Genomic DNA, 68,785 nt, shown 5'->3' on the forward strand with positions numbered 1-68,785 from the left:
CCGCCCTCATCTGGGCGGGGCCTGTGGCAGACTGCATCGGTGGCCATAGTTCTCCCCCGCCGCCCCGTGTCACACCTTTGCCATGGTCTCATTCCCACCACTTGCCCGTGGGGGCCACAGGGCCTTGGCCGGTGACAGAGAGGCAGAAGTGCAGATGCCATTTCCAAGCCTCACACGTTTGCCCTCGCCCTCTTCTGCTCTGCTGCTTTAGGAGAGGGGCATGCTGGGAGCACTCTGCTGGTCCCAGGAAGAGAAGGATGAGAGACACGGGCTGCAGAGCCACCCCAAGTGGCCGTAGTCTAGGTCAGCTCACCCTCTGCTGACGCGCTGATGTGTGAGGAACAATAAAAGATTGTTGTTCTAGCCACCACGTTTGAGGGTATTTTTATGCATCAACAGTTAACCAACCAGGCCAACTAGACCGGAAAGCTGGGCGTCACCTTTGACGTCTCCCTCTCTCAGTCCACGGAGTCCCGGAGATCCCTAAATATCTCTCGAGTCCATCTACTTCTCTCCATCCGTTAGCACGTCTGCCCTGGGTCAGGCCTCCTGCAACCGCATGGGAACCAATTTTCCCTTCCTCCCCTTTGCCCCCATTCTTTAGTGCTCTTCCTAGTATGCAAACGGGATCACGTGACTCCTCTTCTGTGGGTGGGCTTTGCCCATTGAGAGCCTGGGCAAGAGAAAGAGCCTTGCTGGAGACTAAGAAACGTTGATGTAGGAAACGTCCAAACCAACAGTTTCCCAGAATCCCTCTCTTACCGGGTGCCCCTTTTCAGGACATCAACAAGGAAGACAATAGGAGAGGCACTGACCATGTGGAAGTAAGATATCTGTCTTCATTCCTTGCTAATGGTCAGACCTCATGTAAGTCATTGGGCTTTCGGACGCCCAGTCTTCTCTGTGGCCTCAGTGAAAGGGCTGTTCTCTCAAGAGAAAGGATGAGTCCCCAGAATGGCAGACGTGCCTCAGCCCAAGAGGAAGGTACTCTGAGCAAGACAAGGCCTCCCGGTGAGGCCTTGGGAGAGGAGCTTGAGAAAGAGCCTTCATGAGACATTTGTATATTGCCACCGGCCTTCTCAACAAGGCTGCCCAGCCAACTGTCTTGTTTGGTAGTTAAATGTGGATTCTGGAGTCAAACCCCCTGGCTCTGGGCCCAGCTCTGCTGTGATGGTGGGACTTGGGGCCAAGAGGAGGATCTGGGCTCCAGGCAGTTCTGCAAGAGAGAGCTGGGTAACTAGACCATTGCATCTGGGGGCCGGGAAGCTCCTGAGCGGAGCACCTCACCCAGGGGGGTGTTGGCAGGGCTTTGGGAAGGAGGCAGTCCCCGGGATAGAAGGTCATGGCCAGGTGGAATGAGCGGAAAGGAAGGTGTCCCCAGCTCCAGGAAGAAAGGGAGTGCGTTACTGTAATCTCGGTTCTCTCTCCCCTTTCACCGTGCCCTGGCGCATCAGGAGTTCTGGTTTTGGATACGGAGGTGGACTGTGGCACATGGGGAAACACACAGATTGGCTGGGTCAGCACAGGGCCTGCCGGAGCCCTCTGCCCCAGCCCAGGGCACATTTCCCTGCGACCCCTGAGTCACCCCCATGAGTGGGCATCTGTTCCAGCAGTACCCAAGGTCTCCAGGCCGAGGGCCACCAGAGATAGGCAGGGGCAAGCTGGCTTTAAAGCTGGACGGGGAGGAGGGACAGGGCGGGGAGTTGGTGCGAGCGGGTTGCGCAGACCGCGCCTGTCCCGCGCACAGGTTCCAAGTCCCAGCGTCCCAGCCCAGGACCGCGCGCGTCCGTGCCCCCGCCGCCCGGCAGGCGGAGCCAGAGCACAGCCGGCGGGTGGCTCGGTCCAGGAGGCCGGCCGGCCGGGCGGGGCGAGGGGCGGCCCCTGCGTCTCTGGGCGTTGGAGCGCGGCGACAGTCACGCCGCGGGAGGACCGACGGGCGGGCGGGCGGGCGCCGGAGCTTCCACGGCCATGGCCGAGCCCGCCGCTCGCCTCTGCTGCCTGGGCTGGGACTTCAGCACGCAGCAGGTACCGTCTCGGGGCCGGGCCGCCGCCTCCGCGTATCCCGGCGCGTTGGTGGGGACCCCGGTGCGGGGACACCCAGGCCAAGCCGTGGGCGTACCTCCCTCTTGGACTTCTCGGGACCCGGCGCCCCAGCCCGGCGTCGCCTTGCCCGTCCTCCCCCTCTCCTCCCCCCCCCCCCCCCCCCCGTTCACAAGACGCCCGACCGCGATCTGGCCTGTACCCCGCCCTCCCGGAAACGGCGCCCTCCTGCTCCCCCCGCGGCGGGATCCTGGGGGCGCGCGGTGGGGATGTGCCCAGGGGGCCCTGGGGACGCGGCGGGCTCGCGCGCCGTGGCGGCCACCAAGGAACAGGACCCCGAAGGTACTCGGCTAGTGTAAGATGGGGGTACAGACGGACGGGTAGGTGACCTGGAACCAGATGACCGCTTGAATTTTTTTTTTTTTTTTTTTTGGTGAAATGGAACAATGTACTCTGAACTTTGTTCCGCCCTTGGTTGGCACCAGCCTGGCCGGGTCAGCAGCCCAGCAGTGGTGACAGGGGACGGGCTGTGCAGTCCCCAGGACCCCATGGACAGGCAAGCAGTCAAAACTGGCCCAAGGCGCCCCTTTCTTAACGTGGGGAGCCAGCACAGTTGTAGTCAAACCTCTCTTCTCAGATGGGCCAGGGAGGCGGACCGTCCGTGAGCAAAGTCTTGTGGGACCCTGGGTAAGGCTGGTTGCATTGCAAGGCCTCGGTGTCCCCACATGTCTGGGGAAGGAATTGGACCCCTGGGTGTGGAGTTCTGCCGCTTTGGGACACTACGTCTCTGGACCAGGGCCAGGCCCTGTGCCCGTGGGAACAGCCCAGGCGCTTGCCTGGGCTCTCAGATCCCTGCAGACATGGTCCCCCAGAGGCATGTCCAAACCCTAGCCTGCCATTCCTTCTCAGGCCTCCTGGCCAGGAATCAGCTCATCTCTGAACATTTATCTCTAAGAGGGTCTTGGCTTTGGGCGTTTGGTGGGCAGAGATTCCTTGAGCTACAAGGGTGTTTCAACTCAGTCTCAGCTTCTTTTTTTGTACTAAATCTTTGGGCACGTCCCCAGATGAGGCTCGGTTGCCATGGTTACGACAATGCACCCCAGCCTTCCAGGAGGTCTCCAGGTTGAACCACTCAGGTCACCTGATGCAGTTTGTCCCTGGACCCGGGTAGCAGCTGAGGAAGATTCTCTGCCCGATCGTTTCGAATGCTTTGCAGGTGAAAGTGGTTGCTGTTGATGCAGCGATGAAGGTCTTCTATGAGGACAGTGTGCATTTCGACAGAGACCTTCCAGAGTTTGGGTACGTACCTCATGTGCATATTTCTCTGTGTGTGGGGTGCTGGTTTGGGGGGGCCCCCACTCAGCCTTTAACATCCATAAACATGCTATTCTGGCTTCATCCAACTGCAGGAGTTGTGGTCTTCAGCACCCTTTTTCTGTGCCTGGAGTGTTCCCTCCTCCATTCCTTTGCAGTTTCATTCATTCATCCATCCATTCATGCATTCATGCATGTATGCAGTAGGTACCAATTGAGACTTTGCATCAGGTACTGTGCTGGGTCTGAGAATTTTATATAAAGGGAGTCATAGTTATATACTCTTTTTTTTTTATCTGACATTTTAATTCAATATAATCATTTTGGGATTCATCCATGTTTATCAGTAGTTTGTTTTTTTTAAAAAAATATATATTTTATTGCTTTTTACAGAGAGGAAGGGAGAGGGATAGAGAGTTAGAAAGGTCGATCAGCTGCCTCCTGCACACTCTCTACTGGGTATGTGCCCGAAACTAAGGTGCATGCCCTTGACTGTAATCAAACCTGGGACCCTTGAGTCTGCAGGCCGACACTCTTATCGACTGAGCCAAACTGGTTAGGGCTGTAGTTTGTTCTTTTTATTGCTCAATAGTATCCATTGTATGAATGGATCACAACTAGTTTATTCATTCACCTGATGAGAGACATTTGGGTTGTTTCCAGTTTTTTATAATTATAAATAAGGAGGCTATAAAATTCACATACAAGTCTTGGTGTTGACATAAGCTTTCATTTCTCTTGGAAATGAAATACCCAGAAACGGCTTAAGTTGTATGGTAGGTGTATGTCTAACTTCTTAAGCAATTGCCAGTTCTCTTCCAAAGCGGTTGTTTTAATAAAACTGTTTTGTTAATAGGCATTGCATGTACTTGGTACATCATTCAAAAGAAACAAAAGGCCTACATTGAAAAGTTTTAATCCCTCTATGATCTCATCTCTTCCCTCCTGGCCTCCTCTACTTCTTTAGTTAGTTTTTGGTGTATCCTTCCAGAGTTTCATATGGAAATATTAGCAGATAAGAATACTCTTATTTTCTCCCTTTCTTACACACAGAAAAGCATACCACATATAGCATTCTGTACTTTGCTTTATTCATTTCACAATCACTTGGTTGTGTTTTCCATGTTAGTATGTGGAACAGTTTTGTTCTTTTTATAGATGCATAATATTCCATTGGGTAAATATACCATCTCCTGTGTAGGATATTGGGTTGTTAGCAATGAAAAATGATGTAGTAGCCCTGGCCGGTTTGGCTCAGTGGATAGAGCTTCGGCCTGGGGGCTGAAGGGTCCCGGGTTCGATTCCGGTCAAGGGCATGTACCTTGGTTGCGGGCACATCCCCAGTAGGGGGTGTGCAGGAGGCTGCTGATCGATGCTTCTCTCTCATCGATGTTTCTAGCTCTCTATCCCTCTCCTTTCCTCTCTGTAAAAAATCAATAAAATATATTGAAAAAAACACACAAAACGGTCTCTGGAGAAAAGTATTTAAAAAAGAAAAAGAAAAATGATGTAGTGAATTACCTACATATGTGCCAGTGTATCTGTAAGATAAAAATTTGGAAATAGGATTGCTGGACCAAAGAGCAAATAGATTTATAATTTCCGAAGGTGTGGCCAAATTGCTTCCTGTAGGGATTGAATTGATTTGCAACCCATCAGCAATACATGAGAGTGTTTCCCACAGCACTGGCAATTCACTGTGGTCGTAAAAGAGTTTTTGGTTCTTTGCCAGTCAGAGAGGTGAAAAATGGTAACTCTGCCGATGTACTCTGCATTTCTCTCATTGTGAATGAGGCTGAGCATCTTTTCAAATGTTGAAGACCTACTTGAATTTTTTTTTTCTGTGAAGTTATTTTTCATGTCCTTTAACCCATATTTCTGTTGGATTGGTTATCTATTATCAATTTCTAGGAGCTCTTCACATATTAGAGGAATTGTCTCTCTTGTTACATGAATCACAAATATGTTTCTCAGATTTTTGTTTGTTTTGACTTGTGTATGGTTTGTTGCTATTGTTGCCACACGTGGGTCTTTGTTTTCTATGCCATCGAATTTCTCCATCTCTTTCTATTCTAGATTTCGAGTCATACTTTAAAAAGCCTTCCTTACTCAAGATTATGACGGAATTCACTTACGTTTGCATCTCGTTCTTATAGGATTTCAGTTTTCCAATATAAAAGTATTTGGAGTTTCTTTAGGTGCATGGCATGACATTGACTAGTATACATAAACTTAACTTTTTCCAGATGACTCTTCGGTGGTTTAACACAATTATTTATTTATTTATTTATTATTTTTATTTTTTTAAATATATTTTATTGATTTTTTACAGAGAGGAAGGGAGAGGGATAGAGAGCTAGAAACATCGATGAGAGAGAAACATCGACCAGCTGCCTCCTGCACACCCCCTACTGAGGATGTGCCCGCAACCAAGGTACATGCCCTTGACTGGAATCGAACCTGGGACCTTTCAGTCCGCAGGCCGATGCTCTATCCACTGAGCCAAACCGGTTTCGGCCATAGTTTTTTTTTAGAAGCCCATCTTTACCTCGCTGATTTGAGACACCAGCCTTGTCCTATGCTACATTTCTCTGTGTGTGTTTAGGTCTATTTCTGGGCATTTTCTTTTGCTCGATTGGTTGGTGTGTCTGTCCATGAGCCAGTAACACATCGTTTTAATTATTCCAGCTTTCGAATAGGATTTAATATCTGGAATTATTGGTCCTCTCTGATTGTTCTTCTTCTTCAGTTTCCGTGGCTACTCTTTCTTGTTCTTAATCGATGCTTACTTTAGAATCAGCATTTAATGTTCCAGAAAGCAAAATTATTAGTATTTTTATTGAGATCATATTACATTTATAAATTAACTTGGAGGGAATTGACAAGAGGTCAAGTCTTCCTGCCTAAGCTCATACTGTGTTTTCCCATTTGCTCAGTTCTTCTTTTGAGCACTTCATGTGTCTCTTAATATGCTTCACGTATGGATTTTGCACATGGTGGTATATTGCAGAAATGACCGTCATCCTCCACGCCTCCCTGTACCCATGCCCTTTGCTACGTGACTTTGCAGCTCCTTTCGTTAAGAGATGGGGTCCTTTCCCCACCTGTTGATTTTAACCAATAGAACACGAGGGAGGTAACATTATGCCAGTTCTAACCCCAACCCTTGGTAGGCTTTGCATGCATCTCCTCTCATTCTTGGAATCCTATACCGCCACCACATGAACAAGCTCAGGCTAGACTTGCTGGAGATTGAGGGACCCGTGGCCTCATTGCCCCCAGATCCCCAGCTAAGAGAAGCAGAATTTAGCCTCCAGAATCAGAGCCCTCTAGCTACAGTGAACTGACCACAGAGGCATGAGTGAGACCAGAAGAACCAACCAGCTGAGCTCAGCCCAGCAACTGACCAACAGAAGCGTGAGCTAAGTAGTTTCAAGCCAGTACGTTTTGAAGTGGTTTGTAATGAGGCAAAAAAAGTACCCAGTGCACATCGTTATTTTAAATCTTATTTCTAACTCGTTTATCATTTTGGATGAGGGTCTTGCAGGGGTGAGGAGGAGAGGGAGAGGGTTCCAGGTAACCTTCCACAGATTGTAATCCAAGGACTCGGCCTGATAGCCGAGAACTTTTCTCACGGATGCAGCACTTCCTGTAGCCACACCTTTCCCTCTCCAATTGCAATGGATTTGGGGGGACTGCTCCTCCAACCCCGTGCTCCCCCAGTCCCTCCTTGATCGTTGCACCAAGTGACACCAGTGCCTGCCTTCCGAGGCTTGCTTTTGCTGGTGCTTTCTGAGAATTGCCACTCTGGGCAATGTTCATGGTTTCTCTTCCCATCTCACTCAGCATTCGTGCCTGTTCAATCTAGCGTCCCCTCGTAAGGTTGGAGGAGGGGGCACTTCGGCCTCCACTGGAGTTATCCAGGACCTGCTGCTGCTGGGCCCCTGCCCCAGCGCTGCCCCTCATTCTTTCTTGTTCTCCTTGTAGGACTCAGGGTGGGGTTCATGTTCACCAGGATGGTCTGACAGTGACTTCTCCAGTCCTGATGTGGGTCCAGGTAAGCACAGGGATCCCTGTCCCTCTCCTGTCCCCAGCCTGCCTGACCAGCAGACCTGGTGATTTGCTAGGAGGCCCAAAGGTGGCAGCTCATGAGAGCGTCTGTTGAGACCCAAGTCCTCATGGGGAACTGGAGGCCATGTGGTTCCTAGGGCCAGGCTCGACCTCCGCTGGTGTCAGTACTGAGCTGAGAGGACTCTCAAAGGGCTTCTGGGTTCGGGAGCCATAGCAGCTGGGAAGTCCAGCCAGTCTCCATCTCCCAGATACCACAGAGCCAACCTTTCCAGATACTCAGGCCCTGTGACCCCCCTTATGTCCTGAGATCCAGCCTTGGGTTCTTAGCGCTCAGCCCCCAGACCCCTCCTCTCCCAGAATGGTGGCTGGTGACCTGCCCCACCAGGTTCAAGCAGGCCTGCCCACTCAAGACCAATGAGAAAGGAAGGTGCCTGTTGCCAGATCCAGGTGACCCATGGGGCCACAGGACCGAGGGTGCGGACCGCACAGACAGGCAGGATAGGGCTGGGAGCCGCCTGATATGCCACAGGGGGCGCGAAGTCCTGAAACGGGAGGCCAGCCAAAGGCAGAACGGAATGTGTCTGCCCAAAGCGTTTCCAATCCTCCAATACCTGTTTAACCGAATTCCTGTAGGAAATTCTTTCTGCTGAGATAGCTAGTCTGATTTCTTATGTATCAGCCTGACCCTGACTCATCCTGGAGGACTGGGGTCAAGGATGAATTTCCACCAGGCAGGCTGGCCCGAATGTGCTTCGGAGGGCTGAGCCAGACCGGGGGGGGGGGCAGTGGTGGAGGGGTTGGGGGTGACAGGCAAGAGTTGGTGTCTCGAGGTCCCAGTGATGATGTCAAGGCCTTGATTTGGGGGTGAGCAGTGGGTAGAGAGCCAGGCTTGGGGTTGGGGCCAGGGTGGTTTCTCATTATGAGCAGCCTCTAGGATTGGACAAGTTCTAGTTTTGCCCATCCTTGCCCCAGCGGTACCCACACTCCCTGCAGGAGGTTGGCCAGCAGAGTTAGAGTTGACAGCCACAGCCAGGCTGTGGAAGGAGTCCTCCCTGCCCTGGGTGGGATGGCGGGGTCCGCCGGAAGCTCAGGTGGCTTCTCCGCCCACAAGGAAATCCCTGCCTGTGGTGACTCTAATTCTTGCTATGCAGTCTTAGGGGAAGTGTCGAGCTCTGCTGGGCACTGCCATCTATGCCCCCAGGGGGTCTTGCTAGAAAGAAGACGCCAACTGGATGGCGGATGGCGGATGGCGGATGGCAGATGGCGGATGGCGGATGGCGGATGGCAGAGGGGTTTGGGATAAATGGCCACCCCCTGCCTGCTGTCTCTCCAGCCTGGACATGAGGACTGTGGGTCCGGAGCCCCCTTCTGGTGGGAGCCCTCTGCTTTGCTTTTCACTTCTCCATTGCAGTGAAGTGACGTCATTAATATCAAGGGTTGAAAACACAAACAAACGAAACCAAAATTTGAGCCGCCTTGATTTCTCTCTTCCCGAGTGCTTGGACGTCACAAATCGGAGAGGCAGACTTTAAGGATTAGTCATTAGTGCTTCCATTTTTTAAAAATAGTTTTAGCCTAGCCCTGGCCAGGTGGCTCAGTTGGTTGGGACATCACGCTGTACATCCAAAGGCTGCGGGTTTGATTCCAGGTCCAGGCACATGCCTAGGTTACAGGTTTGATCCCCGGTCGGGGCGCTTACCAGTGACTGTTTCTCTCACATCGGTGGCTCTCTCTCATCCATTGTACCGGTTCCTTCTTCGTCACCTCCGCGGTAATGGCAAGCCCTTCCGTGTGCGCTTCGAGGCTTGTGCGGTTGTGTGGTTCCATGGGTCAGTGCAGTCACGGCGCGTTCTGCTTTTCTCCTCAGGCTTTGGATCTCATCTTGGAGAAGATGAGGGCTTCGGGCTTCGACTTCTCTCGAGTCCTCGCCTTGTCCGGGGCAGGCCAGGTTTGTGTGCAGCAGCCCGCACGGACCACGCGGAGCCGGGGGCGAGGTGCCCGCTCCCCGAGAGGGAAGGCGCTCGTGCTTGAGACCCCCTGAGCACATTTTGTTGTAGGAGCCCCTATAGCTGCTTTGCCTGGGAGGGTAGATGGCCTGGCTCCTTGCAGAAAGATCGGAGACAGTTCTTACGATTGCTCATTGGGTGAAATAGGACAGCGGGCGAGGAGGAACGCGGGGATGGAGGGATTGGCGTGAATTCGTGATGACTGGGGCACTAACATGGCTTTTCTGTTTCCTGGATGTGAAACGAAAGTCAGGAATTACACTAACAGCGGTCGCAGTGTTAGTGGTAGAGATGCTACTGCTGCTGCTGCTTACAATGAAGGTGTGCTGGCCGCAGTGCTGAGCCTTTGCTATAAATCACCTGAGTCCTCATAACATTCCCACGAGGTGGGGTCACGGGGGGGTCAGCACGGGGGTTCTGGCACGCTGCCTGGTCTGATCCCCAGCTCTGCCAAATTCGGCGGTGACCCGGGACACGCCATCCAGCTCTCTGCGGCCTGCTTACCCTCATCTGTCATAGGCTCAGTGTGAGCGTTAAATGTGTAAAATTTAACAGTGCCTACGTATGTAAAATCCTTAAGCTTTAACTACTACTGTTTTTATTGTCATTGCCATTGACATGGGGGGAGGGGGGGCCCCCCCAAGGCACAGGGAGGCGATGTCACTAGTCTAAGGTCACTTCTGCCCCTGCTGGATTAGCCCTTGTGAGCGAGTGCTCACTAATTTTTCGGAAGACGCCTCTTCCCCGTGACCGGACAGGAATTGATTGCTCTCGTCCTTGTTAAACTAAACAGATTCCCCGGGTGCTCTTGTCCGCCCCTCACCTGATCCCAGGCCTAGACACCCTCTCCCTCCGAGGCATCCCCTTCACCCCCATGGCCGGGGGCCCTGTGACCACCTCAGACTTACCACGACCCAGACTGAGCACCCATCTGCCCCCACACCTCTTCCTCAGGCTGCCTTCCTCAGGCGTCATCTTCCCACCCCCACATCCAGGGGTTCCCACGTTGCTTTGCACACGACTCTTGAATCTGTCACCGCTCCTCCAGCTCCCCTGTGGCCCAGGCCTAGTGCCATCCTTTTCCTCTGGGCTTCGGCTCCAGCCTCCCTGCCCGCAGCCCGCCTTCTCCAGGGTTCCCGCGGGCCCGTTCATACAGCCAGCCCTGCCACAGCCCGCTAACCCGGAGTCCCCACACCTCCAGGACAAACCCCGACTTCCTGAGCCGGGGCATCGAGGCCCTGATGCTGCGGCCTTCTCCTCCCAGCCCCATCACCCACCTCCCGCCCCAGCTTCAGGCCCACTGCTTAGAATGCCACCCTCCACCTGCCCCTCCTGCCTGTTCCCACAGCCCTGCCTGCACCTCCAGGGTTTTCTAATTATACGTGTGTACCTTTTTTCCTGACTCACCTTCAGTATCCCGCAGAATAGGGACAACACCGTCTTATTCATCTGTCCCATGCCTGGCATGATCTAGGTGCTCAATGTTTGTGGAATGAATGGATGGGTAAATGGGGGTGGGGAACGTCCGGCCCGCAGGCCGTAGAAGGCGCCTGAGAAATCATTTGGTCGGGCTCTGCCAAGGCGTTAGGGGTGAGTTGATGAAATGATGGACCAAAGAGAGCAGGCTAATTTTTAAGTTGATAATTTTGTCTGGCCCGAGAATGAGGTTATAAATATCCAAATGGCCCTTGGCAGGAAAAATGGTTCCCCACCCCTGGAAATGAATGAATGAGTGAATTTCACGTGATATTATGAGCCATCTGTTTCAATCCAGTTTTACAAAAGCACCAATATCCAGAGTGATCGTTCCTTCTTGGAATCTTCTTACAAGGTGTGAGGTGGACGGGGCAGAGTGCCCCCTCCCCCTCCCCCCCTCCCCCCCCCCCCCCCCCACTGTATAGACAGGAAAACCGAGCCTCGAGAAGAGGAGGAGCTCTGTGGCTGAGAGGGTCAGGGCTGGCCTGGAGCCCGGTTCTTTGCATGCGGTCTGGGGTCGTTCTGTGCTTTCTGTGTCTCCTGAAGGCTGTGACACCAGTGTGTGGCCTAACGAGCGTGTACCTGGCTTTCCCTGGACAGCAACATGGAAGTGTCTACTGGAAAGCTGGGGCCAGTCGGGTGCTGACAGGCCTGTCACCGGGCCTCCCGTTACACGAGCAGCTGCAGGTAACTGGCCAGGATCGGGGAGTCAAAGAAACTTCCGTAGAGGGGAAAGGAAGGCCCTGAGGGGTGAGGCTTTGAGCGCTGTCGGGGTGTAGGAAGGCGGCTTGGGCGGTGGTCCTATGAGTAAGGTCTGCCCTGCCCCCCTGCGGTGGGCATACCTGGTGTCTGGACAAAGGGTCAGGTGCTAGCAGCCCTCATCACACGGCGCCACCTGCCCAGCCTGACTCTGGCTCGTGGCCCCCTGGGAATCTCCTCTTGGGGCAGGATGCCTCCTGATGCTGGGAGGCCGCCTCTGGCGTCTCCTCCCCTCCCAGGCTCCAGGTGCCCTGGCAGAGTGGCACGAGTCCTTTCCTGCCCACATCTGGCATCGCCTGTGGCACTCGGGCATCCTCCCCAGAACCTTCAGCCTCGAGCTTTCTGGGAGAGATCCCAGTGGGCCAGGCTGAGGTGTGGGCGTGACGGGCTTGCCCTTGGGCCTCCCAAGGTCACATCCAGGGAAGAGGCGCCCACACCAGGGCAGGATGACCAGCAGTCCCAGAACCAGCAGGCAGAGCCCAAGCCTGAGCCCTGGCCCCTTCCCTCCAGGCCTGTTTCTCCATCGGCGACTGCCCGGTGTGGATGGACTCCAGCACCACCGCCCAGTGCCGCCAGCTGGAGGCCGCCGTGGGCGGGGCCCAGGCTCTCAGCTGCCTCACCGGCTCCCGTGCCTACGAGGTGGGCAGGGCTCCCCTGGGACTGGGGCTGGGGCCGGGGCTGGGAGGAAGGTCTGGTAGTCGGCTCCGGTCCCTTTTCTCGGGGTGTCTGGGAGGACACAGCTGGTGGCCGGTCCCTGTGGGGATCACATGAGGCTGTGTGGGGTCACAGAGGAGCCAGGACGAGGCACTCTGGCCCCTGGTTCCGATCAAGGCCGTCCTGCCTCCTTGTGCTGCCCATCGAGCAAGGGCAGGCCTCCCTGTGTGTTCCCAGGTGTGAACACGGCCGTGCTCCTCACGTCAACCGAGGTGACGATGGCGCCTGGCTTTCAGCCTCTCTGACTTAGGTCTTGGGTAGTTTTGAAGCTGAAAGGACTCAGTGCATGTAAGACAATACAGTTCCTGTCCAAGTGAAAAAAAAACAAAAATAAAAAGAGTGCCTGTTTCCTGCTGGCCTCAGCCAAGGTCCCATCCCACCCACGGGTGGCTGTCACCGGCCCAGCCCCAGCTTGGGTCATGCGACCCTCGCTGGAGTACAGGTTTTGGGGGTAGGGCCAACCCCACCGGGGCCACCTGAAGTCAGAAGGATGTGGGTGGGGAAGGTACCCCCCAGTCCGCTGCTCAGGTGCCCGTGATCAGAGCAGGCCTCCCTGGGTGTCAGTGCCGAGCGAGGCTTTGTCGCTCAGGTGGCCAGCAGGTGCCAAGCATTCCTGAGGCCTTTGTAAAGTCTTCACGTACTAACTGATCTCCAGAGCACGGAGCTGCTCATTCCATGTAGGATGTGGGTTTTTAAGAATTTGCCATCTTTTTCCAGCGATTTACCGGAAACCAAATTGCAAAGATTTACCAGCAGAACCCCGAGGCCTACGCACACACGGAGGTTGGTTAAACGTTCCTACCTGGTTGACAGTCACAGTTGAATTCCTTTTCTAATACTTATCTTTAACAGAAATACACCTCCTGTGCATTGGTGGGGGAAAAACACACACATTGATCAGCAGACATTATAAATGCTATATTCACTTTGCTGCTTTTTCTCATTTGGAAACAATTTGCTTGTTTCCAGAGAGGAGGGAAAGAATGCAGTCGTGGGAAAGAGCAGCCAGGGGCAGTCCTGTTCAGAAGGGGTGGAGGTCAGGGTCAGGGTGGGAGCCCCAGGGACCGGTGTCTTCCTGGGACCACCCGAGTAAGGGGTCGGGTGCCCTTTAGGCTCTGTCCACTCGGTCTCCTGAATGCCTCATGCAGCATGGCTGCCAGGCTCTTGATTGGCGTGGGGTCAGTGTTTTCTTAGGAAGTTGGTAAAGTTGGACTGATGTCCAACTGTGGCCCTTCAACCTGAGCCTGTGTCCCAGGGCACCCAGATCTGTTCCTTGAGCCACCGTCGGCGAAAGGCCACACTTCATGCCGCCTGAGAAGCAGCTTGACACCCTTCAATAGTGGCTCCCATTTGAGTAATTAGAGAATGGTCAGCTCGTGTCAAACCAAAGGGCCTTTTTAACCTTTTGCACTCGGATGTCGAGTGTGACTTGACATGGTTAGCATTAGAATAAAGGAATCGAGAAAAAAGCAAGCGAGTGCAAAAGGCTAAAAATCTTATCTATCTATATAAAAGCCTAAGTGGCCAGCCAGTAGCTATGACGCGTGCTGACCACCAGGAGGCAGACGCTCAATGCAGGAGCTGCCGAGCTGCTGTAACGTGGCAGCTGCGGTTCTCAGGTGAAGCACCCGGAACCAGAGAGGAGGGAGCACAATTCCGGGGTGTGTCACCCGAGAACCGCCCTCTCGCAGTCCCATCGGGGGATGTCAGCTGTTTTCGGCCTGATCCTGCGGGACCCCACTGGGGCATGAATCCATGCACCGGGCCTCTAGTATAAATATATATATATATATATATTTATTGATTTCAGAGAGGAAGGGAGAGGGAGAGAGAGATAGGAACATCAATGATAAGAAGGAATCACTGATTGGCTGCCTCCTGCACGCCCCCTACTGGGCATATGCCCTGACTAGCAATCAAACCTGCAACCTGGGCATGTGCCCTGACCAGGAATCAAACCTCGACCTCCTGGTTCATAGTTTGACGCTCAACCACTGAGCCACACTGGCTGTGCCCAACGGGCCTTTTTAGTCTTGGAAGTTAACCTCCAGTTTATGTTATGAGTGGTTCAAGATGACCTTGCAGCATTAGCCATGTCGGTTGTGGGCAGGGGTGAAACACCGGACAGAGGTGGCCTGACGGGGGCAGGAGGTGTCGGCGTTCTCTGCCCTGGTCCAGGGGCCCGCCGTTCCCTTGTGGAAGCACAGACCCCCGAGCCGACACCTGAAATCTGTTACCCGTTCCTGCAGCTCCTGTCTGGGTCAGTCGGAAGCTTCCTAGGGGCCTTCACTGATTCTTGCTCCGAACCCTCAAGTGTCTGTTTTGGGTCTGAGTCCTGTGGTCACACACCCCACTTCCCTTGTGGCTGGATACAGAGACCACAGGGGAGGAGGCAGGAAATCGGCACCACGCTCCCGGGAGGCCGGTGGAAAACCCGCTCCCCTGCGTGTGCCTGTCTCTGTTAAACTTGACCGTTGTGTGGACTGTCAGGAACGGGGGTGAGATGCCACGGCCATTCTTGGGGCCTCTTGCTCACAATAGAAAGCTCTTCTCGTGTGTGTGTGTGTGTGTGAGTGTGTGTGTGTGTGTGTGAGTGTGTGTGTGTGTGAGTGTGTGAGTGTGTGTGTGTGTGAGTGTGTGTGTGTGTGAGTGTGTGTGTGAGTGTGTGTGTGAGTGTGTGTGTGTGTGTGTGTGAGTGGGTGAGTGTGAGTGTGTGTGTGAGTGTGTGTGAGTGTGTGTGTGAGTGTGTGTGAGTGTGTGAGTGTGTGTGAGTGTGTGTGAGTGTGTGAGTGGGTGTGTGAGTGTGTGTGTGAGTGTGTGTGTGAGTGTGTGTGTGTGAGTGTGTGTGTGTGTGTGTGTGAGTATGTGTGTGTGTGTGTGTGTGTGTGTGTGTGTGAAGTATCCAGTTGCTTAGAGCAGCGGTCACCAGCCGGTGGTGCGCGGACCTCTGGTGGTCCGTGAGGTCCGAAAGGTTGGCGACCGCTGGCTTAGAATACATGGAAGTGAGTCCGATCTCCGCTTCCTTCCCTTCCAGAGAATTTCCTTGGTCAGCAGTTTTGCCGCTTCCCTGTTCCTGGGGTCCTACTGCCCCATCGACTACGGTGACGGTGAGTGAGCCCGCAGAGTCCTGGGCGTGTGCCCGTGCAGTGGGCGCGCAGGCGCTGTGAGCCTCGTCCACCTGGGCGGGGCCCGCCTTTCAGGCCTGTTATCGGCCGCCAAGTGGGGAGGGTGTTGGTTACCTGGCTGTTGGCAAATGACCAGAGCAGTTCGCTGCTGAAGACCAGGAATCTGGGAGCAGCTGAGCTGGGTGATTCTGGCTCAGGATCTCTCGTGAGGGGACCGTCCAGCTGGTGACCCTGGGCTGCGGCCATATCTAAAGGCAGGATGGGCTGGAGGATCCAGGTTCACACACATGCCTGTTGGTCAGAGGCCTCAGTTCCTGGGGGGCTGTTGTCAACACAGCTGGATTCCCCCAGGAAGGATTGACACCCTCATCTTGGAAGTGAGGTACCATCACTTCTGCGCCAGCCTACGGTCGCACAGACCCACCCAGGTGTGGGGAGGCGAGGACCTCACAGGCGTGAACACCAGGACTTGGGGGTGAGCCGGGGCCAGTCTTGGAACCTGGCTCCCACAGAAGTCATTTATTGACGTTTTTGTTCACATTTGGGAAACTCCTGAGAGTGGTGAGCTTCTGGAATCAAAACCTGAACAAGGCCCAGCTGGCGTGGCTCAGTTGGTTGAGAGTCGTCCCATGCACCAGCAGGTCGCCGGTTCAATTCCCAGTCGGGGCACATGCCCAGGTTGCAGGCTCGATCCTCAGTGGGGGGCGTGCAGGAGGCTGCGGATCTGTTTCTCTTTCATCGATGTTTCTGTCCCTCTTTCCCTCCCCCTTCCTCTCTCTGAAATCAGTCAAAACACATTTTAGAAAAAAAAAAAGCCTGAACAAAAATAAACGGGAATGGTACCTGGGCGGAAGGAGGGCTGGGAGGACATACTGAAGGGACCCTGGGGTGAGCCTAGGCCGCAGGAGTGACCGAAGCAGGAGGAGGATGTAGAGCAGGAGCCCCGACCCGGGAAAGGGGCTTCGGAGCTGAGTGGGTGCTCTCAGCCCCGGGAATCCAGCTGAAGTGTTCGAGGGCTGTCGTGTTCCAGACATTATTCGAGTTTTCAGGGCGATAAAATGAGGTGATTAAGGAGTGCCCCCCCCCCCCCGCCCCCAGCTTCACTCACAGTCGGGAGAAGTAAAGGTTCCTACAGCTAATGGCGTAGAACTCAAACGTGGACGAGCCTGGGTGTGCACCTGCTCTCCACCCCTCCCTGAGGCAGAGTGCCGCTGGGGAAGGTCACACCGCCGCTCCCGTAGGCACGCCACAGGGCCACCATCTTCAGCCTCCGCAGGGCCTTCCGCTCCGCTCACCCGAGGAGTCACCTCCTAACTTCCCAGCTGCCTCTCATGGGCAGGTGACTCCATCCCTGTCCCAGCCCCCTCTGTCTGCCTCCACCTGTGCTCCGGGTTCCATCCCCTCCCCCATCCCGAGGAAAGCCTTGGGAGAAATAGATCGTGTTAGCAAAGACGAGGTGAGCTCATTGATGAGCAGGAGGAAGGTTAGGGGAGTCTGAGCGCTCTCCCCGAAGTTCGATGTGATTGGGACGTCCCTGAGGGCTGGCCCACATCAGCAGTGGGCTGCCTCTGAGGAGACACCTTGAACTTCAGGGGACACAGAGCAGTTCCTTGTCAACATCTTCCCCTCCCCTGGCCAGGTCTCAGCCAGCAGCAGCTTTCCAGGCTAGCCTGGGTGGGGGTGGGGGGTCGATGGGTGGGGGTTATTTCCAAGGGCCCTGCTGGCCGCTGGCTGGCTGGGTCCAGCGTGACCCAGGCACATGGTATACATCCCATTGGTCCGCTCGCTCTCCCAGATCTGTGCACTTTTGCAAGGTGTTTCTAATTCTCGTTTCCTGCCTTCCGTAGGCTCTGGAATGAACTTGTTGCAGATCCAGGACAAAGTCTGGGCCCAGGCTTGCCTTGGTGCCTGTGCACCTCATTTAGAGGAGAAGCTTGGCCCCCCGGTACCGTCATGCTCAGTTGTGGTAGGTCCTCTTTCCAGGGACGTGGCTCCTTTAAGAGCTGGAGGGGAACAAACTTTTCTTCCCAGACACCAGGAAATGTCATCATTTATTTTAAACTTTCAGAACTGAAGTCAAGTCAGGGAAAGGGGAGAAAAAAAAAGTTTTCTTTTCCTAACTATGCTTTCTAAAGATTGTACATCTGTCTGGAGGGGTCCCTGCCCTCTGGTCCCACGGCAGCTCGTGGAGGTGCCTGAGGGCCCTGGTTCCTGGGGGACCCCCCCTCCCCACACTGCCTTTTGGGTTTATTTTCTTCAGACGGTTGACATCTGCATGTGTGTGTCCAGTTATTCTTTTTTTTAAAAAAATGTTTATTCATTTTAAAGAGAGAGGAGGGGAGAGAGAAACATCGGTGTGTTGTTGCACTTACGTATGCATTCATCGGTGGTTATTATAAGTGCCCTGACGGGGATGGCACCCCCAACCTTGGCGTATGGGGACGATGCTCTAACCAACAGAGCTCCCGGCCAGGGCTGTCCAGCTGTTCTTAATCCGATGGCTGGGCTGATGGGGTGAGCGTGTAAGGGTCTGTCTGCTCCGCTGAGTTGGCTTACTGGGGTCCTCCTGCTATTTGTTTCGTTTGAATGCTGTATCCAGAATGTCAAGCTTTCATGGCCTGTGCAAGTTGCAGATGGGCTTGCTCTGGTGACCCCGACTCTCAAAAATCAATTGGTCTTCGAGGTGGTGGGGCGACCTCATGCTTGTGGTTCCAGGGCTCCTCTGGCCTTTTGTGAACGGGAGGGGACATCCCCGGTTTGCCACAGGCAGGGATGCGGCTCCGGGCTGTGACCTGGAGCCTGTCCCAGTCCCGTGGCCCGCGGGTGGGCGCCGTGCTGAGAGGGCGGGCTGGGCCTCAGCACACTGTGCCGGCTTTTCCTCCTCAGGGGCCCGTTTCTCCCTACTACGTCCAGCGCTACGGATTTCCTCCGGGATGCAAAGTGGTGGCCTTCACTGGGGACAACCCCGGTGAGTCCCTGGGGGGGCGAGGGATCGCTCTCCAGGGAGCCTGCCTGGTCCGTAGCCTGGCCTCTGTGAGGCCCTCCTTGTGGTGGGGCCCCTCCCTCCCTGGCTGTAGGCTCCGCTGCTGAAACCTGACTCCCTGGACTTGCCCCACCTTGGCCCTGCCTGTCCTCAGGATCCACGCAAGGCCACCTCCCCACCCAGGAGAAAACTGACCCGTGATCCGGGAAGGCAGCCCTGCCCACCACTCCCAGACCTGCCATTTCTGCTCCAAGCTGAACCTCTCACTTCCTCTAACCCTTCCTCTGGGACTTGGTTTTGAGTCCCTGCCCCATCATTTGATCTGCAGGTGGGGCTTACTCCTCATGCACACACCTTGTTTTCCTTCAAAATGAAAATAAGTTCATTGAGTCTCCTTAGGAGCACGTGTTCGTTCTTATACCTACTAACGTGTAGCCTCAGCTCACCCTGTTCCTGCCTCTACCCTTAGCATGTGGGTTCAGGGAGGAGGCGGGGGGCTCCCATCTGGGGGGCGATTGTCGTTTGCTCTGTGGCTCCCAGGTGGCTAACCAGAGGCTCCCCCTCCCATCCTCAGCGTCGCTGGCAGGCATGAGGCTGGAGGAAGGTGACATTGCGGTAAGGTGACTGCTCACGCCCGCAGGTGGAGCCAGCTCTGTTTGACCTGGGGGTCATTGGCGCTGCCTGTCAGAGAGCCTGCTGGTCCCAAAAGGCAGCGGAGGGAGGGGACAGGGAGACCCAGGGCCTGCCCACGTCTTCTCTCTTAGAAGGCCATTTGCCTTTGCCGCGTCCTCTGCCTGCCTTGACAGTGGCCAGTCCTGGTGGGCACAGTGGCAGAAGGTTCAAACATTGGGCCCGCGGACGTGAGCTCCCCAGATGAGAAAGGCAGGCATCACCCATGCCCTCCTGGGTTTAGTGGGAAGTCGCGTGGGGAACCAGTCATCACCCACACCCTTAGTTAGACGCCGTTGTGGTACGTTCTAGAAAGTCAGCCCCTAGGATCCAGGACAGCCCATATCTGGGGAGCTGACCTTGGGCTCCTGTGGTGCGGGAGGGTCAGAAGAGGTTTCTCCCCCGAAGCGGCATTTACTCCGCGGTCTGCAGCATGAGGAGGGAAGCGATGGGGTCAGGGCGGTGGAGCTGGGCAAAGACGGGGTCCCTCACCCTGCCCGTCTCTCCTCAGATCAGCCTGGGCACCAGCGACACCCTGTTTCTCTGGCTCCAGGAGCCCATGCCCGCCCTGGAAGGCCACATCTTCTGCAGCCCGGTCGACCCCCAGCACTACATGGCGCTGCTGTGGTAGGTTGGGTGGGGAGGAAGGAGAGGCGGGCCGTGTGCCCCCATTGGGAGCACCCCAAGTTGTCCCACTGAGCAGGCTCTGGTGGGCAGCTGAGACCCCGGGACTCACCGGGTCCTGCTGACACAGAGCTGGGTGGGGAAGAACCCAGGACCTGGAGTCCCCCAAACCCAGGTCCACATTCCAGCCCTGCCACCCACATCCTGGGTGCTCAGCCTGTGTGTGGCCTGGGGCAGACGCCCTAGCATGTGTGGGCCATGACTTGCTCATCACGTGAGGAGAAGGGAGCGTTTACTTTGTGTTTACATGTGTGCTACTGTGATGACATGTATGGCACATGGTAGATTCCGTTCCTGTAGGAAGGGGGTGCACTGAGCACACGCCTTCAGACACTTGCTGAAAACTACTAAGCGGGGGGCGGGGGGGGGGCGGGTTCTGAGCCTCTGCGCCCCAGGAACTGCTGGAGAATATGTGGGTCTAGCACATCTAGCCAGCCCCTCCCCGTTGTCCAGGTGGCACCGCGTGCAGAGCCCCAGCTCCCTGCCCCGCTCTGGGCCCCTCTGTGGCAGCCTCCGCTGTCAATAGCCCGAGACAAGCGCATTTCCAGGCGATTCCTGGGACCTGAGCTGGGCCTGGGACCTCAGGGAGAGCCTCAGGGCCCTGCCGGGCAGCGGCTGGGGGTTGTGGTCCAGCCTGACCTGCAGCCCCTCTTCTTGGTAACACGCGTGTCCAGTCCGCGAGCACTGGGACACCCCCTCAGGGTTGCGTGCACTTCTGCAGCTTTAAGAACGGCTCTCTCATGAGAGAGAAGATCCGCGACGAGTCGGCTTCCTGTTCCTGGAGCGAGTTCTCCAAGGCGCTGCGGTCCACGGAGATGGGGAATGGCGGCAACGTGGGTAGGCTGTCTGGTGCTGCGCAGGCCCCGGTAGGGGCAGCAGCTCCTGTGGGAGGGGCGGGGCCTGGCGCCCCGTGAGAAGGGAGAGGCCCAGGGGAGCCCCGTGTGCCTACGCGTTCGCTCCATGGGCCTGACAGCTGGTGCGAGACCCTGTGTTCTGAGTGAGGCCGGGCTGGAGGCTGCCCTGAGTGGGAGACTGGGCCATCGCTGCATCTCCTGCCCCCTCAGGGCGCCTGGTGACAGCCTCAGAGGTGGCAGCCACGTGCCCACTCTCTTCTGGGGCATCCCTGTGCACAGCTTTCTGCTGCAGACGCAGGTCCTGTTGGAGAGGTGCCCGGCGTCTGGAACAGGCCTCTGAGCAGGGAGGGGACGTGGGCAGGTATTTCGGGGCTAGTGGGGCAGCTGCCCGGGGCCCGGCTGCCGGGTGAGCGTAGGGAGAGCTGTCTAAGGCAGCTGGCCGAGGCCTTTCCGGGTGCCCTCTGTCCTGCCGGAGGGCAAGGGACGGAGAGTATCCGTAGATCTCATCCCGTGGGTGAGTGGGGCCCAGGGACAGAGAGGTGGGGTCCTTGCACCCCGCCCTTTTCTAAGTCTTGAGACGCCCACCTTTGTTTTTGATCGCTGACAGCTAATCTCTCCCTGGTCTGTTTCAGGCTTCTACTTTGACGTAAAGGAGATCACCCCTGAAATGATCGGGCGTCATAGGTTTAGCCCAGAAAACCGTGAGGTATGTGCTACGTGTGTTGGAGCTGCATCGGCTCCGTTTCTGAGTATTACACTTAACAGTTGCCTGTGAAATTATGCTACTTTTAGGGGCTTCATTCATTCACTCATCTATTGATAAAACAAGCATTTTTGAGCCTCTGGCCGGGTAGCTCAGTTGGTTAGAGAGTTGTCCCGATATGCCAAGGTTTCGGGTTTGATCCCTGGTCAGGGCACATATAAGAATCAACCAATGGCCGAAACCGGTTTGGCTCAGTGGATAGAGCGTCAGCCTGCGGACTGGAAGGTCCCAGGTTCGATCCCGGTCGGGGGCACGTACCTTGGTTGCGGGCACATCCCCAGTGGGGGGTGTGCAGGAGGCAGCTGATCGATGTTTCTCTCTCATCGATGTTTCTGACTCTCTATCCCTCTCCCTTCCACTCTGTAAAAAATCAATAAAATATATTAAAAAAAAAAAGAATCAACCAATGAATGCATGGATAACTGGAACAACAAATTGAGGTCTCTCTCTCTTTTTTTTCCTTTCTCTCTCTCTCTCTCTCCCTCTCCCTCTCTCTCCTATTCCCCTTGCCGCTCTTGCTTTTTCCCCCTCTCCCTCCCTCCCTCTCTCTCTAAAATCAATTAAAAAAATTTTTTTTGATGTGCCAGGGTGCATGCTTGATGTGGGGAGCCAGCAGCTATGCCTGAGCTCCATTGGAGGCCTGAGTCATGCATTCCGAGTCTGGGTCATTGTTTAACATGCTAACACACACACGAGTGGACAGTGAGAGCTCCTCACTCTGGGCTCGCTGTCTCCTGGACACAGGTCCCAGCGTTCCCCAAGGATGTGGAGATCCGAGCACTGATCGAAGGACAGTTCATGGCCAAGAGGATTCACGCCGAGGGCCTGGGCTATCGAGTCCGTAAGTGAGCTGTGGTGGGCTGTGTTCTGGGGCGGGAGCCAGGGTCTCGCTCACACTGCGGGGTTTGAGACCCTTTTCGGCCTTCAGACATGGCCTGGTGGGGTCTGTCTGTTAAGGCTCCATTGCAGGGGCCTCAGGCAGGAGAGAAAAGGTGCCAGACCCCTGGTGGGCCCTGAGAATGAGGTGACTGGATCTTGTGGGCAGGCCTACACGAGGAGACAGGTGTTCCCGTTCATCCGCTCTGTCCCCTGGAGCCTCATCTCCAGGCCAGGAGCTATAGGACTTGACGATCTTCCTTTTCTTTTTTAATATATTTTTTATTGATTTCAGAGAGGAAGGGAGGGGAAGAGAGAGAGGAAACATTAATGATGAGAGAGAATCATTGATTGGCTGCCTCCTGCACGACCCCCTCCCGGAGGATTGGGCCCGCAACCCGGGTCGTGCCCTGACCGGGAATCGAACCGTGACCTCCTGGTTCATAGATAGACGCTCAGTCACTGAGCCACACCGGCCGGGCTCGGCAATCTCTCTGTAACCCTAAGCTCCAACCTGCAAACTGAACGTTTCAAGCTCTGGTCCCTGAGGACGTGGGCACGCAGGTGGGATAGGTCTGGGCTGGAGCCATGACTGGACCTTGACCTCTATCTCGCCTGCCGGGCCCCATCTCCCCGGGGGCACAGTTCCAGGCACTTCCGTTTGGATAGGGAGGAATGGGGATGTGGAGCCACTGTCTGCACTGAGCGGTCTGGAACGGAGCGGCAGAACCAGGGCTGGGGAGGCCCATGGGGGAGAAGGGGGTTTCTGTGAACTCGAGCTGTGGAATGCGCAGCTTTAGGAGGTGAGTGAGTCCCCCGTACTGACGGCGTTGGTATGGTCTGGGGGTTCTGCAAGGAAACCAGGTTTCTAACATGTATTTGTCCCTCTGGGCAGCAGCTGTTGTCACTAGAGAAGGTGGAAAACTCCTGAAGCCCCTTTGCTGGATGGCCTCCTCCTGGCACTTTCCTGGGCAGTCTAAGGTCTAGGCAGCACGTGTTACGTTTTTGAACCCACCAAGTAACCGGATATTGTAAAAATAAGCGCCAGGGAAACCATTTGAGAACCTGTTAGGCAGCACCTACTAAGCTGCATGCACACTCCTCAGTGAACGTGAATCAGAAGTGTGTACCCGTGTTCTGCAAAGACGTGCCGGAGACCGCTCATCAGGGCTCTGTGCCTGATCGCCCACGTGGGAAACAACCCAACCCCCACTGATGACAGGCAGGATACGTGCCTTGTGGGTGTTCACGCAACGCGATCGTACACAGGAATGACCATGACCCGGCCTCACCCACATGCAACAGAATCGATGATCTCACCAATGGAAGTCTGAGCAAAAGAAGCCAAACCCAAATACGCACGGCAGGATTCCGTGTACACCGCATTCAAAAGCAGACACGGCTGTCCGCTGTGGTTGGCAGGGTGCTCCAGCTGTCAGGAGGGGCAGCCGGGTGCGCAGGGAGAGGCCGCGAGGGCAGAGTGGTCCTCCGGGGCTCAGGAGGGTAATGTGATCATGTCGTCATTCCCAGCCTCTAAAGGTTTCCTGTGCAAAACAGCATAACGTTACTTATCCTCTTAGGAACCTAAAAGCACAATCAAACCTGCCTGGCCAGCTCTGCTGGGTTCCTCTCGAACAGGATCATGTAAATGAACAGGCTCGCTCCCCCTACACACACACCTACACCGCCCACCTCCCCCCCCCCCCGCCCCCCTCAGCACTAAGAGGCACCATCTTCCAGCTGCTGTGTGGATGGACCCGCTTGGGTTCCTTCTTGATCAGCCCTAATCTTGTTATAATAGTGTTTAAGGAGAACAAAGAGGCACTTGATGTAGGGCTGATGGTCATGATGATAATAGCTCCCGACACTTATTAAGCACCTACTGTGTGCCCAGCCTGGTTCTAAGCACTCATTCCTTATTAACAGCAGCTGCTCCGAGGTAGGTGCTGGTATTACTCCCACTTCCCAAAGTAGGAAACGCGTTAAGTCGCTTGCTTAACACGGTTGAGGCTGGCAGAGCTTCTGAACCAAGCTTCTGGCTCCAGACTCTTGGTTCTTTTTATTTTATTTTTTTTTAATTTTTATTGATTTCAGAGAGGAAGGGAGAGGGAGAGAGAGATAGAAACATCAATGATGAGAAAGAATCATTGATAGCTGCCTCCTGCATGCCCCCTACTGGGGATTGAGCTCACAACCCAGGCATGTGCCCTTGACTGGAATCGAACCTGGGACCCTTCAGTCCGAAGGCCCGATGCTCTAACCACTGAGCAAAACCAGCTAGGGCCAGACTCTGAGTTCTTAACTACTGGCTACAGATGCTTTATTTAAAGAACCATCGCTCTCTTGATGTTTAGACACCATCAGACATGCACCCATCTGCGCTGGGCTAACACCATGGTCCCTTCCAGCTTTTGTGTCTGTGTATATTTCATCTTGTTTAGGTTGGTTTGTAAAAGCAATAAAACCTTATCTTAGCAAGTTTGGAAAGTAAAGAAAACTACTTAGAATCCCCTCTTCCAGTCCCTTGTACCACCTGGAAGTTCTTCCAGTCTTTATGGGCTTTTTTCTGTCTTGCGAGAGTCCTGCTTCCTTTGTGCATATGATCCCTACAGTTTATCAGAAGCCTTCTTCCTGGTGCTTTCCCTGCAGTCAGGCATAGAGGCTATTTTTGTTTTGTTTTTAAAATATTTTTACTGATTTCAGAGAAGGGGAGAGAGAGAGAAACACCAGTGATGAGAGAGAATCCTTCCATCAGCATGAGCCCTGACCAGGAATCAAACTGTTCAGGGTTCATGGGTCGGTACTCAAATCACTGAGCCACACCGGCCGGGCAGCACACCAGTCTTAAAGGGAATGCTTCTAAATGTTTCTGTTAAGAATGATGTGTGTTGTACATTTTGGATGTATGGCCTTCATTAATTTAATTAAGGTCCCTTCTTTCCTGTTTTGTGGAGAGATTTTGTTTTTTAATAATTAAAAGGAAAGAAAGATGTTAAGAGGTGGGTGGGACAGCAGCCTCACACGCCCATTATATGACAAGCCTGCAGGGACAGAACCAGCTTAGGGTCTCTCCCTGCATCCTCCGCGACGAGCAAGAAGCAATGGGCCGACCCAAGCCCCTTTGTGGCTGAAGAACTCTGGGGAAACGCCAGTCGTTTTTTTCTTTTTCCTTGCAGTGCCCAAGACCAAGATTTTGGCCACTGGAGGGGCATCTCACAACAGAGACATACTACAAGTAAGTGTTGAAAGGATCTCTCCCATATCTGTTCATTCTTTTTTTAAAATGTATTTTATTGATTTTTTTTTACAGAGAGAAAGGGAGAGGGATAGAGAGTTAGAAACATCAATGAGAGAGAAACATCGATCAGCTGCCTCCTGCATACTCCCTACTGGGTATGTGCCCGCAACCAGGGTACATGCCCTTGACCGGAATCGAACCTGGGACCCTTGAGTCTGCAGGCTGATGCTCTATCCACTGAGCCAAGCCGGTTAGGGCTGTTAATTCTTTTTTAAAAATTGGTGTTTTTTTTTTTTATTGATTTCAGAGAAGAAGGGAGAGAGAGAGAGAAACATTAATGATAAGAGAGAATCATTGATTAGCTGCCTCTTGCATGCCCCCTACTGGGTCCCGCAACCCATGCCCTGACTGGGAACCGAACCATGACCTCCTGGTTCATAGGTTGATGCTCAACCATAAAGCCACACCGGCCGGGCCCACGTCTGTTACTTCTAAGAGCCAGACACTCAGCAGGAGGACTGCCTGTCCCCACTCCTTCCCTCCCAGGAAGCCAGATCTGCTGCCTTGCAGCGTGCACTGTGCCCTGAGCAGGTTGTCTTAGACTCGGGAAACCCGCTGCCCTGTGTAACTCCACTCTCTGATACCGGCACTGGCCTCTGTAGTCACGCGGAAAGTGCCTGTCCCGCACGTCAAACCTGACATCGCACGCCAGTGTTCTTGCCTTCCTAAAAGCGTCTGCCTTCCAGTTTAAAGATCTCTGATTTCTCAACCATTCCTCTTGTAATACAGTTGCCAGACTTGGTCACTCTTTCTGATCCTCCACTATGCTAGAAATATGTGGCCAAAATTGGAATCAACCTGCAGATGTCTGACAATCAGGCTGTTATATCTTGGGGCAGAGTATTTTGGGATGTAGCCTGAGGCTACCTTAGCTGTTTGAATAACTGCATCGACTCTTGACTTGTAATATACCTGCCTTAGGTAAGATTCTCTAGAAGCAGAGTCTGAAATGGGCATTTTCTAGTCAAGTGATGTGTTGAGAGAGTTCTCCTGGGAGAGAGGGTGTGGGAGATGCAGGCAGGGCAGGCGAAGGGCAAGCAAGGATGTGCTTTTGGCTGGCATCGGCTTCAGCTCCGTCCCGTGGGGAGATCTGGCACATGAACTCTACCACAAACTTGTTTTCATCTTAGGGTAAGGGGGCCACCTGGCCATCCTGGGAGAGGTGAAAATCACCTTCTGGGAGAGGCAGCCTCTGTTCAGCAGGGAGGGGCAGCTGTGAGGCATTGGTAGCCAATATTCATAGCATCTGGAGAGGGGTGCACAGTGGTCCAGTCAGGGGATACCTATGGGGCATCAGTGGCATCTACTACAATATCTCTGGTCAATTAAGATCCTCAAGTCTTGCCCTAGCCAGTTTGGCTCAGTGGATTAAGCGTCGGCCCACAGACTGAAGGGTCCTGGGGTCGATTCTGGTCAAGGGCACATACCTCAGTTGCAGGCTCGATCCCCAGCTCTGTACAGGGTGCTTGTGGGAGGCAACCAATCGATGTGTCTCTCTCACATCGATGTTTCTCTCTCTGTCGCTCCCTCCCCCCTTCCACTCTCTGTATAAATCAATGGAAAAATGTCCTCTGGTGAGGATTAACAACAAAAAAGACCCCCAAGTCTTTTTTTCTATGTGAGCTCCTCTTAGCACATGTCTTCCATTCTACATGTGTGCAATTTATTTGGAGGGCCTAAATGGAAAACTTTATACTTATTCCTATAAAACATGCCCTTGTTCATTGGGTTTGGGCTTGTGAATATTAGTCTGATAGATACCCAGCCGTCTCCACCTTGACCATTTGCTAAGAATACTTCCTAAATCTTCCTCCTTGTCTTGGATGCAGTGGTTAGATAGTGCAGGGACAGCTGTGAGCCATTGGTAGCCAATATTCATAGCATCTGGAGAGGAGTGCACAGTGGTCCAGTCAGCTGTGGTCCTCCACTCGAGACTTCCTGCAGGTCATCCAGACCCTTTTATCATGGGCACATGGCCAAGTACACTTCCTTTAAGGTGGTAGAGGTGTCCTGGGAGGCATCAGAAGACGGATGAGGGAAGAGCTTGAAAAATGTGTGCCAGGCTCCCCGTGGTCCCTCTGAGGAGCAACCCGCCACAGTCAGAACCTCTGTCCTCTCCAGGTGCTCGCGGATGTGTTTGGCGCCCCGGTATATGTCATAGACACCGCCAACTCAGCCTGCGTGGGCTCCGCTTACCGAGCTTTCCACGGTAGGTGGGTGGATGGGGGAGAGCGGGTGGGCACTCACTGGGCTGAGGAGGGTGGAAAGGGGAGACTGGGGTGTCCCCAGTCTTTCGGGACTTTGGAGTCTTGTCGGCTGTACCTTCATTTTTCTCCCTCCCAGAAGGCGAGAACCAACCCCAATTTTCAATCCTTTTATCCTCTACGTAAAGTGGGGAAAGAGCGGCAGGGTCCTGAGTGAGGCCTGGTCAGAATCAGGCTCCGCACAGGCTCATTGGGAATGGACGTAGGCATACTGAGGGCACGAGTGCCTGGGCGTGGACAGCTGGTGGGCAGGAGAGGTGGATGGAGTCCAGAGTCTTTTCAGCAAGAGCCGGGCCATGAGTCAACGGTGAAGGCTTAGGAGCCAAGCATTTCAGGACCTTGGACAGTGCCACGGGCGTCTTTGCTCTCCTGGAGGCCTCCCCTGAAATCCCTGGTAGGAAAGGAATCTCCCCACTTGGGAGCAGTTGTGGCAGGAGCAGCACGTGCCCACAAGAGTGTTCTTCCTTCCGTTTGGTCAGCTTTCTCTGCCCCCTGGCGGCTCAGGCTGCGCCTGCGGCTGCCCATGTACCTAAGGGCTTTGTCTTTTCCCTCTAGAGGTTCCGTTCTTCACACGCTTATTTTTAACTTTTTAACACACCTTTAAAATATATATTATATATATAAATTTATTTATTTATTTTAGAGAGTGGAAGGGAGAGGGAGAGAGAAATAGAAACATCAATGATGAGAATCATTGATCCGCTGCCTCCTGCACACCCCCTACCAGGGATCAAGCCCGCAACCCAGCTATGCGCCCTGACCAGGAATTGAATCATGACCTCCTGGTTCATGGGTTGACGCTCAACCACTGAGCCACTCCGGCCAGGCTTAACACACCTTTTAAAACATATATTTTCTACTAACATGGAGAATTAATTCGGGACCATATCCTCCTCTTAATAATTACCTCTTTTATTCCCCCTCCCTCCACACCCCATCCACCTTACAGCACTTCCCACCAGCTCTTATATCATGATCATTGGACACTTTATTTCCAGATTGTTATGTTTTCAGTTAAAATTTACATCGTATTGGGTTTTACTTGCACTTACCTATGAGTTTCTTTTCTTTTCTTTTTTAACTCACTGCAGTTTCTCCTTCGAGTCTATGCTAGTCTTTTGTTGAAATATACAACCTAAACACATTTTTAAGAGGGAATTCAGTAGGTGATAATTTTCTGAGGCCTCACATGGCCAGCAAAGGGCTTTGCTTTGTCCTCCCCAAGAATGTGACCTTGGCTGGACAGAGGACTCTGCTTCGGGACTTTGAAAACACGTCCACAATCTTCCAGCCGTCAGTGTTGCCCACGAGAAGCCTGTGTCTGCCTCCTCCTCCTCTTACTCCTCCTGCCAAAGCAGGGAAAGAACTCCTTTTTGGGGAGGACTCCACCGCTCTGCTGCATGCGTTTCTTTCCCATCTTTCCTTTTCTGTGCCTACTTAGTTGCCAAAAGTTATCTGGGGCGTTACCCTACTCTGCCCCCCAAAACCAAAACCTGAGCTAAGTCCTAGCACAGAGGTGGGGAATGTCCGGCCCTCGGGCCAAATGAGGCCTGTGAAATCATTCCGTCTGGCCCTGCCAAGGCATTAGGGGTGAGTTAATTAAATGTTTGACCGAATAGAGCAGGCTAATTTTTAAGTGGATGATTTTGTATGGCCCGAGAGTGATGTTATAAATATCCAAATGGCCCTTGGCAGAGAAAGGTTCCCCACCCCTGTCCTAGCATATCAGTTCCCACCCCAAAGTGTCTCAGCCACTTCCTTTAGAGACCTCATCTCCCCAGCTGGGTCCCGGGATGAATTTCACACGTAGCAGTCCATGAAGGAGTGGAAAGGGAGCTAGATCTTTTGCTTAGTCTCACCGCTGGCCACCGCACCACTCATCCTCTTCGCTCATCCACACAGCTCCGAGCGGGGGTCCTCCAGCCCTCGGGTAGGAAACTGCGCCTCACCTCTTCCGTGGGCTCCTTCACTCCTGGTGGGGGTGTTTCCCTGTCAATCCGATGCTACTCCTTACATTGCCTGCAGACCCTTCACTGTCTCTTGCCCACCTGCGGCAGCCTTCCCCCTTTTCCAGCCCTGCCACTCGTTCGCTTGGTGAGCATTTATTGAGTGCCTCCTGTATGCAGGTCGTGTGCAAGGCCCCAGGCGCTAGTGGAGACCCAGGCCCTGGCCTCACAGAGTAAGGCAGGGACTGGCAACACCCCTGTGGCCGGGAACTGTGGGAAGTGCTCTGAGGGAAGCCGGTGGTGCTGAGAGGCAGAGGGTGAGGGGGCCTCCCCAGCCAGTGATGTTCTGGGCCGCCGCTTCTCCAAGGAGAAAAGTACATGGGAAGAGAAGAACGTTCCTCCCAGTGAAAAGGCTCCGAGGCAGGAGGAATTGAAAGCCGCTGGGGTGGCTCGAATCTAGTGAGTGATGGGAGGGATGAGTAATGTGAGGGAGAAGAGGCAAGCGGCCCTCCCCTCGGTTAGATGCCAGGGCTCAGCCGAGGACTGACAGGTGCTATCAGTGAGCAAGACAAACCAGGCCCTGCTGAGGAGGCCTGCACTTGAGATTTTTCTTTTCTCTCTCTCTTTGTGAATGGTTTTATCGAGGCACGATCATATGACATAAGAATTACCCAGTTGTAAGGATACAGTTCAGTGATTTCTAATAAATTTACTGAGTTGTGCAACCATCACCCTAATCCCATTTTAGAACATTCTATCACTCCAGAGATAAAATGCTATTTCCGGTTAATGTCCTGATTTGGGACATACACTGATGTGAAATGAGCTTTCCTTTTCTAGGCCTTGCAGCTGGGACAGGCGTGCCCTTCTCCGAGGTTGTGAAGTTAGCCCCAAGTCCCCGATTAGCTGCTACCCCGAGCCCAGGAGCTTCTCAGGTGAGAGACCATCCGAATTTGCTTATAGCGTTTGCACTGTGAAAACCAACCGGGTTCTCCCCTTCCCCCCTCAAAAGGTAAGTTTTTCTTTGTCGCCTACATTCAAGTTGATGTGCTCAATGAAAGGGGAAATGCTACTCTTTTTTTTTTTTAATTGTCAAGGAGCCAGAGCAAAAGAAGCCGGGTTGTCAGCTGAGATTCACAGATACCAGTTACTGCTGATTTTACAGCCTCAGGGGGCAGATAGATTGCTGGGCACATCTTCATTGTTCCGTCTGCCTCAGGGCAGGCCCTTCCGTTTCACCAGTTACAGAAGCCAGGGAAAGACTGTCGCTGAAGCACAGGGCATGCAGGGTTTCTGGCACTCAGATCTGAAGTCTGGATCCAAGACAGCCGTGCAGTCCCTCAGGCCAGGAAATCCCTGTGCGTTGGCCCCCACGGTTGCAGGTTAGGTTCCCGGGAAAGCAGGCTGTAAGATGTCGATTAAGGATGCAGGGTATTTATGAGGCGCTACTCTTGGGACTCTAGTCTGTGGAAGGGAAAGGAGGAGATGAGCTGCAGGGCAGGCCCAGTGGAGCCCTCAGCCATCCCTACAGGAACTTCTGAAGCTGGGATGACCCTTTAGAGTTTTACCCAGTTGGGGTGCGGGGCCAGGCCTTTATACCCCACGTCAGCCGGTCATTGCATGCAGGCTGCAGGCCATCCCAGGACGGGGTAAGGCAGCCCTCCATAGCTGAAGCCATCCCCAAAGGGGGCTGTCAGCTGAGGCTGGAGAGTAAGCTCTCCATTCCTGCAGGGCAGTCTGGGTGGTCTGCCACAGCATCCGCCCCACCGGTCCTTGTGCCCAGGGGCAGGGGCGGTGCAGGCAGAGGGCTTTATTCACAGCGGTCCAGCAGGCAGCATGAGCTTCAGGCTTGCTTCATGTTTCCTTCCTCCTGAAGTGTCCTGGGGTGATGCAGAGTGGGCCCAGGTGGACACTGTGCACTCACTGTGTCTGTGTCACAACTGAGGGACCCTGAGCTTAGACTCCTGTAACCTTATAAAGGAGTGGCAAGCAAAGCTGCCCAACCTTTGCGCCCAAAGGAGACATTATCTTTGTTATCCCAGGCGGCAGGAAAATGTTCCCTCTGCCCCCAGAGGCTGACGCTGTCTCTGTCTTCCAAGGCTGCTATATAAACGTCCTTGAAAAGATGGTGGGATCAAAAGCTGTGACATAGAAACACCACTGAGAATTGTTCCCAGCATATTTTGGAAGCAGAAGCTCATACTTTCCGGGTGACAGGGCAACCCACACACATAAGTGTACCCAAGATTTCATTTACTACTAGAGGCCCGGTGCAGGAAATTGTGCAGGGGGGCGGGGAAGGGCGGGTTCCTCAGCCCGGCCTGCACCCTCTCGCAATCCAGGACCCCTGGGACATTTCTCCCGCAATCCGGGACCGCTGGCTCCTAACCGCTCACCTGCCTGCCTGCCTTATCGCCCCTAACCACTCGCCTGCCTCATCGCCCCTGACCACTCGCCTGCCTGCCTGCCTTATCGCCCCTAACCACTCTGCCTGCCTGCCTGCCTCATCGCCCCTAACCACTCTGCCTGCCTGCCTCATCACCCCTAACCACTCGCCTGCCTGCCTCATCACCCCTAACCACTCGCCTGCCTGCTTGATCACCCCTAACTGCTCGCCTGCCTGCCTCATCGCCCCTGACCACTCACCTGCCTGCCTCATCGCCCCTGACCACTCTGCCTGCCTGCCTCATCACCCCTAACCACTCGCCTGCCTGCCTGATTGCCCCTAACCACTCTGCCTGCCTGCCTGTCTGATCACCCCTAACCACTCGCCTGCCTGCTTGATCACCCCTAACTGCTCGCCTACCTGCCTGATCACCCCTAACCACTCACCTGCCTGCCTGATCACCCCTAACCGCCTCTGCCTGCCTGCCTGATTGCCCCCAACCGCCTCTGCCTTGGCCCCCACTGCAGCAACTTCATCCGGAAGGATATCCGGAATAACATCCAGAAGGTCGTTTGGCTGTCCAGTCTAATTAGCATATTATGCTTTTATTATTATAGATTGTGTGTCCTTGTGTTTAAGAGACAGCTTAGTGCAGTAGAAAGATCCTACATTGAGATAAAGGAGCTTCGGGTTCTGAACTCATTCTGCCTCTCCCTCACCATCTGACCTTCATGTGACCTTGAGCAGCACTCCTCCTCTCTGAACCTCTGTTTCTTCATCTGTGAAGTGGGGACAACATCAGTCCTGCCTACTTTTAAGCTGCCAGTTGTGAGGCTTAAGGAGCAGCCTTGCCTATCGTGGCTTTCTTATATAACAGGAGGTCTGAAGGTCATTGCCAGTGTTGGTTCAGTGGTTCAGCAGTGTCAGGGCTCTGATCCCTGCAGTTCTCCAGATCAGCAGTGGACAATGGGAACCTCGTGAGAGCCACCTAGGCCAGTGGTCGGCAAACTCATCAGTCAACAGAGCCAAATATCAACAGTACAACGATTGAAATTTCTTTTGAGAGCCAAGTTTTTTAAACTTCTTCTAACGCCACTTCTTCAAAATAGACTCGCCCAGGCCGTGGTATTTTGTGGAAGAGCCACACTCAAGGGGCCAAAGAGCCGCATGTGGCTCGTGAGCCGCAGTTTGCCGACCACGGACCTATGCCATCTAAAAATTTCCAGTGGTCTCATTTTTTAAAAAGGTATAAAGAAATAAATGACAACTTTTAATAATATTTTATTTAACCCAGTAAGTCCAAAATATTGTCATTTCAACATGTAATCATTAAGAAGAAGTGCTAATGTGATATTTTGCTCCTTTTTTTGTCTGGAGCCTTTGAAATCTGGTGCGTGCTTAGAGCACCAGCTACATCTCAAGTGCGCACAGGCCCAGATGGCGTGTGGCTCCCGTATTGGCTCCTGCAGCTCTAGACGTGTCCCAGATGGTGGCAGGGAGTCTGCAGCTGCCCCAGACATCGTGTCCCCCACCACCGCATTCACTGGGCAGTGTCTCTCCTCACACACTTCTCAAGACGTCCTGTCTGTTCCCCTCAACTCCCCAACAGACTACGCCTTGGTCACGTGGTCAGCCTTGGTTGTAAGAAAGGCTGTTGCAGGGTGTGGCTCTTTCATTCTCTCTGGGATGCAAGGAAGCAGGTAGTTGGGGAAAGCTAAGGAAACAAGCCACTGTACCTGCCTCGTTACAGGTAGTAAATACCTGTGTACGGCCACTCCCCCGGGCCTGGGCATGGCCAGTCACTAATAGCTCGTGGAACTCTACCCCTAAAGCCAAGTGCAACCTCAGAGTCCTTCTCAACACCAGGCTGCAAGCAGTGACAAGTCCCTGCCTGTTGGCATAAGCGACGTAGGTGCGGACTGGATTGTGAATTCCTGGAGAGCAGGGTGACGGCCTGCTTTCTCTCTGCGCCTCCAGAGTGCTGTGCCGTAGTGGAAATGCGGAACAGTAACAGTGTTCAATGTTTCCTCTCTGGGCTTAGCTGCATGTTGCGATTTCTTCCCTGGAGAGGAAATTGAGGCCTCCTCACTTCCTCTGTGTGCACAGACAGAGCTGCTCTAGCTGCACCAAGAGTAGGTCCTTAGTGCGCAGTCAGTTACTAAAGTACTTGCCTTTGGAGCTGATTCAGCCAAATGGAGCAGGACGGGACTGGCTGGAACTAGTAGGGTTTGTGAGCCCCAAGGAAACTGGCCCTTTGGTCTGAAGTGTTGCTTGTCTGTAAGATAGCGTGTGCTCGTATGGAGTGCGCCATTTCTCAGACGGGCTTGTGGAGCCACAGGAGAAAGCAGCTTTAAAAAAAATGAATAAAGGGTAAGAATTTGGGGTTTATTTCCTTGTGGTCCTTTTTCCCTGGTTGGTTTTTAGGTTTGGGTTTATTATACAGCATACTGTACACATAATTTTGTGTACATATAATAATTATATGTAATACATATGTATATGTAATATAATAATTATATATAAAATACATATATATAAAATTCTGCATCACCACATAGGTATTTTCATTCTTAAAAATGCATATACAGCCCTAACCGGTTTGGCTCAGTGGATAGAGCGTCGGCCTATGGACTCAAGGGTCCCAGGTTCGATTCCGGTCAAGGGCATGTACCTTGGTTGCGGGCACATCCCCAGTAGGGAGTGTGCAGGAGGCAGCTGATCGATGTTTCTCTCTCATTGAGGTTTCTAACTCTCTATCCCTCTCCCTTTCTCTCTGTAAAAAAATTAATAAAATGTATCTTTAAAAAATAAAAAAAATGCACAAACATGTTATTTTTAATGACTGCATAATATTATCTCTGGCTAATGAGCCATAATTTACTTGAGCATTTTTCACGTCTTAGAGCAGTTGCTTCTAATTTTTCAAACATTCTCATCAACTCTGTGTGGGTAAAGGGTTAACGAAACCTTTTTCTATTCTGTTACCTTCCCAGCTCTGTTTCCTTTGAGGCTTAATGAAATGGAATGAACACAGTGTAGTGACTTCTCCTGGGCATGGCTCTTGCCTAGGGAGTTGTTGCAAGAGACGCCTCTGTGGGACATGAAGTTTGAAAGCCAGGGTGGTTCTCGCACCTGTTCAATGTGCACGTCATCTCTTTGCACCTGAGCTATAACCTGGAGGGAAAGGAAGGGAGAAGGCAGGGAGGCTAAGAGACCCTTTTCTGGGCACCTGTGCGAACTGCCGCGTGCCCACTCTATGGCCTCCCGTTGAAGAGGGGCACTCGCGGTCACTGTGCCAGCAGGCGTGTTTCTCCAGTGCACCCTCTTGAGAGCCAGCGTGTGGCCCATGCTAGTCGTATGAGTCTGAATGTTCCGTGGTGACTAAGAAGACCTTTGGTGGGCCTGTCACCCTACATTTAGGATTATTTCCAGCCAAAACCAGTTTGGCTCAGTGGATGGAGCGTCGGCCTGGGGACTGAAGGGTCCCGGTTCGATTCCGGTCAAGGGCATGTGCCTTGGTTGCGGGCACATCCCCAGTGGGGGGTGTGCAGGAGGCAGCTGATTGATGATTCTCTCTCATCGATGTTTCTAGCTCTCTGTCCCTCTCTCTTCCTCTCTGTAAAAAATCAATAAAATATATTTTTTTAAAAAGGATTATTTCCATAGGAGAGCTTTGCAGAAGTAGAATCACTGGGTCAAAGGCTACGGGCATTTTCAAGCTCCTTGATACAGGCATCAAGTCAAGTTGATTCCCAAAAGGGTTGCACCAGCAACTTCCACCAGCTGTGCAAGGAGACAGCCATGTCCCGGTCTCTTCACCAGAATTTGTGTTTTGTTTTTTTTTAATTTTGTAGATTTGATAACAAAAATTGGCTTCTTGTCATAATTTGCCTTTAAAAACATTTTAAACTCTAGGTTTGAGAAGCAGTAGCATTTCCTTTTTTTATGGTTTGACGCTTCCTTCTGCCCAGCAAGAACATTAAATGGCCAGTAAAGGGGATGTAAAGATTTTCAATTTCAAGTTGCCAAGAGATGGAAGAGGCCGCTCCCCTTTTCCTTCTAAACTGCTCTTTCTGCCCATGCAGGTCTATGCTGCCCTCCTGCCGAGGTTTGCCCAGCTTGAGCAGAGAATCCTGTCCCAGCCCCAGGGGCTCCTGGAGTGAGTCCTGTGGACACGGCCTGCTCAGACTCGCTGACCCCACTGGGAGACGTGGCCGTGGACAGCAGGGACTCTCTTCCCTGTTCTGGGTGCCTGACCCCTGGCTCCTGACGTGCTCCAGCGCTGCCCGGGACCACCTGGCCCTGCCTCGCGCATCTTCCTGAGCATAAACGGGCTGCGTGTGTCGCTGTGTGCTGTGCTCAGGCCAGAGAGCATCTCCTTCCCATGTCAGGAGGCAGGATAACACGGAGCCTGGGATATCTCCAATAAAGACGGATGTTTTCCTTTCCTTTTTTTTTTTTAAACTATATTTTTTGTTGATTTCAGAAAAGAAGGGAGACGGGGAGAAAGAGATAGAAACACCCATGATGAGAGAGAATCATTGATTGGCTGCCTCCTGCACGCCCCCCACAGGGGATCAAGCCCACAACCGCAACCTGGGCACGTGCCCTGACTGGGAATAGAACTGTGACCTTCTGGTTCATAGGTCCCCGCTCAACCACTGGACCACAATCAGCTGGGCTGACGTTTTCCTTTTCAAAGGCAGAAATAAATCTAATCCAAGGAACGAAATCAGCAAAATAGGGAAGAGAAATCCATCCCACCTACCCTGACCCCAGCCCATCCCCTTCTCCAGTCCTGACTCTCTGGCCACTTGGGAAATTGTCTCAGAATGACCAACTAAGAAATATCCTAGCTAACTATTGCACGTTAAAGGTGAAGAGGGGGAGGGGGGCTCTCTAGGCCAAAAGACCTAGTTTTTTACAAGAAAAGATCAGGTTGGTATCAGACTTCTCAAAGAGTCAGTAGCAGTGGAGCAACATTTTCAAGAAACGCAAACTAAAAATAGGAACTAAGTGTTTAATACCCACTAAGCTGCCCAAGTATCGAGGATAAGTTTTAAAAAGTTTTAATCATGCAAGAGCTCAGGAAGTAACGCCTTAGGATTCTACTAAAAGACAAGCTTCGTCCAACCAGGAGATGATGGGTGAAACTGAAGCACAAGGACTGGCAGTGATCATTGAATACCTTTAATTTGGGATAAAAGGCCAAAGGAACGTGGGGATAAGAGTGGAAGAATAGTATCCAATGGTATATGCTTTGACAAGGTAGAAGTAACACAACTAATAAACGAAAAAGGAGAGAGAGAGAGAGGACAGTGCGAAGAGCTCTTCGTTGCAAAGGCACTATGTGTGAGTCACTATCACTTAAAGCTGACAGGCCAAATAGTTGAGGCTTCAGTAAGGAAAAAGGGAGACAGAGCATTATATAAAGGCAACAGTGTATGGTATTAAAGGTAATCAGTAGGACAAAAATAGGCATCTCCTTCAATGCCCACACCAACAGTAATACAGGGGACAGAGCACGTAGTCGTAAAGATCACACATTAACAAACAGGAAAAAAATAGAATTAATAAGTGAACAGTATTTTGAGTATTTGAAAAAAATCAAAATAGGTAAACTACTAGCTAATAAAAAGGGGAGAAAGCAGTAACACAAAATAAAAATAGTGAAAAATTAATGTTGAAACAATTTTTAATTTTAAGGACTACTTCGCACAACTCTGCAAATTAATTTGAAAATCTAGGAGACAGGATAAACACCTAGGAAAATACATAATTTACTAAAATGACTCCAGTAGTGACAGAAAGTTTAAGCAGACTAATTTTCACAAAAGAAACAGAAATGATTGTAAAAGAACTACCCTATCAAAAAGGCACTAGGTTAGATGGGGTCACAGGGGAATTTGACTAAACCTTCATAGGCCAGTTAATCCCTATGCTACAGAATGTATCCCAGAACCCTGGAAAAGAAAAGAAGAACTCTTCCAGATTATTTTTATGAAGCGAATATAACATTAATCTCTGTACTAAGTTGCAAATACCCCAATTCCTCACTTCTCTCTATAGCCATGTATTTTGCTATGGGATTTTGTTACGCTCTCCTCTCTGACTCTGAGCTCAGCTCTGCGAATTTGGCCAATGGGATTTTCACAAGCATGATGTAAGCCAGGGCTTGAAAAGCCCTTGTGCAATTGGGATTGCCCTCACTCTGCTCTCTGCTTTTTTCACGAAAGTCCTGTGCCTAATAAGCTAGCCTGACCAAACCCATCCTGAATCAGCCATGGGGTGACTGACTGCCCCCGACATGTGAGTCCAGATGAACTGCCCAGCAAGCACAATGTAAATCACCAGCCTACAGACGAATGAGCTAAATAAATACGACGTTAAAGCGTCGAGATTACAGTCGTTTATTACACAGCAATAGATAGCTGATAGAACAATGGATGCCAACACAAAGGAAATATATGTGACATTGAAACTGGGCTGTGGTGAAGAGAGGAAAAATGGTGAAAAAATCCTTACAGGAGGCTGAAAAAAAAAAAAAAGCAAGGTAACTGAGTACCCATGGTAGTGTGGAAGATAGGAAGTTGACCTACTGGACATTTGGGCTTAAGAAAAGAAATTTCTAAGCAGAATGTTGAAAATGTCAACCTAGCCAGATTTAAAGTAGAATTTGGAGGGGATATAAAGATGCTAGAATGAAGAAAATAACTTTCTCACCTTTGCCCCTTTAAGCCAAAAATAGATTATCAACTATAAGATGTGGCTTCAAAAAAAACCAAGGGCTGAAAGATACTTTGCGGGGACCTCTGAATGAATCAAGGCACTGTCTTAGAACCTTTCTAGCTGATTAAAGTGACGTTCAGGAATCATAAATTCTTGTCCCACAGCATCCTCTTATACCTAAAGTATCAGGGGTTAAGTTGAGAGAGAGAGAGAGAGAGAGTGAGGGGGAGGGAGAGAGGGAGATCTCAATAATTATGGGTATGGCTTTTGGTGCACAGACCGAGTTCAAATCAGTCACAGAAAATCCACAGAACATAAAAGTGATGTCAATCTAGACAAGAAGGGACCAAATGTAAAAAGATTTGGGCCCCCAACTTTCTATGGGCAGGAAACAGGCTGAGGATGTTGCTCTAAAGCAGGGGTCCTCCAACGTTTTAAACAGGGGGCCAGTTCACTGTCCCTCAGACCGTTGGAGGGCCGGACTATAGTTTAAAAAAAAAACTATGAACAAATTCCTGTGCACACTGCACCTATCTTATTTTGAAGTAAAAAAACAAAACGGCAAAAACACCCGCATGTGGTCCGCGGGCCGTAGTTTGAGGACGCCTGCTCTAAAGGCATATGTTCCAATGCCCTCTTTAGCGAAGTTCAAGGAGGGCAATGCAAGGTGAGAGCTGTAGTGGGTGAAGCCAGGAACCACGGGGCACAGTGGATGCCACCTTCAGTGTGGCAGACAAACTAATAGGCCTGCATGATCCCTGCCTTCTGGCATGCAGACCCTGGTGTGATTCCCTCTTGAGTGTGAGCAGGACCTGTAACTTGCTTATAATAAGTAGAACATGACAAAGGCGATGATATGTCATTTCTGAAATTCTATTACATAAGACCATAACGTCCATCTTCCTAGCAGACAGGAGTATTCCGCAGTGGCAGTAAGATTGTGAGGGGCTGTAGGCAGAAACAACCTTAATGTATCTGAGGACAGAAAGCAGCAGTGTGTTCTGAATGATAATGGTGAGATGGGAGAGGAAAAAGGGTCAATTCTATAGAGCTTTGTTAGCCATCATAAAGAGAAGCCATAGGAAGATTTGAAGCAAGAAATTAATGTAAGTTCCACTTTTAAAATTGGTATTATTGATTTGGGAGAGAGAGAAAAAAAACCCCACACAAACACATTGATTTGTTGTTCCACTTATCCATGCATTTATTGGTTAACTCTTGTATGTACCCTGACCAGGGATTGAATCTTCAACCTTGGCATATCAGGATGACATTCTGACCAACTGAGTTACTGGCCAGGGCATGAGTTCCAGATTTAATAGATCATTTCAGTTGCTGCAAGGAAGATGTCTTATAGCCAGGCAACTGAATGGGAACAGGTGACCAGTGATCCATTTCAGTTCACTGCTGTTGCAGTGGTCATCTGCCAGAGGTTGGGTGTTGATGGTATACAGTTATATGTGGTTGGATCATGGGAGCCAACCTGCTGATGGACTGAGTAGGAGAGGAGTCAAGAATGACTCGCAAAGTTTTGATTTGAGAAATTAGTTAGTTGGTTATGCCATTGAGTTAAATAGGGACAAAGCGGGAGGAGTGGGCTGATGGGGGAAATGAAGACCACTGCTTCAGCTAGGTCAGTGGTCGGCAAACTCATTAATCAACAGAGCCAAATATCAACAGTACAACGATTGAAATTTCTTTTGAGAGCCAAATTTTTTAAACTTCTAACACCACTTCTTCAAAATAGACTTGCCCAGGCCGTGGTATTTTGTGGAAGAGCCACACTCAAGGGGCCAAAGAGCCGCATGTGGCTCACAAGCCGCAGTTTGCCGACCACTGGGCTAGGTTAAGCTTGGGATGCCTGAGGGGCTGCCAAATAGAGATGTCAAGTAGACAGTTGGATATACGAATTTGGAGTTCCCAGAGACATCAGGCTGGAAGACACAGATGAGCTGCCAGCTTGGACCACTAGGAGTTCTTACTGTGATACTCTACCTGGTGTGGAATAGAAAAGAGGAACCAGCCAATCTAATCATTGGCAAAGGATTATAGTTGACTAGTGGCTCAGTGCACGAAATTCATGCACATTAAAAGGGAATTAATTAGAGGAAATCCTACCTAATAATAGACAAATATGCAAATTGACCACACCTTTGCTATGCCCAAGCCATGCCCACCAACCAAGCCACGCCCACCAACCAATCAGGACGAGTATGCAAATTACCCCCAACAAAGATGGCGGCTAATTTGCATATCAAGACTGCATAGAAAGAAGCCAAGAGATGCTGAAGGCAGCAAAGCTGCTGAGAAGCAAGCAAGCCGGGGGGGGGGGGGGAGGAGAAGGGAGGAGCGGAGGCGGGGCCGGGGGAGAAGGAAGGAGAGTGGGGCGGGCTGGCGGAGAAGGCGGGCCGGGGGACAAGGGAGGAGCGGAGGCAGGGCCGGGTAGAGTGCAGCAGGAAACCCTATTGCAGGATTTTTCCTGCAACGGGAATGCTAGTATTTTAATATTGCTATTTGCCCTTTATAATAGAAGTGTCAGAGATTAAAGAAAATCTTAGTAAAATGTATATGAAAATAATATATAAATTTATTAATAAGTAAACAATAACAACGTCACATCCCCCAGCCAGCACCAGGTGAGGGAAGCAGCCTCACATCCCCCGGCCTTGCCCCAAATGCAGCCCCGCCCACCTGCGCCTGCCACACATGCAGTCTCCTGCTGATAGGTCGTTATGGCATGAGGGCATCACGACCATTTGCATATTAGCCTTTTATTATATAGGATAGCTTCCAGTAGAGGCAGTGATTTATCTTCCTTAGAAAAGACTTTACAGCAGGTCCTTATATAACATCATTTTGTTCAGTGTCATTTTGTTAGAATGTTGATATGAAAAAAAAAGTTTGATTCCCAGCAGGGGCCACTGTCTGTGTGAAGTTTGCATGTTCTCCCCATGTCTTTGTGGATTTTCTCTGCGTACTCAGGTTTCCTCCCACACCCCAAAGATGTGCACATTAGGATGAATTGGGGTCTCCACATTGCCCCAGTTTGAGCGAGTTGGAGGTGTGTGAGTGGTCCTGAAATGGAAGGGTGTTTGTCCAAGGCTGGTTTCCACCATGTGCCCTGAGCTGCTGGGATAGGCTCTGGCCACCTGTGACCCTGAATTGGAGCAAACAGGTAGGAAAATAATCTTACTTGTTTTTATTAATCTTTCTTAAATGTATATATAGCTCACATTATTTCAAATTCTATTATTAGAAACTAGTAGCCCGTTTGCACGAAGATTCGTGCAATAGACCTTCATTCACCTGGCTGCCTGCACCAGTTTTCTGCCGGCACCAGGGACCCAGGCCTTGGCTGTGGCCACCGCCTTCTGCCTTTTTCAGGGTCCCCCGGGCGGTGGCCTTGGGCTCGGCGGCACCCAGCATCCCTGCTACCGATCACAGGAGCCGACCCCCAGTGGTTTCCTGCGATCGGTGCAGGCTCCCCGCTGGTGCCCAAGGCCCGGAAAGCCTCGGCCCCAGGCACCCCCGGGAGCGGCGGCATGGGCCCGGCCACTTGGCACCGCCATCTTGAACTTCTCAACAGCGGATATGCCACCCGGAGTCCCGCCCCCAGCCTCCTGCCGGCCCAATCGTGGGCATAGCGGAGGTGCGGTCAATTTGCATGTTTCTCTATTATAAGGTAAGATGTTTTGGGGGTCCTTATTTAAAAGCTTTGGTGATGTTTTTGTGACCAGAAATATACCATAGGAACTGAACTCTTGTGTATATCAATTAGCTTATGGTAAAACTGGTTGCGTTATACCTAGTTTTGCTTTAAATCCCGGTTTCCAAGAACCTTTCTTTGATGTTAAGTGAGGACTTACTGGATTCAGGATATGGAGTTGCTTCCCCTATGTCTGTCAGTGTAGCCTCCCATGGGATCACCAAACCCCTAATACACTGCTTCCTTGCTTAGCTGCAGTCACATTCAATTCTGCCTTAAAAGCTGTCATTCCAACATAGAATTTTCCAGGACTGGAAGGGACCTTTAGAGACCTAGAAATCTTTCTGGGTAGTGACGCCAAAGTGTGGTCCCAGGTGGTTTGGAACCTGGAGGTGGTGGACCCTCATCCCAACTTCAATAAGGTGATATGCGTTGTACATGGTGGACTTTGACATAGATTGTGTCTGAGTAAGGTTTCGGCTGTGTAAAAACTGCAAAGCACGGAGGCAGCCTCACCTCTTCGCTTTCTGTAGCAGGAGACAGGATCGGAGACGTGAAATAAGGCAGGCTTCCCGGCCCCGCCTCCCTCCCGGCCGCTCTAGCCCTGCTCCTGCCCTAACAAAGGCCCTGACAAGTCAGAAGAGGGAGGACAATTTCTGTATCCAAGGGTCCTCCTCACCCCTTCCCTGAGCTGTGACGGGCTTTCCCTCTTTAGCCGGGAGCCATGTCCTGACCTCCCGAGCTCTGGTTGTGTGATAAGGAGGGCGGAATCTGAGATAGGGTACCACCGCCCCAGGGAGGAACCTGGGGGAGGTGAAGAGGGCCGCGAAGCCGGTCTCCAGAGACCAGATCTCCAACTGCGGGACAGGAGGCAACTGTGAACATTCCACTGGTGCAGACTGGAGCGCGGGAGGGTGGGGATGGGGGGGGGGGGTGAGAGTGCCGAGGGCCATTTGGAGCTAAGGGTGGGGAGGCAAGTTGCAAAGGCCCTTTTCGGTCCGCTGCTGCTCTGCGTGCGGGCCTCCGCGCCCTCCCTCACTTGCGTGGGTCCAGCTCCAGGATTCCCCAGCTGTGCCTTTGTGGGTGTGTGTGTGTTGGGGGGGTATTGGTGGGGGGTCCTGGGGTGCAGACGTGGGTGCCCACTCATCATTTAAAAGAAGACAGCCTTATTCTGCCAATCAGTTCGCACGACTCTCCTATGGTTCACTGTGACTCTCCTTATTCAGGGGGTAACCAGGCCCGGAGGGGAAGCCAGGCTTCCCACCCATTCCGGGTCCCAGGGCAGCGTGCGCTCCGAAGCCTGGGCTCCAGCGCGCGGAGCAAGAACTCCACGTGCGGCGGCCGCGAGGTTCCGTGGCTCCCGGGCCAAGTGGTTCGGGGTCCCACGCCGTCGCGTCTGCACGCGCGCCCCGCCCCGCCCGGCGCTCGGGTCCGGGGGTTCCTGCGCCTCCCCCGGGAGGGCGCGGGCTGGAGGCGGGGCCTCTTTGTTGTTGTTTCTCTGGGCCCCGCCCCTAAGGGGGGCGCGGACCACGCGGCCCGAGGACCCGCCTCCCCTCCCCCTCCCCGCCCAGCTCGCCGCCTCTTTGTATCCAACATCCGGGTTTCCCCGCTGGCTGGTCTCCGCGGCCGCGGCTCAGGAGCCATTTTGGACGCGGTTCAGCTCCCCTCCCCCCACCCCTCCCCCCGTTCATGGCCCCTCCGGACTCGGCCCCTGCGCCCGGGGCCCGGGCCCAGCCCCGCCACGCCATGCCCGAGCCCGGCGCCCCCCGGCCCGCGCCCCGCCGCCGTCCCCCGGCCCCCGCGTCGCCCCGGAGTCCGGGCCGCAGCCTGTGCCGCCCGCAGCGGCCCTGAGCGCGGCCCCGCCGCCCGGCTCTCGGAGCCCTCACGCTGCCCGGGACGAAGGCGTAGGAAGCGCGCGGGGGACGAGACCACAGGCGGGAGCGGGAAGGAGAGCGCGGCCGCCGCCGGGCCCCGTGCGCCCTGGGAGCGCCGCGCGGCCCTGCCCGCGGCTCCGGGTGTCCGCGGGGCGGCGCCGCGGAACATGACGGCGCCCTGGGCGGCCCTCGCCCTCCTCTGGGGATCGCTGTGCGCGGGTGAGAACGGGCGCGGCGCGGGGGGCGCGGGGGGCGCGGGGAGGGCGCGCGGGGCCGGCCTCGGGCGGCGCGCGGTGTTTACCAACAAAGGGCGGGCCGCGGCCTCCTCGCCGCGCCACCTGCACCAGCTCGCACCTCCCGGGGCGGGGACTCGGGGCGCGCCGGGCGCCCCGCTAGCGGATGTTGGGGGGGGGGGGGGACCATGTTATCTGTGCGGCGGTTCGCGGAGGCGACCCCACGGTGGGGGCCGGGACCCGGAGTCCCAGGGTCGGGGTTCGGGCTACACGGGCGCAGGGAACCCCGGGAGAGGGAAATCAGAGTGTGGGAAGGGGGCCGAGCGGGGCGGGCAGATCTGATCCGGGGGTGGCGGGGCTGTGGGTGCAGCAGCGGCTGTGGGAAGGGCTACGCGAGCCTCGGAGCCGCTAGGCGTAGCGAAAGGGGTTGCTGTGCACAGCTCGGAGCCCTCTGCACCCCATCCCACCAGAGTCCCGTCGTGTCCCGCGCAAGGCGGGCCTCTGGCACCGGCTCCCACCTGCGCGGGGTGCAGCCACCCCGCGGGACCGCTTTGTTTTGGGCGCCGGGGAGGGGAGGGGAGGGGAGGTGGGGCGCGAAGGAAAACCAACAGGTCCCTGTTCCTTCTGGCCTCGGGGAAGCACGTGGCGGGGCTGGGTGACCCGCGCGGCTTAGTTTGACTTGCGCGCGCGTGGTTGAGAGTGTGCGGGTTCTGTTGGGGAAGCGGTGTTTCCCTTCAGGCCAGAGCGCCGATTTCCCTCCTTTGGCGTTGCCGGGGCTCGCCCGCGCTGGGGGTGCGCGCAGGGACCGGCTCCGCGCCCGGGGTGGCTCAGGGGAGCCCCGGAACGCATGCGGAGCCGCGCAGTGAAGCTCCGGGGAGAAGCTCGGGCCGTCGGGCGGCTGCCGGGCCGCTGCCGGGGCGCCGGGTCCCGCGCGCCTTTGTTCCCAGCCCCCATTACACATGCAGCGCGGGCCCCTGGCCGCCGAGGTGGCCGCGGCGCGGAGTCTGGGAAACCCGCGGAGGGCGGGGCCGGGCGTGCAGGGGCGGGGCTGGGAACCCCGCGCCGCTGCGGGGGTGGGGATACGGGATCCCCATCCCACCCTCCCTCTCTGTCAGTCTCTCTTCGCGGTGTTGCTTGACTTAGCTGTCTACATCAAAGCCAGTGAGTTCCCTTTGCGGGGCTTGGTGCCCCGGAGCCTGCGTGCAGACCAGAGGATAGAGACCTCCTCGTTGGTACCCGGGCCCTCTTCTTGAAGGGAGCATCATGGCTCTTTTGGAGCAGTTTCCTGTGTGGTAGAGGCAAAGTGTTGTTGTTGAACTTGTCCCCCTCTCTGCCCCTGATCCCTTTTAAGTGTTGCTATGAGATGCTTTTCCAAGAGAAGGAAGGTATTGGCCTGTAGAGGGGAGGGTGGCAGCCAGCCGACTTAATAGGCACGCACAGCTCACCTGTCTCTCTCTAGAATCTTCCTGGACATCCCTGGGATCTCTCTCCCAAATTGTCTCAGTGTGGTCTCACCAGTCCTCACCCTCCTCACAGGTTAGGCAGGGCAGGGTGGGGCCTATCCTCCCCTCCCTCATCCACCACTGTATTCCCTCCTCTTGCCTCTGGTTCTCCCACCTGGCGTACCCTGCAAGGTGGGGCAGCTGGAGTTAGGCTGAAAAACAACGGCCTGTGTCCCTGCCCTGGGAGGAAGGTGGGGGTCACACCTACCTGTCCGCCCTCTGGTGGCCACTGCTCTGACCTTTGAGGACCCGTGGGGAGAGCTGCCCCAGGCCCAGGGGACTCCCACAGGGGCTCCTGACGTCTGTCTCTGTACTTACTGTACTTCCTGTACTTGGGGCCAGACCAGGGCCTGTGGAACCAGGTGGGGAGTGTTGAGTGGAATGTCAGGAGCACTGGCTGGGAAGGGACTCTGACTCCTGTCTGTCCTGTCAGGAAGTGCAGGCCTTGACTGCCCTAGTCTGCCCTCAGGTTGGCTGCTCTCTGACCCAAACATGTTGTCCATTTCCTCCGGAGAGAAACGTGTGTGTGTGTGTGTGTGTGTGTGTGAAGTGTTGCTCAGGCCCAGTGTATTGGTAGCTGTCAGGAGCACAGACCACAGAGCCACAGGCCATCAGCTCCCCGCCACAGGGAAGGGTGTCACCACAGGGAAGGGTGTCGTCCCTACCTGTCCTTAGGGAGGAGGGGCACCCTTCTCAGCTATTAGAGGCTCTTAGAGGTGGGTGATGTGAGAAAGTGCCTGTCTGCCCAGGCCCTACATCTGGGTGCAAACAAGACCTGGAAGTCCCTGGCCTCTGTGGTGCACTACTTTTGGGGTCTTTCTGGGCATGGAGACCCCCAGTCAGCACCTGGACTTCCCCTGGCATCTCACCTAAGGAACTTCCTTTTCAGGGACACCCAGGAAGAGGGCCCGTGCTGTACCGTGGCCCTTTGTATCACGGGCTCCTCTGGGAATCTGACGGGAGGCGTAGACCCTTTCCCCAGGAAATACACCCGCCCACCCGCCTCTGACGGCCGCCTTGAGGTTTGCACTCGCGCCTCTCCCTCCCACATGCACAGGGCAGTGGGTAGACAGCCCTCATGCAACTCGCTGTTTTGCACTGATGCTGGGAAACTTCGGCTCCCGGGGTTGAACTCGGTGAAGTCCAGGCTGCCCTGCACATACCCACTGTACCAGTCCTGAGGGGCAGCGTGCTGTCCTTGGGGGATACTGGGCTCGTCCCCACCTTGCTGCTTCGATTTACCCTGTCTGGCCACTGGACTTTTGCTTTTTGTTCAGACTCTGCCCAATGTTCAGATTCCAGCCCTGGCCTTCTCCCTCCTCCTCCTCCTCCTCCTCCTCCTCCTCCTCCTCCTCCTCCTTCTCCTCCTCCTCCAAGAAGCCCTCCCCTGAGTGCCAATACATTTAGCCCCCTGCCTGGGAGCTCAGGGTAGTGCAAGTGGGAACCACGGGACCTCAGATCGGAGTTTGGATCCACTTGCAGTTTCTGACCTGTTACCATAGCCTGGGACGTCTGGATAATACCTACGCGCATGGCAGTGGGTAGACAGCCCTCAGGCAGGGTCCTGGCTGGGTGGGCCTCATTCTAGAACAGGGTTTCTCAGCCTTGACAACTGTTGACATTTGAAGCTGATGACTCTTCGGTGTGTATGGGGAGAGGGGTGCTCTCTTGTGCATTGTAGAATGTTGAGCAGCACCCTGGCCTCTACCAGTAACTGTTAGTAGCACTTCTAATAGTCACAACTGAAAATGTCTCCAGGCATGGCCACGTGTCTGGGCAGAGGGGGTGCAAAACCACCTCAGGCTGAGAACCTCTGATCTAGAATGTCCTCATGCGTTTAAAGAGACAGTTTGGGGAGATGGGGTTCATGGCTAATGCCTCCCCAGCCCTACCCCCTTGGATTCAGGCTAGGAGATTCGTGCCTCGCTAAACCTGCTCAGCGTGGGAGAGTTTGGTTGGAAGTGAGTGGTTCTGGAGTACCGCTGGCCACCGAAGAGAATCCTGGCGTCCTTGAGTTTTCCCAGAAGTGGTTCGGGTTTCAGGGAGGCGGTGGTTGTGGGTGGCCGGGCAGCCTGCCCGCCCGCACCCGCCCACCCGCCTCTGACGGCCACCTTGAGGTTTGCACTCGCGCCTCTCCCTCCCACACGCACAGAATGTCAGCCAGGGCCTGTCGCTGGGGCCTGGGAGCCGCTGGAGTGGAGGCTGCTGGAGCGGAGGCTGTACGCGTGGGCCCAGAGGAGCGCTGGGGGTTGTAGCCTGCCGCTGGCATGCCCTTTCCCCCGAGCGGGCCCGCTGCGTGGCGCCCCGATGAGCCGCCGCGGCGGTGGGCCTGGAGCGCCGAGCCGGGGGACGCCAGGGCCCGGGGTCAGCCTCTCCCTAAAGGTATGGGTACAGGTCTCTACCCCGGCCTCAGGGAGCTGGAGGGCAGGGCCAGGTCCTCCTCTGGACCCGGGAGGTGTGGATAGAGCTGCCCCTGACAGGTGCCAGCCCTGGAGGCCCTGGCCCCAGGGGTTCGGGGCGCCTGTTGGTTGGGCTTGGCAGCTGGCAGCCCCTGCTTGCTTTCTACTCTTCGCCGCCCTGCTCCTGGCTCTGCTAGGAAGGGCTTTCTGGGGGGCTCTGCTGTGATCTCAGCAAGACACAGCCTGCTGCAGTGGGAACTGCTCAGGGACTGGGACTGGGCTCCGCGGGGGGCGGAAGCAGCCTCCGAGGCGTCAGTTTCCAGGTCCTCCGCATCCCCGGGGTGGGAAGGGCTTATTTAAAAGGGTGGCCTGCTGGGGTGGACTTCCTGGTTCCATCTCTTTTGGGGTGTTTCCAACGGAACCTGGTTGCCTTCTCAGAATTTTTTATCTTCTATTTCTTCCCTCTCACTCTTACCACCAATTCTTCCAGAATAGACACCCCTCGGCCCTGCCCCCCTGGGTAGGGCTTCCTTTTTGGTTTGTCTTTGTCTACCAGACTCACCAGGCATCCCAGCCTGAGTCTCGGTGCTTGTTCCTTGAGGTCCTGGTGGTGCCACTTCAGGGTTGGGGGGTGGGGGTGGGGGTGGGGGTGGGGATGGGAGAGAGGAGAGGCTCCTGCCTTCTGAGTCTTTGCTGCTTAAGTTTCTCAGTGATGTCTTCGTTTGAGACAGTGGTGGGAACTTGAAATCAGCTGATGGTTCAGGCTGGTGCTGTTGGGGATCACCCGTGCTTCTTCCTGAACCGAGATATCAATCATGCTTCTCACCTTTAGCCACAGGCTTTGCCCTGGTTGTGCCAGTCTTGCTCTGCACAGAGAAGTGCCTTTCCCAGACTCTCTCCAGGCCTGGCAGCCCTCCCCATTCACGTGCACGTGACCGCTGGGAGCCTGCTCCGCTGGGCAGTGTGTGTCCCTCCTCCCCAGGGGACCTCCTCCAGGGGCCGGGCTTGCCGCACAGTGGGTCCTCTCTCAGGCCGGTTTCTGGGCTGCAGATGAGACGTTTTGTGAGGTGAGCTCATGCTCTTGTGTGCCGACGTTCCTCTGCCCACGATTTCAGTTCTGCTCTGACAACCGGGGAGGCTAAAATTAGTTCTGGGGAAGGAAAAGGAAGGCTGGCTGGAAACCCAAGCCCTTGGCTGGCGGCTGGAGGAGCCGCTGCCCGGCTTGTGTGGCCGAGCATTGCCGAAGATGTGATCAGACCAGCTGTTGTCTGTCCATCTGAGGAGCGGGAGGGGCCCCCGTGTGCCTCCTAGACCTGAGCCAGTGAACACAGGAGGCTGAGTGGGAAGCTGACTTTCTTGAGTGTTGATGCTGGGGTGATGTTTCCTCGCGGCTTGTAGGGTGGTGCGCATTGTTGTCAGGTACGAGGACAGTGCCTTTACATGTCCAAGTGCCATGGACAGCCCTCTCCCTGTGCCCCCACCCGTTGATTCAGAGCATGCGTGAGTTCTCCGAGCCCTGCACTGGTAGCCCTGGGCGGAGGAACCCTTACTTTACGTGCTTTTTTTGGGAATTCTCATCCAAGTTTTGACGTTCTCATCACAAAGCAGGCAGACAGGGCCCCCACTTGGAACTGCTGGCTTGTGCGGGGGTGGGGGTGTGTGTGCGTTAGAGGGGATCCCTGAGGCCCAGGTCTCAGAAGGAGGCCCAGCTTCTCTGTGCCCTGAAGACGAAGGGCATCAGGCTTCATGCTCGGGGGCTTGGAGACGAGAGCAGCAGGAAGGTTAGATGAATTGTTTTTACTCCACACCTGGTGTGGGTCCTCCTCCGAACCCTCCACCTGGGAGTGGGTCCTGGAACGTCACTTGGGGGGAGAAGGAGGGCCAGAGCCATGCAGTCCTGTCTTCCCCACAGTGAACAGTGCACCCCGACCTCTCACCCGCAGCTCTCCTGGTTAGCTCCCCTGGGGTGTGGCTTGGAGGAGCAGAGGTCACTGTGGCCATAACTTCTCTTCCCATTTTAACCCTTTGCACTTGCTTGCTTTTTTCTCGATTCCTTTATTCTAATGCTAACCGTGTCGAGTCACACTCGACATCCGAGTGCAAAAGGTTAAGTTTTATTAATTTTTGTTTTCCAAATAATATACATACTTTTAATGGCAAGGACTTAGATGTTATAGATAAAACCAGGTTCTCCCATCTAAGTCTCCCTCCAGAAGTGAGCTTTCTCAGGTTGTACATTCTTCTAGACATCTTACTTGTCTAGAGAGGCTTAAATAGAGAGGGTTGTTTTTTAACCTAACATGCTATTGCCCTTTTAAAACACCTACTTGAACGGTACAATACATATGTAAGTGTAATTGTCATAGGCGACAGCTTCGTGCATTTTCCACAGACGGAGCACATCCATGTAGTGAGTATCCAGGTCAAGAATCAGAAATTTGCCAGCCTCTCCCCCCACCAAGCCCTCTGGCTGCATTCCACTCTCCACCCCTCACCCCTAAGGCCAACTACTATTCTGACTTCCAACGGCAGACGTTAGTTTTGCCTGTTTTGTTCTTTGCGTGGATGGAATCTTACAGACGAACGGTTTTGTGTTCATCTTTTGCTTATCGTGTTTGTGACTTGCATCTGTGCTGTTGCACATCATGGCTTTTTAAACTCAGAGCCGTGTTTTGGCAATCTTTCTAATACACGTGGACCTACCTCAGCCTTTCTGAGACTGTATGAAATTTCAAAGGTTGGATATATAGACTACATTTTATCCTGTCTCTCACGGACGGGCTTTCTGATCCTGTACACCTTATGCAGATGGTTTCTCGAGGGTAGATGACCAGAGGAAGAATTTCTGGGTTGTAGGACATGCCTGTTTAAAATTTTAATAAGTGCTAAGAAATGCCTATCTGGTGTTTTTCCCCCGAGGCTGCCCAGGAGGTGGCAGTGGGGTGAGGTGGCAGGTGGCCCTCTGCAGCAAGTGACCTGTGAGCACCTCCTCCCCTGCAGAGGTGGGAAGCGGCCCACTCCGTGAAGGGTGCCCGGACAGGGCGAGTGTGGCCTTCCACTGGCCAGTGTCTGCGGAGAGCCGGGGAGACTGCTCCCGGTGTCCGAGTCTCCTGGTTGCTGTGCCGGCAGAGCCTGGGGAGCGAGGGGATGGGAGGCGGGGAGCAGTGGACTAGCCAGGTCTGGGTTTGCTGGTGTGTGTCTGTGTGCTCACTCGCTGTGCTCCATGCTGCATCCACCCTCCAGAGAGACGGAGCCCCTTGCTAAAGGTTGCTGGGGAGTTGTGGGTAATAGCGCATTGGCGGTGACCCCAGTGAAGATGCTGAGTTCACATGTGGTGATAACCATGGTAGGGGGTGGGGGTGGGAGAAACCTGTAGAAGAGTTACTTTAGTCTTGTGAGAAGTTGCTCACGAAAGAAGGGGCCCTGGCGAGCTTCCTTTCCGGGCTGAGGGTGTATGCCTTGTTCCCCTGTACCACCCTCTGCCACCGTTTGACGGAAGAAGTAGGGGAGACGGTTTGAGGTGACTTGTTCCTCAGAGCCCTTGCTTTCCGAGTCTCCCTCTTCAGCGTGGTGTCTGCTTCTCCACTAGTTTTACTGGGGTTCCTCGTGCGAGCCCACTTGTCAGGCCCCGCTTGTGGATTTAGGTGACCCTGGATTTGAGGTCCTGTTTCTAGTACAGGTGACGTGGCGGGCAGCTTTCCCACGCCGTCCAGGTGACGTGCACTGTCTGTGTGTCCGTCTGCTAGGGCTGCCGGAACAGAATACCCCGGGCTGGGTGGCTCACATAACAAACTTATTTTCTCACAATCCTGGAGGCTGGAGGCCCAAAACCAAGGTGCTGGCAGGGTTGGTTTCCGATGAGGCCTTTCTCCTCGGCGTGCAGGTCGCTGCCTTCTTGTGTTCTCACAGGGCCTTTTCTCTGTCTACACACCCTCCTGGTGCCCCTTCCGCTTATAAGGGCACCGGTTCTGTTGTATTACAGCCCCAGCCTTGTGACTTTATTTGACTTAATTGATTCCTTTAATGGCCTGTCTCCCAATATGTTACATTGGAAGTTAGGGATTTAACCCGTGAGTTTTGAGGGGCGTGGGTGTATATAGCAGTCTGAAATAGTAGAGTTGGTTGAAAGTGAATTTTGTTTTCTTCTTGAGTGACAGTTTGGAATGGCAATTGCATTTTTCATGACTCTGCCCTGGGGTCTGTGTTCTTAACACTTTCCATGGGCAGCCTTACCTGTACTGGTGACCTCAGTGTCCATGTATGTGTAGATATATCTCTTTGGGTGTAATGTGACCCTGAAGATATGTCTAAAAGCTGGGTAGCCCTAACCGGTTTGGCTCAGCGGATAGAGCGTCGGCCTGCGGACTCAAGGGTCCCAGGTTCGATTCCGGTCAAGGGCATGTACCTTGGTTGTGGGCACATCCCCAGTGGGGGGTGTGCAGGAGGCAGCTGATGGATGTTTTCTCTCATCAATGTTTCTAACTATCCCTCTCCTTTCCTCTCTATAAAAAAAATCAATAAAATATATTTAAAAAAATAAAATAAAAGCTGGGTATAGGTAAACATGGAGACTTCCTCTCTGACAGTCAGAAACAGCTCTTTCTGAAGGCATCTGGAAAAGCTAGACAGATTCAGGAGACGTCTCTGGTTGAAAGCATTGTAGAGCTAAGAAGCTAGCGAAGACCTAGTAGGCCAGGGTCTGTGGGAAGAGAGGCCCTGGGTGGTGTCTTTGACATTTGAGTCTGTATGCAGCCCTTCCTATGGGTAACTGAGAGGCTGAGAATTAATTGCATTTGATAGCCTTGTGGGGCTAAGAAGACAGGAACGAGTTATAAACAGAGAGTGGGTTAGTGCTCACTATACCTTCTTCTGGGTTGAGACTGCAAAGAGGTGAGGGGGAGCCAAAAGAAGACAAACTCTGAAGTTAGATTAGGATGTTGTAGAATTAATGGTGCCCTTAGCTGCTTTCCAGAAGCACATATAGCATCATTCAAGGAATATAACATCATTGTAGGCTTCAGATTATTTCTACAAACAATTTTGCACATATAATGACTAGCTGGTCATCCTATATAATAAAACCCTAATATGCAAATCGACCAAGCGGCAGAACGACTGGTAGACATGCACTGACCACCAGGGGGCAGACGCTCAACGCAGGAGCTGCTCCCTGGTGGTCAGTGTGCTCCCACAGGGGGAGCACCACTCAGCCAGAAGCTGAGCTCACAGATGGCGAGTGCAACCGAGGTGGTGGGTGCTTCTCCTGCCTCTGCTGCAGGTGGGCAGTAAGGAGTGAGGGGTTCCAGACTGTGAGAGGGATGGCTGACTGCTGGCTTAGGCCCGATCCCCAGGGGATGGCGGCAGGCGGACATCCCCTGAGGGGTCCCAGATTGTGAGAGGGTGCAGGCTGGGCTGAGGAACCCCCCCACCCCCTGCCGCCCCCAGTGCACAAATGTGCACCGGGCCTCTAGTTTTAAATAAATAGCCAGCAGGCACTTTGCCGTTGAAGCAGACCTGGATGAGCTCCAGATTGGAGTTACCATGCACATCTTGACTCGGGTCGTGGGGAAGATGGTGACGATGCCACTGTGTGGACTGAAGTAGTGGAGTCATGAACACAGGCACTGGGTGGCTCCTCCGGGCACCAGCAAACGGCAGGGCTGCCTTCCGATGGGGCAGGGCAGGGAGCCTAAGGCAGGAGCCCCCGGGAAGGCAGCCTGGCCGCTGTCTGTCGGGTCGGCTGCCTGTCCTGTCTGGGCAGACCTGGAGCTGGACAGTGAGGAGAACACGGGCTGCCTGAGGCCTTGCTTGGCCGCCTCTCAGGCATGGTGGCTTCTGGGAGGGTGCACCTTGGCTGGTGGATGTGGTGCTGGGTCCATCCCTTTCTCACCTGCGTGGCTGGGGCTGGAACCCTGCTCTCTGGGGGGCCTCCAGGAGCCAAGGGTAGAGTGCAGCGGCCCATGGGCTGCTGGGGTCCACGGTTCCTCGGGGAGGTGTCGGCTGGGTGGTCACACCCCAAGCCTGGAGCTCATAGGACCCCAGGGGGCACATGGCCACTTCAGCTTCAAATCTTCCCACCAAGGCTCCGTCTGGATCGCCCCTCCCCTCTCCGTCTGTCCTTCACTCTTCCCTGTCCCCAGGGCACTTGGAGTCCTTCACAGCGGGATCCTGTAGGATTTCTCCCGTTTCTCCCCTGTGCATAGTGGGGTGCAGCCAAGGCCTACTGGACTGGGGACACAGACCTCCCAGCACTTTTCCTCGCCTGTCAGCACTGGCCCATTGAGGTCTTGCTCCCCTAAAGTCTGTTCAGAGCGGAATCTGCGTGTATTCTGGTTGGTTGGTTGCTCTTTATTTTTTGGAGGTGTGTGTCCGGGAGTGGCGTGTCCCTGCCTGCCTGGACTAGGGCTTGGCGAGCGTGGGGGCTCTTTTCACCAGCGTGTAGGCCCTGGGATATAGGGACTACCTGTTGGGGACAATGCCGCTTGTATACCTGGTTCCTTTGGAGGCCAGCGGTTGGGTTGGCTGTAGCTCAGGGATACAGTGAGCCCCTTCCTTGCCCGGGTGCGTGGGGAGCATGCGCCTCCCGTCGGGGCCAGCACGTATGAAGGGGCACCACAGGCACCCCTGTCCCGGGAGCACAGCTTCCTCTCCCGCAGGATGGGTGGGTGAGCTGGAGGTCAGGGGGAGCCTCCTGTGCTGGGGTGCCCTGGCTCCGTGAGTGTGGGCAGGAGCCCTGTGTCTATTAAAAGGCAGCGGCCGCCTTGTGGTTGGAGTGCTGCCAGAGGCTATAAATAGCTGAGTGTGTGCAGAAGCAGAGCTTGCCAGGGAGGAGGGAGGCAGGGGGAGGCCCCCTGGGTCTCCAGCTGGCAGCAGAGCCTGGGCGTGGTGTGGGAGGGGCCTGGGGTCTGCCATCAGGTCCCCCTTAGGCTTGGAATGCCGAGCTCTTGCAGGCGTGGGTGTGCACCCTTCCCGCTTGGTGGGCTGGGGGCCCTCCGGGGGGCTTGTGCTGTGAAGGGTTGTCCTGGGCAGCAGGGGCGGGGTATGGCTCTAATATGCCAGCTAACATGCCAGTGCCGGGCATGGTCCTGGCCACTCGGAAAGTGCACTACCTCATCTCACTCTTGGAGCCGCGCTAGAAGCATGTGCTGTTAGCACGCCCTCATCACGAGCAGGAGCTGGGGTGGTTTGGTAACTTGGCCAGGGTCACAGCTCAGAAGCATCAGAGCCAGGATTTGACCCAAGACGGACAGCTCATGGTTGCATGTCTTGGCCACGTGTAGGAGGGTCTGGTCAGAGGGGGGTTGGTGACATCCCAGATCTGTGTGTCCTCCCCCTGGGGCTTGAGGTTTGGGGTTCCCAGCCCTGTGTGCATGGGTCCTGCCCTCGGTAGTGGCCAGGGGGGTCCCTGCCCGATCCGGGGCCTGAGGGAGGGGCTGGGCCACGCTCGCTGTCTGTGGGCCTCCCTGGTTCTGGCTCCTGGCCTAGCACCGGGGACTTGCTGCTTGTCAGAGTGGAGATGGGAACTCCCCCGAGGACTCGGAGTTTGGGCAGCAGGCCACCCCGTCTGGCGTCCCCTCCCTCTGAAATCCTGCCCTAGCCGGGAACTAGCCACCGGCGTGTCTTTCTGTCCGTTCCTTGGTCCTTCTATCCGTCCGTCCGTCGTGTCCAGAACTGGTCCTAGCACTCAGCACAGCCAAGGCTTCTGCCTACATCAACCTGGCAGGCTCACGGGGGAAGCCTGGCATTTAAAAAGCAGTTGTCGAGCCCATTCGTAACATTTTATTTCTTCTATGAGCCTTCTCATTATGTGATTTCCTCCTGGGGATTATCTTTGGTTACATCATTTTTACGCTTTTCGAGTGTCTGAAATATTCCTTTAAACAGCAGTCACCTACACACGCAGTGCTTCTGATGTGACTTTGAGGGCCCCTCTAGTAATGGCTGCTGTAGGGAAACAGCCCCCACCCAGGGGCCTCACATGTCGGGGGAGCCCCCTTTGTGGCATCTGGCCGTCAGTCTGGGTGTCTGTTTCTCCAGTCTGTGTTAGGGGTGTGGCCGCCTCCCTCTTGATTGGGCCAGGGGGCAGTTGCAGGGGGGAAATGAGATGGAGGCGGGTGCTGGCTGGCACATTAAACTAATTGGTGTCGAACGGGTGGGTGGCATGGGGCTTGGCACCCACCCCCCAGCCTCCCTCAGGGTGGCCTGGGTCCAGGAGGACAGGGAGCAGCGGTGGGTGGAGTGCTCAGCAGGTCTCTCCCTCGGGGTGCCACGCAGGTTCCGGGCGCAGTGAGGCGGAGACGCGGGAGTGCATCTACTACAACGCCAACTGGGAGCTGGAGCGCACCAACCAGAGCGGCCTGGAGCGCTGCGAGGGCGAGCAGGACAAGCGGCTGCACTGCTACGCCTCCTGGCGCAACAGCTCGGGCACCATCGAGCTCGTCAAGAAGGGCTGCTGGCTGGACGACTTCAACTGCTACGACAGGTACCCTGGAGCGCCCCTCCTCCCGGCCGCCCCGCAGCTCCCCCGGCGCCGCCTGCCGGCACCCTGCCCATGCCCGCACGGGTCTCAGGGTGTCTGTGAGGCCGAGCCTGGCCTTTAGGGCCCGAGGGGAAGGACGAGGGCTCGGGAGAGCTGGGACATGTGGGGGTGCTGCGGGGTTGGGGTCCCGGCCCCGAGGAGCGCTGAGTGTCCATCCTGCTGTCCCTCCCAGACTTTCGGTCCCACTGCCGGGGAGGTGGGTTTACCCTGTCCCCCTGGTGGTTCCCCGTGAGGCTGTCTGTGGGGAGGGGTTTGGCCGGGCCTCCGCTGAGGGGTGTGTGGGAAACTGTGCCCCCAGGCAGGAGTGTGTGGCCACCGAGGAGAACCCCCAGGTGTACTTCTGCTGCTGTGAAGGCAACTTCTGCAACGAGCGCTTCACCCACCTGCCGGAGGCTGGGGGCCCGGAAGGTGAGGCCCAGGGAGAAGCAGGCTGGGGCCGCTCCTTGGCCCGGGAGGAGCGCTCAGCTCCGGGGTTGGGTGGGGAGTGGCTGCAGGCCTCGCTGGCCCCAGAGGTGCGGGGGCGGGCGGGCTGTGTGACACAGGGCTCCGTGTGTCCCCCAGTCACGTACGAGCCACCCCCGACAGCCCCCACCCTGCTCACGGTGCTGGCCTACTCGCTGCTGCCCATCGGGGGCCTCTCCCTCATCGTCCTGCTGGCCTTCTGGATGTACCGGCATCGCAAAGCCCCCTACGGCCACGTGGACATCCATGAGGTGAGACGCTGGCTCGGCGCAGGGCAGGGCAGAGGTGGCGAGGCCAGGACAGACTCTTCAAGCCCCGATCTCCCCCCAGGACCCTGGACCTCCCCCCCCATCCCCTCTGGTGGGCCTCAAGCCGCTGCAGCTGCTGGAGATCAAGGCTCGGGGGCGCTTCGGCTGTGTGTGGAAGGCACAGCTCATGAACGACTTCGTGGCTGTCAAGATCTTCCCACTCCAGGTGAGCGTCCCGCTGTGCTGTGGCCGGGGCTGTCCTGTCCCGGGCAGTGCAGGCCCCTTGTAGGGGTGAGAGAGAAGTGGGCCCCCCGGGGGTGGTGACATTCATTGTGCGGCTAGGTAGGGCTCGGCAGATCCGCTCTGGTTTTCAGGGCTTTGTTTCTGACGTCAGGTTCTGCTTAGAGATCCTGGGCACCAGTTTCCCGAGACCCTTAGCAAAGCCAGGCCCAGCGTGTCTCTCGTGTGTGGGGTGATACTGGGCCGCTCGCTCCCCTCTCTGGACCTCAGTGCGCCCGTTTGTAAATCGGGTGCTGAGCTTTAGTGACCTCAGGGATCATGCCTGGCCTCTGCTCCCGGCCCGGCGCAGTGCAGGTCTCTGCCTGCCTCCCTTCCAGGTGCTGAGGCTGGGGGCGTGGGGAACGGGGTGAGGGCGGTGGTGCTGTCACAGGGGGGTGGCTGCAGGGGGGTTCAGCCGTGTCCCTGCCTCAGGACAAGCAGTCGTGGCAGAGCGAGCGGGAGATCTTCAGCACGCCCGGCATGAAGCACGAGAACCTGCTGCAGTTCATCGCCGCCGAGAAGCGCGGCTCCAACCTGGAGGTGGAGCTGTGGCTCATCACGGCCTTCCACGACAAGGTGAGCCGCGGCCCGCGGAGGTGGACGCCCAGGCTGGGTGAGCTTGACCACGGTCCCCGGCCGGCCTGCCATAGGTGTGGACGTGAGTGCCTACAATAAGAACCCCTAACTCTGGGGTACTTTCTTACGAACCAGAGTAGTGGCTTCATAATGAACACCTCCGAATCCCCTCCCCGCCCCCGCCCCACCTCTGCTGGCCTCATAGATCTTCTGTATCAATGCCAGCCTCCCGGGGTGGGGTGGGGGGACCCCAGCCGTCAGTCCCCTGAGACAGCCTCCCGGGGCTGGGCGGGTCCTGCCCTGTCTCCAGCACCTGTCCCCACGTTCGGTGCCGTCTCCTCCAGGGCTCCCTCACGGATTACCTCAAGGGGAACATCATCACGTGGAACGAACTGTGTCACGTGGCAGAGACCATGTCAAGAGGCCTGTCATACCTCCACGAGGACGTGCCCTGGTGCCGTGGTGAGGGCCACAAGCCGTCCATCGCCCACAGGTACCTGGCTTAGCAGTTGGCCTCCTGGGCTCGGCCTGGAGCTGCAGAGAAGGTTGGAGGGCGAGAACAGGGCCTGGGGGGGGGGGGTGTCTCAACTTCATAAACACGCCTGGCCACTCTGTGGTGTGTCAGAAGTGACTGGGCACAACAACCAGGGCCCGCCTGCCGCCGCTGCTGCCTGCCGGCCACCCCTGTTCGGGCCTGGCCTGGCCTCCAAGCCGCTTTCCTGGTGCCCTCCAGTGGCCACTTGAGGAAATGCCGGCTCCGAGAGTTGGCTCACAAGTTCTCAGTTTTTGGTTGCAGTCTCTCTCTCCTGTTAAAAAGCCTTCTGTGTACGTGGCTTAGGTCTGTTGATACTTGCTGTATTAAAGCGCACACATCCCACCAGCTGTCAGTGATGACATCACACGGATGTAGCCTCTGGGAAACTGCTCTTGAGGGAATGAGCGTAAGGTGGCTATGAGCATAGTTTTGTCCTTGCAGATCCCCCCAAACAGTCTCAGGGACCCTCTGGGAGCCGCTGTGTTCGCTCCTCGTCTTAGTGGGGTGCCTGGCAGCCAGTGCCGCAAACACGTAGAAGTACCCGCCCGTTTTACCCTCTGTGGTTCTCAGCCCCGGCTGACTGAGGAGGGAACAGCAGCACAGAGCGCCGAGTAGCTTAGCCGCACCTAGTTTAGCGCGGCTCTGTGGCTGTGAGGGAGGGGAGTGAGCCTCGGATTCCAGGGTTCAAAGCTGAAGGGCCCCTGATGGGACTAACAGTGATGTCACAAAAGGTTGACTGTATGAAATTGCCATTCTTGTAGGTCAAAAACGGTTGAATGTTGACTCTTCCATACGGTTCAACCTAACAGTAGTGCATAGTAAGTGTGCCGGGGCGGCCCCGAGCATGTGTGCCTACTACCCCTCGGTGCAGTCCTCACACCGAGGCCGAGACAGGCAGTGGGGAGACTGAGGACCAGAAGTCACGGCTCATGCCAGGTGGGCTGAGCTCGCACACCAGCACCCGGCTCTGCGCCTGCCTCCGGGGTGGGCGTGGGCCCCTCAGGGCCCTGGACGGCAGCCCAGGCAAGCTCAGCGTCTGTGCTCACTCACATCCTAAACACTATAGACGCTCTCAGAAAACACGGATCCCAGGTCCGTGCGCCTGCCCTCAACCCCTCTGCGAATGCAGGGCTGACCTCTGACACTGTGGGGACCGGGATGGAGTTTGCCCGGCCACTCAGGGCAGGTGTCGCTCTGACGGCTCCGGGGGAAGTGCGATCAGGGATGCTCATGCCAGCGTTGGGGGCGGGGGGGTCCTAAAACTGCCCACCTGCGGCTTCATGGGCCTCCGCCCCGGTGCAGACCCTGCTCGCAGGCAGGGTGGGGTCCTGCTCTGGGGTCTCTGGCGGCCGTAGGGCAGGGCACAGGCTCCAGTGTCTTGAGAGCCAGGATGGGAGCCCAGGAGCAGGTAGGCTGGACCGTGACGTTCCTCTTCATCGCAGCCCACTTGTCTCCACAGGGACTTTAAAAGCAAGAATGTCCTGCTGAAGAGCGACCTCACGGCCGTGCTGGCTGACTTCGGCCTGGCTGTTCGGTTTGAGCCAGGGAAACCTCCCGGGGACACCCATGGGCAGGTAACAGACTCGGGGTGTGCGAGGGGGTGGTGTTGCCCTAGTGATGCTCAGCTGGCAAGGTGCAGGAGCCAGGGTCGCTGCGTGAGCTTCCCAAGACCTCCGAGAACAGTGCTGTCATTCACCGCTAGGAGGGCATGGTCTGGCAGGCGCTGAGGGAGCCGGGCCTGGCAGCTGAGACATGCCGAGGCTTCCTGGTTGGGGTTTTGGTCGCTCGTCCTTGTCGCCTCAGTTTCTCTCTTTTTCTTTTTAGTAATAATGATTAAGCAAGAGAGCAGGGGAAGAAATATACTAAAAACCCCAACCCAACAACCTAGAACAAATAACTAAAAAACAGATCATCCTAAAACAGTCCCTGCTAATATTTTTAAGTATTGTCTTCCCGCTTTTGTTTTTGGTGTTAATCTCAGTGAAACACACACACATCCGCGTGGCCCGTGTGGTGGTGATGGGGTAGCAGCGGCAGTTCCAGGTTAGCTTACTGCTGTCTCGAGGGTGTGACGTGTTAAGTGGTCATCGAGGTCCAGTTTACACCGGGACCTTTCGTGACCCTCTCGGGAATCTGGTGCGTCCTGCTCTGAATTCTGCCGTCCTGGCCCATCTGGTGCGCAAGGGATGCAGCTCGCTGTCCGGGTGTGAGAGCGTCGTGCGTGGCTGGTGACCGTTGACCCTCCCCGTCCCGTGTAGGTGGGCACGCGGCGGTACATGGCCCCTGAGGTGCTCGAGGGGGCCATCAACTTCCAGAGAGACGCCTTCCTGCGCATCGACATGTACGCCATGGGGCTGGTGCTGTGGGAGCTCGTCTCCCGCTGCACGGCGGCCGACGGTGAGTGCGCCCGCCGGCCCCGGCATCCCGCGGGTGGGTGGGGAGCAGTGGGGCTGGGGTGACCCGCCCGGCTCGTTCTCACCCCCCAGGACCGGTGGACGAGTACATGCTCCCCTTTGAGGAAGAGATCGGCCAGCACCCCTCGCTGGAGGAGCTGCAGGAGGTGGTCGTGCACAAGAAGATGCGGCCGGCCATTAAGGATCACTGGCTGAAGCATCCGGTGAGGGCCTGGGCGGCAGGAACCTGAGACCCAGGGGGCCATGGGGCAGAGAGAGAGGGTGCCTCAGGCCGCAGGACAGTCCCCCTGCTTCCGCCAGGTCAGAGGCCACTTAGGGCCTTTCCCCTCCCGCCAGGGGAGCGTTAGGGAGGGTCCGTGCTCTGCAGGGAGGCGGCTCTGGCTCGCTCTGGCAGAACCCAGGCTGCCCGTGTGGGTCACCTGTGCAGTGGAGCCTGCTGGCCCTGAGCCTGACCCAGCTGGGTCCGAGTCCTGGATTTGCCCGTGAGGGGCTGGGCGACTTCGGGCCAATTGCTTTATTTCTCTGAGCCTCCGTCTCCTCAGGGTAGTAATAGATTTAATGAGCCGTCATTAGAAATCTCTTGGCAGGACACCTGCATTCTATAAGCATTTAATATGGAGTCGCTCTGGATAAATATTCTGTTTCCTGCCATCATCATTTTCTGGCCGTGGGCTCCTCCACGTGGTACAGAGACTCCAGCTGTGTGAGCCATTTCCTCTCTCGGCAGGAGGTTTGCCTTCAGCTCCATTGAGCCCCACCCCTCTGCCCACTCCAGGGTTCATTCGGAAAAAGGACAGGCTTGGGATCACTGGGGGCTACACTCTGCCACACACACCATCAGGGGTCAAGCTGCCGAGGCCAAGTTCAGCTGCCGCGCTGCTCCCTGGAACCCAGGGCTGCGAGTGGGGAAGGCGGAGGCCGGGCCGGAGTCTGCCTCTGCCTCAGACTTTCTCAGTCTCCCAAGGCAGGGATGCTGGGGTAGCCGGTCCCGTTCCTTGGCGAGGAGTCCAAGGTCCAGCAGGCTAGAGAGCTCCCGGATGTGGGCATTCTGTCCATAGCCTGTCCCAGCTCCGCACAGTTGGGTCCCGCATAGGGTGTCATACCACCACGTCCTTGAACTCTGGGGAGTGGCCCCAGGGCTGCGGGGAGTGGGGTGGGACAGTGCCCTCTGGTCTCCACTGTGGCCACCGCTTTGGGGGCCTCGCCTGACTTGGGCTTCCCGTGAGATTTTGTTTGAACGTCACTGTATCTGCCCCAGGCGGGTCCTGGTTCCCCCCACTTCCTACATGGAGGTTCAGTGGACCTTCCTGTCTGGGAGGCCAGTGGGCTCAGGATGGTGACTCCTGCTGATGGGCAGCTTCTGGGGTTGGGACGCCCGTGGGCTCTGCCTGACCCTGGGCAACATCACCAAGCTGGCTGTCCCCGGGCGTGTCCTCCCCGACGGGCACTGACGGGGCTGTTCCCTCTCCCCGCCATGGTGCAGGGCCTCGCCCAGCTCTGCGTGACCATCGAGGAGTGCTGGGACCACGACGCGGAGGCTCGCCTGTCTGCGGGCTGCGTGGAGGAGCGGGTGTCCCTGATCCGGAGGTCGGTCAATGGCACTACCTCGGACTGTCTGGTCTCCCTGGTGACCTCCGTCACCAATGTGGACCTGCCCCCTAAAGAGTCGAGCATCTGAGCCCAGGACACGAGTGGCTCTCCAGACTCAATGGATCTGAAGAGGAAAGGAGAAAAAAAAAGAAGTGTTTTGTTTTGGAAGTCCCACACCACCCACGAACTCATAAAACGCAGCTGCTATTTTACCTTGACCTTTTATTATTATTATAATTATTATAATTATTATTATTAATGTTATTTTTTGGATTGGATCAGTTCTACCAGCACATTGCTCTACTGTATCGCCAACAGCGGCCGGCGGCCGCGCCGAGGTGCTGAGCTGTGAGTGCGGAGCCCGCGCCCAGCTGAGGAGCCTCCGCCGCCTCCTGTCCTCGGGGTTCGTTTCTCCCGCCTTCTCTTGGTTCGTGGTCTCCGAACCTGTGACACAAAGAAGCCCACCTCCTGGGAGGCTTAGGAAACTTAATGCTGCAAACTCTTCGGAGAGGAACCTTTGAAGACTGTTACATCAGAACACACCTTTCTCCGGAGGAGTCCCTCCCTCCCTCCCTCCCTCCCTCCCTCCCTTCCTCCCTCCCTCCCTCCCTCCCTCCCTCCCTCCCTTCCTCCCTCCCTCCCTTTTAGTGTGTTTTGCTCCCTGTTCAGACAGCGAGTTTAAGAAACAGCAGATGTGTCTTTCACGGATTAACGGGTGTCTCCTGACCGAGGCAGAGCGGGGAGGAGGAGGACGGGCGGACGCGTTGGAGGGGGCGGCGCGGCGGGGGGCGGTCTGGAACAAGCTACACTGGACGCGGGCACATCCGGAGAACACCCTTTGCTGTGAGGCTACTTCTCAGGTAACCAGGAGCTGAGGGCAAGGGCCGTGCGGAGGCCGAGCATGACCGGCAGGAGCGGGGTTTGGAGAGAGCCCAGAGGCGCCTGCGGCTCTGGCCCGTCGGCGGGCCCTGACCAGGCTCTTTCCACTCCCTTGGGCTTGGGCCTCAGACAGAACGTTTCTTTCTGCCCTGTGTTTCACGGTTAGGGTAGGGTAGAAATCACAGTTGAGTGAGTACATTCTTCCTAAGACATGATGCTGTAAACGTCCTTAACGGAGGAAACGGGGAGTATGAGCATTCAGGGAAGTGCCCGCCGGGGGCGCCCTGCAGCCAGGCAGGAGGAATGGGGTGGAGCCCGCTGAGGCCTGCCTCTCTGGAGACCCTGAGGCTCGGGGCGCCGGCTCCACCCCGCGGAGTGGACTGTCCCCTCTGTGAGGCTCGTGGATGTGCTTTCTCCAGACCCTTCAAGTGGTGCATATCCTAAAACCGCTCTATTTCGCCGTCACCTTGCTCTAGTCCGTGGATGTTCCTAATGCTGCTGTTTCAACATTTGACTTTTTTTTTAATTTATGAAACATGCAAAATTAAAAAACAAACATGAAACACACACATACACACACACACACACACACACACACACACACGCTTTGCTATGTGGCTTCCGAGGTTTAAATTTTGAAAAAGAAAACTTCACGACCACAGACCACCTCAAACCAGAAATACCTCAGAATTTTCTACTTGTGTACGTTTTATTATATATTTTATTAGTTGTGTTGTCTTGTAATAAGTATATTTTAATGTAAGTTGGCTTTTATGACAAGGAAGTTTAAAAGAAATAGAGAAAAAGAAAAAAAAGTTTGAGTCTTCTAGGTAGTGCTGCCGTTTTTGTTGGCTGACGCCCCGTGTACATAATCGTCCCCACCTGTAGGCCGGCAGGCGCTGTGGGCCGATCTGGGCATTCGTCACGCGTGTTTGTGAAGGCTTTTCCTCCTGGTTTCCGTAGACCATTTTACCTAAAGCTGATCTCTTCATCTTGCGGGGGGAGTTGGGGGGCGATGGGGAGAGGCTGACCTGGGGAGCCTGGGAGGGGCACCTCCGGGGTGGTTGGGAGGTTCAGCGGTGTCCCCGTCGATGGGTTGATGTTCAGAAGGACAGGTAACCCCACTGTAACTTGGTAAAACGGTGGCCCTTAGAGACCCGCCTGCGGTCGGTTGACTTGAGACTTGATGCCTGAGGACATGAGCAGCTGTGACCTCGGGAGAGACCCGTCGTTGTCTCCGAATCCCACTGTGACTCGGGGCGGCCTGTGCCGGGGGAGCGCGTCCGGGAGTTCCCACCTGAGCCTGCGGCCTGCCCGCTCGGCATGCTGTGCCCTCCCCCTGCCCGGCGTGCACAGGGTGGCGTGGGGGGTGAGTTTGCTTCGTGGGTCATGGTGTGAGCTGGCTGAGATGGCTCCAGGGACAGGTCTTGTTGTTGTTGTGTTGTTGTTTGGGGAAGCTATGTTGTTGTTTACTCTAAAAACACACACACTATTTTGTGCTGTGATATTTTTCTCCCCTTGGAATAATTTTCTTAACAGCAAAACAGGTCTTACAGCAGTTGCTTTTCTTTTTCACTGATTTCTTTAAGAAGCTTTAAACTATTTATTGAGAAGTGCCATATCTAATTTCCATAGCGTGCTCCTCAGGCAGTGCTGGGCACCCCTACTTCTCGCCCTCAGAGACCAGGGAACCGCTCACTCACGTAGCGGACTCCCCCGGGAATGCCTGGGTCCTGTTCCCGCAGGGCCGCCCGGCCTCTCCTCGCGTGCTTTTCCACGTCCTCTCGGGGGCTCCTCCTTTAGTGTGCTGGCTGGCTTCGTGGGAGAACAAGCTCGGGCCCGGCTGTGGGGGGCTGAGCCATGGCCCCGCCGTGGGGACCTGCTGGTCAGGATGCCTTCCTGGCGGCCTGCGTGCCTTTTATCCGGGGGGCTCCCTCCTGGCTGACCCTGCGCTCTGGGGCCTTGGCCCCAGGATGCTGTGGCAGGAGATGGTCCTGTTGGTGTGGCCGGGGAGAGGGGAGAGGCCGGGGGTCTGCGCCAGCTCTTGGGGCTCCAGGCTGCCTCTCCCCCTCGTGCTGTAAACACGCCTGTCGGGCAGTGTTCCCCACGGCTGCTCTGGAGCAGGTGGGTGACCCCTCCCCGGGGCGAGCCTCGGGGAGCCTGCGTCTACCTGTTGCCTCGGCTCAGGCGTTTGTCTGTTTGCCGACGTGCTCTCTGTGGAGTGTGCCATCTGGAGCCCCGGGTTGTGTTTATGGGGTCCCAGGGCCTCTGGCTGTTTTCTTCTCCACGGGGGTTTCACGTGACCTTCACTTCCGGGAGCTCAGGTGGCTCTGGAAGACGGTGGGAAGGGAGCCCGCGTCCCTTTCCCTCCCACAGGAGAGGCTGCCCCAGCGGCCGTGGGAGGGCAGCACGTCCGTCCGGGGAGACGAGTGGCCGAGGACCCCGCCCGCCATCCACGCTGGTGTCCGGGCGCCTGGCTGTGGGATGGGCTTTGGGGAAGAACGTGCTCTCTCTCTGCAAACACCCACGATCGCTGTGGGAAGACAGCTTTAGCCAGAGAAGTCCGGCCGTGAGCGAGAGAGGAAGCAAGTGGGGACCGAGGCACCGCGTCACCGAGTCCTGAGAGGGCCCTTAACGGGGGAAGTGGGGCGGGGACGGCTGTGAACGCAGCCGCTACACATCCTGAGGCCGGCGCGAGCCAGATTTTCTCCTGGGGCCGCTGGTCCCCATCAGGAGCCCTTGGAGCAAGTTACTCAGGGCAAGGGCTGTAGATGGGCCATTCTCAGGAGGAAGGGAGACCTGGCCACGAGGGCAGGTGGGAGCATCACCAGCCTTGGTTACTCGGCCTGGCCTTCCTGGGTGCTGGCTTCAGCTCTGCCCGCGGAGGGCTTTCCCCTGTGCACCAGCCGCTTCGGACTCCATCCCTCCCTCCTGTCCAGATGTGGCGCCTGGGTGTCCAGCCTTGAGCGCCTTCGGGAGGCTCGAGGCCCCCCGCCCCTCCCCTCGCATATTCTCAACCAAGGGAAGGGTCTCACCTCCAGGCCACTGCGATAGCTCTCCCGTGGCCCCTAGGGGCCAGGCCAGCTCCGGTCCCGGCTTGTCATGTCCTGCTCTGGGAAGCAAAGCAGGTGATCGTGTCCCCTTTCTCTTCAGTTGGCCAAGTTCTTGCTCCCTGCCACCCTGCCCTAGGCGCTGGGCTGTGGGTGTGCTGTTTCCTTGGTGACGTGCCCAGCTGTGTATTGAATGTCCACCATGTGCTGCGTGTGGCTCAGAAGGCCGGTCACGTGGCCCCTGTGCTCTGAGCCACGAGGGCCGGGAAGGGGCCGTGCCATCTAGGGCGGGAGGGCTGGTCGGCACTCTTGCAAATGGAATTCTGCTCTTTTCAGAATGCCAGGTCGCATCCCCAGCACCCATCGGGAATACAAGGGCCGGATGTTTTTTAGTGACAGAGTAAGCGTAAGTAGGTAAGTCTTAAGAATTGGTACTGAAAGCCCAATGGCCAGGCGTTATTCCTGAGAACTTGACTCCCTAGAGAAATACCTGATTTGTAAAGCATTTTCCACAACTTAACTCCGTTGGATTGCCTGTCTCAGCTATTTCCTATTGGGTTCTGCCTGGCTCATGTTTGGGGGGAGAGCCGGGCACGGTTCGCATTTCAGGGGCACCCACCACCTTCCTGAGCAGCACAGCGACTTGACTCCTCGCCCTCATCCCGGGCGGCGATCGGAGAGGAGAGGGCGCGGGGGCTTTCTCACTTGGGCGGTGTGAGTTCTCCTTGGTCACTGGCTGCTGACAAAAGCGGGACTCGTACAATACTCAGCAGCTCACGGGTCCAGCCCGTGATGACACGTTTTCGTCTCGGAGAACTGTGATGTTCCTGGTAAAGAAACAGGCCCAGGAATTCAGTTGATGACGTTTCCCATCTTCTCAGTCTAGATGTGTACATGTTGAGTGACTTCAGGGTCCTGCCCGTAGTTCTTTTAGTAAGATTCCTTGGTCGTTGACTTGTAACCAGCAATTCACCTATGAATGTATCCCAAACCCTTAGAAGGCTTGGAGAAGTTTTTTAGGATAATGATTTAGTTTTGTAGGAAAAATAAGCTGAAGTTTACAACACCCCTTTTCCCTTGGAAATTCAGTTGGCTCAGCCACATTTTCACAAACAAATCATCGTACGAAAGTCCAGATGATGTAGTGGGATGTTTTTAATATTCCTTTTTATGCTCATTTTGGGTCTACTGTAATCTTCGGTTTGGACAGGAGCTTGAATTGAAAGGATTTACCACTAGAGTCTACGTTTCTACCAAGCTTTTGCGTTTCGCGAGGGTATCTTCCAGGCACGCACGAAGCAGGACTCCTGACCATGGTACTCCCCTGCGTCCCCGTAGTGCCAAAACCAGTGTCACTTAATTTGCTCCTTTGGCAGCTTGTGGAGGTAACACCAGTGGTTTTTCCTCGTGAATGAGAATGCCTGTTTTCTAAATGCCGGTGTTTGGCGGTGGCCCTGGCGTGTGTCTGGGTTGTCTGGGGCCTGGGCACTTCTGAGAACTGCAAGCCAACTAAACAGGACACTAAAGAAAGAGACACACGGA

At 55.0% G+C, this 68,785-nt stretch overlaps 2 protein-coding genes across 4 annotated transcripts; both read left to right on the forward strand.

The window, feature by feature from the left end:
* The first annotated feature begins 1,887 nt into the window (after positions 1–1,887).
* On the forward strand, positions 1,888–38,726 carry XYLB (xylulokinase). Of its 2 annotated transcripts, XM_079794954.1 has the most exons (19): positions 1,888–2,025; positions 3,257–3,339; positions 7,342–7,411; positions 9,293–9,373; positions 11,508–11,594; positions 12,177–12,305; positions 13,098–13,163; positions 15,415–15,487; positions 17,353–17,471; positions 18,392–18,473; positions 19,063–19,103; positions 19,669–19,784; positions 20,563–20,678; positions 21,328–21,401; positions 22,203–22,299; positions 25,511–25,569; positions 27,754–27,841; positions 30,683–30,777; positions 36,314–38,726. In XM_079794954.1, exons 1-19 carry the CDS (start codon positions 1,969–1,971, stop codon positions 36,389–36,391), a joined length of 1,611 nt encoding a protein of 536 aa, XP_079651080.1. In that variant the 5' UTR covers positions 1,888–1,968; the 3' UTR covers positions 36,392–38,726. The 2 variants fall into 2 exon arrangements, with proteins under 2 accessions (XP_079651080.1, XP_079651079.1); XM_079794953.1 differs by lacking the exon at positions 12,177–12,305 and having other exon boundaries at positions 1,912–2,025.
* Positions 38,727–44,457: 5,731 nt separating this feature from the next.
* ACVR2B (activin A receptor type 2B) lies at positions 44,458–65,886 on the forward strand. 2 transcript variants are annotated; one of them, XM_079794979.1, is made up of 11 exons: positions 44,458–44,756; positions 56,946–57,153; positions 57,509–57,618; positions 57,772–57,923; positions 58,003–58,146; positions 58,632–58,775; positions 59,120–59,268; positions 60,770–60,884; positions 61,569–61,707; positions 61,797–61,927; positions 63,208–65,886. In XM_079794979.1, exons 1-11 carry the CDS (start codon positions 44,705–44,707, stop codon positions 63,400–63,402), a joined length of 1,539 nt encoding a protein of 512 aa, XP_079651105.1. In that variant the 5' UTR covers positions 44,458–44,704; the 3' UTR covers positions 63,403–65,886. The 2 variants fall into 2 exon arrangements, with proteins under 2 accessions (XP_079651105.1, XP_079651106.1); XM_079794980.1 differs by having other exon boundaries at positions 57,796–57,923.
* The last annotated feature ends 2,899 nt before the right edge of the window (positions 65,887–68,785 follow it).

This window comes from Cnephaeus nilssonii (assembly GCF_951640355.1).
Source record: "Cnephaeus nilssonii genome assembly, chromosome: 17".
Lineage (NCBI taxonomy): Eukaryota > Metazoa > Chordata > Mammalia > Chiroptera > Vespertilionidae > Cnephaeus > Cnephaeus nilssonii.

Coding starts and splice junctions, on each gene's coding strand:
- XYLB (XM_079794954.1), top strand. CDS start 1,969: ATGGCCGAGCCCGCCGCTCGCCTCTGCTGCCTGGGCTGGGACTTCAGC. Junction 7,412..9,292: donor CAGTCCTGATGTGGGTCCAG/GTAAGCACAGGG, acceptor TTTTCTCCTCAG/GCTTTGGATCTCATCTTGGA. Junction 9,374..11,507: donor CCTTGTCCGGGGCAGGCCAG/GTTTGTGTGCAG, acceptor TTCCCTGGACAG/CAACATGGAAGTGTCTACTG.
- ACVR2B (XM_079794979.1), top strand. CDS start 44,705: ATGACGGCGCCCTGGGCGGCCCTCGCCCTCCTCTGGGGATCGCTGTGC. Junction 44,757..56,945: donor CTGGGGATCGCTGTGCGCGG/GTGAGAACGGGC, acceptor GGTGCCACGCAG/GTTCCGGGCGCAGTGAGGCG. Junction 57,619..57,771: donor GGAGGCTGGGGGCCCGGAAG/GTGAGGCCCAGG, acceptor TGTGTCCCCCAG/TCACGTACGAGCCACCCCCG.